Raw genomic sequence first — 69,177 nt, 5'->3', positions numbered from 1 at the left:
ACTCTCTGCCATGACCTGTCCGTCTTGGGTGGCCCTGCACGGCATAGCTTATGGCTTCACTGAGTTACGCAAGCCCCTTCGCCACAACAAGGCAGTGATCCATGAAGGGGATCACTAACCAGTAAGTAAGTAAGATTACCAGTAAGTAATCCTTCAGAAAGGCACTTTAGCCCTTTAGAGTGGGGAAACCTCTGCAGAAAAGCTGAGAAATCCCCACATGATCTGTGGTCAGGGGACCTCTGGAGGGCTGGATTTGGCCCATGGGCCTCAGCTTTTTGCACTTCTGATGTACTGGGTGGGCAGACAGCTTCAAAGCAAGGAGCCCCTCCTTCCACTTGCAAAACCTATGACTCCACTGCCCCCTAACCTGATGTCCTGCAGATGTTCTGGACTTTGACTCCCATCAGCATGGCCGACAGTCCAGGATGCTGGGAGTTGTAGTCCAAAAAAGCTGGAGGGCCCCGTGTCTGCATCATTGTTGCCTAACCCTGGTCACAGTTACTCCTCTACTATGCCTGTATATGCCTTGTATTGGAAAGGAATGAAGAACATCAGGATTGCCGTGCTGGATCGAGTCAAGGTCCATCTAGTGCAGCGTTCTGTTCACACAGCAGCCAGCCAGCTGTTGACCAGGAACCCACACGCAGGGCAGGAGTGCGACAGCACCCTCCCGCCCATGTTCCCCAGCAACCAGTGCACATAGGCTCACTGCCTCTGGTACTGGAGGTGGCACAGAGCCATCAAGACTAGTAGCCATGGATAGCCTCCTCCAGGAATTTGTCCAACTTCTTTTAAAGCCATCCAAATGGGCGGCCATCACGACACCCTGTGGTAGCAGTTCCATATTTTATGCACTGTGTGAAGAAGTCCTTCCTTTGATCTGTCCTGAATCTCCCACCCATCAGCTTCACAGGATGGCCCCTCTTGGTTCTAGTATTTTGAGAGACGGAGAAAAATGTCTCCCTCTCCACATTCTCCACACCAGGCATGATTTTGTTAATCTCTCTCTTGTCTCCCCTGACCCTCCTTTTCTCCAAGCTAAGCAATCCCAGCTGCTGTAACCTTCTCTCATAGCGGAGACGCTCCAGACCCTCGATAATTTGAGTTGCCCTTTTCCAGCTCTACAATATCCTTTTTTAGGTGTGGTGACCAGAACTGGACACCACACTGTCCACCTTGCAGCTGGTAAGACTAGCCTCCCATAAACGTCTGGTCAGGCCCTTCTGGAAACAACAGCCAACAATCTCAAAGTCTGACATGAGCCATATTTTATTCAGGAGCAAGTCCCCTTGCATCAAAGGAAACCCTGGCCAAGGAAGCATGTCCAGGGTGACAGGCCTACCCACAACAGTAGAATGAACTGGTAGATTCCTGCAGCGGGAGAACAGACTCTGCCACTTCTGGTATTTCTTTCTCATACACTCCCTGCAAGCGGAAAAGTAGCAGAGGAGTGGGAGGAGAGCCAACTGTCCTTCGTGCCATGTGAACTAGCTTTCTACTTTCAGAGATTTAGTATACGGGAGGGGGGAATTCAAAACCTTTGCCCCTGCATTAAGCTGTGGGTGTGTTGGACAAAGTCCTACACCCAGCTGGTTTCAAACCCCTGCCCTGCATGCAATCTACTGCAGGACATTTGTGCAACTATATCTAAGTTTGGCCGGGTGGGAGGGGGGCTGTGTGTCCAATCCTGCCCCCCTACAGCTTCCAGGCCGCCTTCATCATGTCCACAAAATATTCATCGTTGTCGATAGAGGCACTGACCCCGCTGTAGTAGTTCAGGAACTCCTCGGCCGTGATCTGCAGAGATACACAATGCGTGTTTCAACGTCTTGTGCACCACAGGCAACTTTGGAACTGAAAGTGCGCTCCTTTAACATCTACGTTTTACCCTCCAGTTGTTATCCCATCTGGGAAGGGTTCCTCAGCCCCACCCGCCACCACTGCTCACCCCAATGTAAGATCTTGGGTTGACTTCTAGGTCTGCGAACAAGTTAGTTTGGCTGTTTTTTTATTATTATATTTATATCCCACCATTTTTCTTCCAAGAGGCTGGAGGCGGCTTACATAATCCTTCTCTTTGCCATCTTATCCTCACAGCCGGGAGAGGGAGGTCAGGTTGAGAGCAAGGGACTGGCCCAGATTCACCCAGTAAGCTTGATGCCCGAAGGAGGACTTGAAACCAGATCTCCCGAGTCCCAATCTTAAAACCCTAACCAGTGCATCACACTGGCTCACTGGCTTGTTGGGAAGGCTGACTTTCATCCGATACAGCCAACGCAGCCTGACTTCCAAAAGCTGCTTCCCCCCAGATGTTTTGAATTACAACGCGCAGCAATCCTGGCCACTGACCATGCTGGGTGAGAGATGCTGGGAGAATTATAGAATAATATGGTTGGAAGGGGCCTATAAGACCATCCAGTCCAACCCCCTGCTCAATGCAGGAATCCAAGTCAGAGCATCCCTGACAGATGGCTGTCCAGCCTCGTCTTGAACGCCTCCAGTGTGGGACAGCCCACCGCCTCCCCGGGGAATTGGTTCCTTTGTCATACTGCTCTAACGGTCAGGAAGTTTTTCCTGATGTTCAGCTGGAATCTGGCTTCCCGTCACTTGGGCCCATGATTCCGTGTTCTGCACTCTAGGATGATGGAGAAGAGATCCTGGCCTTCTTCTCTGGGACAACCTTTCAAGTCGTTGAAGAGCACTATCCTATCTCCCCTCAGTCTTCTCTTGTCAAGGCTAAACATGCCCAGTTCTTTCAGTCTCTCTCCACAGGGCTTTATTTCCAGTCCCCTGATCATCTTCGTCGCCCTCCTCTGAACCCTCTCCTTCTTAAAATGTGGTGCCCAGAACTGGACACAGTACACCAGATGAGGCCTAACCAGTACTGAGTGGAGGGGAACTAGTACTTCCCAAGATTTGGAAGCTATGCTTCTATTTATTCAGCCCAAAACAGCATTTGCCTTTTCTGCAGCCACATCACATGGTTGGCTCATATTCAGCTTGTGATCGACAACAATGCCAAGATCCTTCTCGCTTGTAATGTGGTTGAGCCACGTATCCCCCATCTTGCAACTGTGCATTTGGTTTCTTTTTCCTAGGTGCAGAACTTGGCAGTTACCCCTATTAAATGTCATTCTGTTGTTTTCTGCCCAGTGCTCCAGTCTGTCACAATCACTTTGAATTTTGTTTCAGTCTTCCAAAGTATTAGCTATCCCACCCAATTTTGTGTCATCTGCAGATCTGATCAGCATTCCCTGCACCTCCTCCTCTAAATCTTTAATACAAACGTGGAAGAGCACTGGGCCCAGGACTGAGCCCTGCGGTACCCCACTCGTTCCCTCTCCCCAGTTAGAGAAGATCCCATTGATAAGCACTCTTTGAGTCCGATTTGGTAGCTGCAGCCCCCTCCGCCCACCAGGAGTTCGTCCTGAGGGCTTCTCCGCCACTCACCTTCCCGTCTTTGTCGTGAGGGGAGTCAAAGCTGTCCAGGAAGGCCCGGAAAACCTGATCTTCAGTCCACTCCCCGCTCTTGAACTTGGGGTGGGACCGGCTGTTGTAGATGCCCTGGAGGTCCTCCACCGTCACCAGCCCATCGCAGGTCCGATCCAGTTTACGGAAGGCAGTGCCAATGATCTCCTTCCTGGCTTCGGACATGGGGGGCTAAAGAAAGACGCATCCAGGGGTGTTCTGCTTGGAAGCGCTCACTATTCTCCTCTGATATTATTATTATTTGCATTTCTATACTGCCCCATCCCCTTCATGGATCACTGCCTTGCTGTGGCGAAGGGGCTTGCGCAACTCAGTGAAGCCATAAGCTATGCCATGCAGGGCCACCCAAGACGGTCATGGCGGAGAGTTCTGACAAAATGTGGTCCACTGGAGAAGGAAATGGCAACCCACTCCAGGATTCTTGCCCAGAAAACCCCATGGAACGTATCACAAGGCTAAAAGAGATGACGCCGGAAGATGAGCCCCTCAGGTCGGAAGGTGTCCGATATACTACTGGGGAAGAGCAGAGGGAATTCCCAAGTAGCGCCAGAAAGAGTGAAGCGGCTGGGCCAAAGCTGAAAGGACACTCAGCTGTGGATGTGTCTGGTGGTGAAAAGAAAATCCGATGCTGTAAAGAACAATATTGTTTAGGAACCTGGAATGTCAGATCAATGAATCAAGGTAAGCTGGAGGTGGTCAAACATGTGATGGCAAGATTGAACATCGACATCTTGGGAATCAGCGAACGAAAATGGACAGGCATGGGCGAATTTAATTCAGGTGCCCATCATATCTACTACAGTGGGCAAGAATCCCTGAGAAGAAATGGAGTAGCACTCATAGTCAACAAAAGGGTGGGAAAAGCAGTACTGGGGTACAATCTTAAAAATGATAGAATGAACTCAGTACGAATCCAAGGCAAACCATTCAACATCACAGTAATTCAAGTCTATGCCCCAACCACTGATACCGAAGAAGCTGAGGTTGATCAGTTCTGTGAAGACCTACAACACCTTCTAGAACTAACACCAAAAAAAGATGCCCTCTTCATCATAGGGGACTGGAATGCTGAAGTAATCACCGGGATAACAGGCAAGCATGGCCTTGGTGTACAAAATGAAGCAGGACAAAAGCTAATAGAGTTTTGCCAAGAGAACACGCTGATCATAGCAAACACTCTTTTCCAACAGCACAAGAGATGACTCTACACATGGACATCACCAGATGGTCAATATCGAAATCAGATTGATTATGTCCTTTGCAGCCAAAGATGGAGAAGCTCCATACAGTCAGTCAAAACAAGACCTGGAGCTGACTGTGGCTCAGATCATGAGCTGCTTGTTGCAAAATTTCGGCTTAAATTGAAGAACGTCGGGAAAACCACTAAACCATTCAGGTATGACCTAAATCATATCCCTTATGAATATACAGTGGAGGTGAGGAATAGATTTCAGGGATTAGACCTGATAGACAGAGTGCCTGAGAAACTATGGACGGAGGTCTGTAACATTGTTCAGGAGGCAGCAACTCAATCCATCCCAAAGAAAAAGAAATGCAAGAAAGCCAAGTGGCTGTCTGATGAGGCTTTACAATTAGCTGAGGAAAGAAGGGAAGCGAAAAGCAAGGGAGAAAGGGGAAGATATATCCAACTGAATGCAGAGTTCCAGAGAATAGCAAGGAGAGACAAGAAGGCCTTCTTAAATGAACAATGCAAAGAAATGGAGGAAAACAACAGAATGGGAAAGACTAGGGATCTTTTCAAGAAAATCGGAGATCTCAAGGGAACGTTTTGTGCAACGACAGGCATGATAAAGGACCAAGAAGGCAGGGACCTACCAGAAGCAGATGAGATTAAGAAGAGGTGGAAAGAATACACAGAAGAGCTATACAGGAAAGTTCTTAATGTCCCTGATAGCCATGATAGTGCGGTCACTGAACTTGAGCCGGACATCCTCGAGAGTGAAGTCAAGTGGGCCTTAGGAAGCATTACTAACAACAAAGCTAGCAGAGATGACAGTATTCCAGTTGAGCTATTTAAAATCCTAAAAGATGATGCTGTTAAAGTGCTGCACTCAATATGCCAACAAATTTGGAGCACTCAACAGTGGCCGCAAGACTGGAAAAGGTCAGTTTACATTCCAATTCCAAAGAAGGGCAATGCCAGAGAGTGCTCAAACTACCGTACAATTGCGCTCATTTCACATGCCAGCAAGGTGATGCTCAAAATCCTACAAGCTAGGCTTCAGCAGCATGTGAACCGAGAACTACCGGAAGCACAAACTGGGTTCTGAATAGGCAGAGGAACTAGAGATCAAATCGCCAACATTCACTGGATCATGGAGAAAGCAAGAGAATTCCAGAAGAACGTCTATTTCTGCTTCATTGACTACGCTAAAGCCTTTGATTGTGTGGATCACAACAAACTGTGGCAAATACTTAAAGAGATGGGGGTACCAGACCACCTTACCTGTCTCCTGAGAAACCTGTACGAGGGTCAAGAAGCAACGGTAAGAACCAGACATGGAACAACCGATTGGTTCCAAATTGGGAAAGGAGTACGACTAGGCTGTATATTGTCGCCCTGCTTATTTAACTTATATGCAGAGTACATCATGAGAAACGCCGGGCTCGATGAATCACAGGTTGGAATTAAGATTGCCGGGAGAATTATCAACAACCTCCGATATGCAGACGATACCACCCTAATGTCAGAAAACGAAGAGGATCTCAAGAGCCTCTGGTTGAGGGTGAAAGAGGAGAGTGCAAAAGCTGGTTTGAAACTCAGCATTAAAAAAACTCAGATCATGGCATCTGGCCCCATCACTTCCTGGCCTATAGAAGGGGAAGAAATGGAAGCAGTGACAGATTTTACTTTCTTGGGCTCCAAGATCACCGCAGATGGTGACTGTAGCCATGAAATTAGAAGACGCTTGCTCCTTGGGAGGAAAGCTATGGCAAACCTAGACAGCATAGTAAGAAGCAGAGACATCACCTTGCCGACAAAGGTCCGTCTAATCAAAGCTATGGTTTTCCCAGTAGTAATGTATGGCTGTGAGAGCTGGACTATAAGGAAGGCTGAGCGCCGAAGAATTGGTGCGTTCGAACTGTGGTGCTGGAGAAGACTCTTACGAGCCCCCTGGACTGCAAGGAGGTCAAATCAGTCCATCCTAAAGGAAATCAACCCTGAGTGCTCATTGGAAGGACAGATCCTGAAGCTGAAGCTCAAATATTTTGGCCACCTAATGCGAAGAGAAAACTCTCTGGAAAAGACCCTGATGCTGGGAAAGACTGAAGGCAAAAGGAGAAGGGGACAGCAGAGGATGAGATGGCTAGATAGCATCACCGATGCAATGAACATGAACTTGAGCACACTCCAGGAGAGAGCGCAGGACAGGAAGGCCTGGCGTGCTGTGGTCCATGGGGTCACGAAGAATCCGACATGATGTAACGACTGAACAACAACAACCGCCCCATAGCTGAAGCTCTCTGGGTGGTTTACAAAAGTTAACTTAATACTTACCGGTGACTATTCGCCCCCCAAACTCAACCGTCAGGCTTGGTCTCCCTTTGAATACCAGTTACTGAGGGAGGGTTGAATTCACGCCCTGTTTGGGACCCACGCACTGAGAAATGTGGCTGTCAGTTAGAACCAGAATGCTAACTAGATCAGGGATGTTGAAATGCAGCCTGCCGGCTACGTTTTCAGCCCTCAGGCTGAAAGAGGTTTGAATCCCCGCCCCCGGACTAGATGGGCCCTCAGGTAAACTAAGCAGGGCTCCTATATTCATCTTATTCTAGCTAAATAGAGCATCTGCATTCAGGCACAGTCTACCTCTCAATACCAGTTGCTGGAAAGGGGCAAATTGCAAAGGCGCGCCGTTGCATAGCTTTTGTCTCCCAAACCTTTCCGAGCCCTGCTTAACCCAAACCATGGGCTCAGCCAGCTAACCCAGGCTCCACTCACCCGCAGGGCCTCCAGGAACTCATTAAAGTCCAGGGTGCCACTCCGGTTCTTATCGCAGAGGTGGAAGATCTCCTCTGCTTCGCCTCGTTCTAGAGGGACTCCAGCATCCTGGAGACCCTTCTGAAATTCCTCCAGGTCCAAAGACTTGCTTCCATCGTCGTCCATGATGCGGAAAAACCTGCAACAAGGGAGAGAGAGAGAGGGAGAAAAGAGACTGAAGTCAGTCCATAAAGGGGAAGATGGTGTTTCTTTGCTGCTATTCTTGCCAGAGGCCAGAACATAGTTTTGCTTGCAGAATTCGTCTTCCGGAGAGACTCTCGGCTTTCACTCAAAACAACGAAAAGCAGATACTAGTCCTTAGGGAGGGTAAGATACGCTTGACAATGTTGTATGCACAACTCCATCTCCAAAGCAAGAGGCCCACTTGCCTCGCCTGTCAAAGTTGCAGAGCTGAGCCCGTGGAAGAACGGGCTTCTGCAGGAGATGGAATCAAGGAGATGCTGCAAAGCTGGGGTGTCGAACCTCTTTCAGCCTGAGGCCTAGATTGCATTTTGGAGAAGCTCTCGGGGGCCACATTCCAGTAGTGGGTTGGGGCAAAAACCACCAGCCTGTTTTGGCTTATAGCTCTTAGTGCCGGTAGCTATGCTGCAGGAGAGGCATTTCAACGTTTTAGAATGGGGAGAAAAACCACACAAAAGCCAAAAAACAATTAGGGGAAGCGGATGGGGCAGGGGAAAGTGTGGCCATCTGGGGAACCTGAGAGGGCCGGGTTTGGCCCAAGGCCTTCAGTTTCCCACCCTGGCTGTAAAGCCTCTGAGCATTTCTCGCACCCTCATACCTGGCCAGTCCCTTGATTCCAGAAGCGCCTCTTTGCAAGCACTTTGCCCGGAGCCTTTCAATGGCACCCACACCAGCCTCCATGTTGCTCTCAGTGGCGTAGTGTCAAAAGGAGACTGCAAAAGAAAACAAGCAAATCTGGTAAACATCCCTCATCTCTTCCCTCTTGCTCAGCCTCAAAGGGCTTCCGTTTGATGCTATTCTCCTTATTAGATTTATTATTTAGGCCCCCGTTTTCTGCTTAAAAACACCCAATGTGGCTGCACCAGGAAGCCCAGTGTCTCCAGTTTACTCACTCAGGACTTCAGCTCTAGGGAAGGCTGCTATAATTTGATCTGGCCACCTGTTTGCCATGGAAAGTCATGAAATCTATTAGCTCAGGGATCTCCAACTTTTTTTTTTTTAGAGTCGGTGGACCCATGTGGAATTTTGAGCAAGTGACGTGGGTGCTCTTACAAAATGGCTGTCACGGTTGGCCAGGCCAGTCACCAAACACTCATTTCCTAGAAGACAAACCAGCGAGAGATGAAAAGCCACTTGCCCACAAACCTCAGCCCAGGGCAGAGGTGGGCTCTGAGGTTCGAAACACCAAAGCCGCTTTTTGGAATCCAAATAAAGATGGCGCCAAAGGTCAGCGCTTCGCTTTACAGCAGGCCGGGCTCTGCCCGTTAAAGAATCATTGCTTTTAATTAAAAAAAAACTCATAAGAAATAAAGTACAAAGCAGGAGAAGCAGGGAGCTGGGCAGCTACAAAGAGACGTGTCCATGGCCACACTGGTGACACCATGTTGGAGATCCCAGGGTTAGCTTATCGGTAATGTAGTGTCCAGTTCAGGAGTGCCGGGTCCCTTCATGGCAGTCACAGCCAAGCCCTGTCACAGTCACGCCCCTTTCTAAGATGGTACAACCTTGTGAGATATGCAGCCTTCAACTGGGATCCAAAAACAGCGCAGCTCAGAATAAGGCAGGGGTATTTCAATTGGACATCTGAGAAAAAAGGCAGGGGTGTTAACATCTTTCTCACCCACTCACTCAAACACATTTTGGATTTCAAAATATGACACTCTATGGAAGCACCACCCTCTCAACTCTGCCCTCATGGACAGATCCCTTCTCATTTCGATAGCCCCCTGCACACTCCCTTAGCGCCCCAACATTACCCATTAGCCTTCCCTAAGCTCCTCCCTCCTGCTCCAGCAGAAACATCCACACACCCAGCTGGATTGAACTACACATGCGCACGCACACAGAGTGATGTAGTGATCAGATGGGAAATGTGACAGTCTCACGTGACAGTCTCCAAGGGCAGTCCAAAAATTTCAGGCAGCTGTGTCGATCCATATCAACCAACCAGTTCTAGGAGTTTTTATCTCCACCAGGAGCCCATCTTTGGTAAAGTGGATAGGTCTCCATTGCCCATTCCAGTCTTAGTCATCCCAAATACTTTGCATTCCAACAGGGAACAATAAATTGTTGCTTGAAAAATTCATTGCCCCCACAGCTACAGCAAGGATCGCAGCTGAGTTCAGAGGGAACAGGGAATCCTGAGCGGGGTGGCTGATGACATCAGAGTCCCTGCTCATGAAAAAGGGCCAGGGCTGCGTCCCTACGAGCCCTTCCTCTACGACAGCACTGTAGCTTATTATATTTATACTCTGTTTTTCAGCCCAGACTGCCTTCCAAAGTGCTTGGAATTGAAATCTGCCAGAAGAGACAATATAATGAGCTGAGTGGATGCATTTATGGTGGGGAGAGATGGGGGAATACGTATAGCTCGCTTTTCTAGCACCATGTGCAAAGTATTCCCATTAAATATTCTCCCTGCAGCTTCCATGGCGGGGTGTTGCCCTCTTAGTCCATTGCAGGAAAATACGGCTCAACTGCGGTTCTATATACCCACTTACCTCGGAGCAACCCCCATTAAACTCAGTGGGACTTATGTCCGAGTAGATACATCTAGGCTTGCACCATTAGCCTTTAATAACAAAATGTCTTGTGCGCCATAAAGATGAATGCACTTACTCCAGCACATGCTTTCATGGATTATAGCCCACTTCATGAGATGCACATAATACTATGGAGAGTTTCAGTGTGGAGTAGGAATTAGCTTGTTGGATTGGGACACGAGAGGCCTGGGTTCTAGTCCTCACTTGGCCACGAAGCTCACCGGGTGACTTTGGGGCAGTCACTGACTCTCACCTTAACCTACCTGGCAGGGTTGTTGTGAGGTTAAAATGCAAAGCAGGATCATGGACGCCGCCTGGGGTCTGTGTGTGGGGTGCTTGCAAGAGGAAAAAGGGTGGGATAGAAATCTAGTAATAATCGCATCATCACAGGCTCAGCCTGGATTACCTCACAGGGTTGTTGTGAGGACACAATGGATAATATCCATGGCTTTGATAAAATTGGCTAAAGTCAGTGAACATTTATGCCATAATAAATGCGTGAAGTCTTTAAGGCAGCATTCCCCAACCTGGGGAACCTTCAGATGTGCTGGACTACAGCCTGGGGGATGATGGGAGTTGTAGTCCAACACCACTGAATGGCACGGGGCTGGGGACAGCTGCTTTTAAGGTGCCCCAGGACTCTTGGCTGGTTTTGCTGCAACAGACGAACGCAAGGGCCAGCCTCGGCATTAAATGTGCCCCAAGACTTTTGCTGCTTCTTTCCCTGAAATGAAAGGACGGGTGGTGGCAATTACATGCGCATCAGCCCCTCTCCAGCTGGGTTTTCTGGGATGTTTGGCACCTACCTGGAAACCCCGCTCACTTGCGCTCTCCGAAACCGTAATCCCAGCGAGGCGGTTGTGTTGTCCGAGCCCGTCTCTATCGCAACCAGCACCTTGCTTCCTGGTTCCGCCTCCTCTCCAGCGCTGGGCCAGGCTCTGTGCTGGAAAGAACCCAAGGGAAGGCAGGCAGATCAGCAACGTGGCAGCAGTGCCCCAGAGCGGGCATCACACCTCTGGCACTGCCAAGCGTTGCTGGGAGAGGCGAGGCGAGACCCACACAGCCGCGTTCGGGAGAAACATCCCCAGGTTTGGCTGGGATCGTGCATTCCAGCTCCCGGATCAGGGTGGCCACTGACCCATCACCCCCAAAAGGGGACACCCCCACTTGCACATTTGCCACCTACAAAATCAAGTGTCTTGGTGCAGACTTAGAAAGAATGATGATTAAAGTATTATAAATAAATAAGCTCTTGAAAGGGGCAACTTCAAGCCCCCCTCCTTCTGGTTCCTTGACTTTAAGCCAGACTCACACCCGTCAGCACATCAAAGAGAGGACCCCCTCTGTGAAATAGGACACTTTGCCCCCCCCCATTTTGCCACACCATCCTATGCACGTTTAGACAGACGAAAGTCCGACAACTCCCAGCATTCATACAATCATAGAATAGCAGGGTTGGAGGGAGCCTACAAGGCCATCGAGTCCAACCCCCTGCTCAATGCAGGAATCCACGTCAGAGCATCCCTGACAGATGGCTGTCCAGCCTCGTCTTGAAGGCCTCCAGGGTGGGAGAGCCCACCACCTCCCCAGGTAATTGGTTCCATTGTCGTATTGCTCTGACACTCAGGAAGTTTTTCCTGATGTTCAGCCGGAATCTGGCTTCCTGTAACTTGAGCCCATCTTCCGTGTCCTGCACTCTGGGATGATCAAGAAGAGATCCTGGCCTTCTTCTCTGTGACCACCTTTCAAGTACTTGAAGAGTGCTATCATATCTCCCCTCAGTCTTCTCTTCTCGAGGCGAAACATGCCCAGTTCTTTCAGTCTCTCTTCATAGGGCTTTGTTTCCAGTCCCCTGATCATCTTTGTTGCCGTCCTCTGAACCCTCTCCAGTTTGTCTGCATCCTTCTTCAAGTGTGGTGCCCAGAACTGGACACAGTACTCCAGATGAGGCTGAACCAGTGCTGAGTAGAGGGGAACTAGCACTTCCCGGGATTTGGAAGCGATGCTTCTATGAATGCAGCCCAAAAGAGCATTGGCCTTTTTTGCAGCCACATCACATTGTTGGCTCATATTCAGCTTGTGATCGACAACAATGCCAAGATCCTTCTCGCTTGTCATGTGGTTGAGCCACATATCCCCCATGTTGTAACTGTGCATTTGGTCTCTTTTTCCGAGGTGCAGAAATTGGCACTTACCCCTATTAAATGTCATTCTGTTGTTTTCTGCCCAGCACTCCAGTCTATCCAGATCACTTTGAATTTCGTTTCTGTCTTCCAAGGTATTAGCTATCCTGCCCAATTTTGTGTCATCTGCACATTTGATCAGCATTCCCTGCGCTTCCTCCTCCAAGTCATTAATAAAAATGTGGAAGAGCACTGGGCCCAGGACTGAGCCCTGCGGTACCCCGCTCGTTCCCTCTCCCGAGTTTGAGAAAGTCCCATTGATAAGCATTCTTTGAGTCCGAGTCTGTAGCCAACTGTGGATCCACCGGATCGTTGTTTCATCGAGCCCACTTTGAGCTAGGTTGCTCATCAGGATATCATGGGGCACTTTGTCGAAAGCTTTGCTGAAGTCGAGGTATACGATGTCTACAGCATTCCCATGGTCCACAAGGGAGGTTACTTGATTTTTATTTTTTATTTATTAAATTTATTAATCGCCCATCTGGCTGGTCACTCAGCCACTCTGGGCGATGTACAAGCATTTAACAACACAGTTTAAAACAATAAAATTCTACTTGATCAAAAAATGAGATCAGATTCATCTGGCAGGACTTGTTCTTGACAAATCCATGTTGGCCTTGATTAATCACTGCCTTGTTTTCAAGGTGCTTACAGATGGATTAAACATCTGTAAGCACCTTGAAAACAAGGCAGTGATTACTCAAGGCCAACATGGATTTTCAAGGTGCTTACAGATGGATTTTTCCCAGTAGTAATGTATGGCTGTGAGAGCTGGACTATAAGGAAGGCTGAGCGCCGAAGAATCGATGCTTTCGAACTGTGGTGCTGGAGAAGACTCTTACGAGTCCCCTGGACTGCAAGGAGGTCAAATCAGTCCATCCTAAAGGAAATCAACCCTGAGTGCTCATTGGAAGGACAGATACTGAAGCTGAAGCTCCAATATTTTGGCCACCTAATGCGAAGAGAAAACTCCCTGGAAAAGACCCTGATGCTGGGAAAGACTGAAGGCCAAAGGAGAAGGGGACGGCAGAGGATGAGATGGCTGGATAGCATCACGGATGCAATGAATATGGATTTGAGCACGCTCCGGGAGAGAGTGCAGGACAGGAAGGCCTGGCGTGCTATGGTCTGTGGGGTCACGAAGAGTTGGACACGACTGAACAACAACAGATGGATTGGTTTATCATCTGCTCCAGAATTTTCCCAGGGATTTTTGAAGATAGGGACATCAGCCTTCCTCCAGATATGCTGTCCAGGGAATGCTGGGAGTTGTCAGACTTTTGTCTGTCTAAACGTGCACAGGATGGCACCCTTAATCTTTAAACCAGACTGCCCATAAAGGCCTGTCCTCTGCTAGCCCTCCAAAACTGAGGCCTTGTAGGACACCTGGACACCCAAATCCCAACCACAAGGGTCACATCCTCCGTAAAATCAAAATTGGCACCTAACCCCTTTAGCCACCAGGCACTCTGCAGGCCAATTTTCATCAGCTGTGTTTTAGGGGTAGACTGGGCCTGTACTTGGAAGCTCAATTTAGGCATCATAGCAAAAAGCCTCTGGTAGTTTCCTCCAGGTATAAGTGTCATCAGCCTTTTAAAACCCTCTGAAGCCCATCACCCCATATCAGTCAATGAGGAATCGAATTCACATTTCCTAGCTGAGCTGCTTAAGACTTAATATTTTTAAGATTCGTTTGCTGCCCTATAGGACCCAGCCTTCCACAACCTGGCAGATGGGCCAGACAACTGCTCCCAGCATTTGCAGGTGGGGGGATGCTGGAATTGCAGTCCAACGTATAGGAAATCACTCTCTACAACCAAATCAGAAATAAAATCCACATACATCTAATCTTTGGGTTGTTATCCAATGTTCGTCTAACTTAAGCCCCAAGGGTCTACTCTAAGTAGCGTAGTGTAGTGGTGAGAGCATTGGACAGGGAGCCAGGAGATCCGGGTTCTAGTCCCCACTCGGCCATGGAAGCTCCCTGGGTGACTTTGGACCAGTCACAGACTCTCAGCCCAGCCCACCTCGCAGGGCTGTTGTTGCGAGGATAAAATGGAGGATTACATACCTTGGGTTCCTTGCAAGAGGAAAAAGGCAGGATATAAATGCAATAAATAAATAAATAAATAAGAAAGACTCAAATGGGATAGAACCCACAACCCGTTTCCCACCCGTGAAACGGCACAGCCGTGAGTGTCCGCTTCCCCTCTTAGGAATCCCAGGGCTTTAAAAGGTGAGGCTGTTGGGCAACAAGTGCAGCTTCAAACTGGAGGCTGAGGTAAAATAAGCCAGCCGGGAGGGAGAAAGCCACAAGCAGACAGCAGAACTTGCACACAGGTCGAGTATACCAAGATAGGTTCATTTTATTTATTTTTGCTTCCGGTGAGTAAACGTTAGATTGAGGACTTCGTGCAGCCACGTCCCCGTAGGCACTTAAACCGGAGCTGTCGTAACAGAGCCACCCTGGTCCACAACAAAGGCAACAGTAATGGAGCGAACAGACCGATCCTACGCACGTTTACTCCAAAGGAGGTCCCTTCGCAGTCACCAGGGCCCGCTTCCTTGCGAAGGATGCTGCGAGTCGCCGCACAGAATTACCTTAAAGAGGTTTGGGAAAACGGGACGGCTCGAGAGAGCAAGACATTTAAAAAGAACTGAGCGGGGGATGTAAAAACCTGAATAATTCCATCAGCGCACCCTGTTTGCAGCACTCTGCAGTCTGAGCCACCAGCCCCAATCGAATGTAGCCCCCCCTGCAAGGATCCAGCAATAGCCCCCCGCTTAGCTTTGGAATGACGAGAGAATTCCCAGGGCCCTCGGCCACACCAAAAATTATTTAGTGCCCTCTGGCAGCAAGAGAGTCAGCATATGGCTGGGGATGGCCGGCGCACGGAAAGATACGGAGTGAGTTCCCTTTTATGGATCTGGGAAAAAAAGAGGGAGAAAAGGGCAGATCACCACGTGCACTTGTCAGAATTTGAATTCTCCACGCACTCATCCCGGTGTCACCAAAACGGCACCCCAGCCAGGCACGAGGGAGGCATTGGCGAGCTCGGGCGAAACCTGAGGTTTGCAGAGTACAAAAATATCTTTAGGGAAAAATCCCAGGAAGGGGGGCACAGCCCCATGAGAACTGGGCATGCGGTCACCAAATATGGGCCGTGAAAAGGTGGGGGACATGTAAAACTGGGACGGGGGAGGAGGGCGCAATAGCCTAGAAGAGCGGACAGGCTGTGCAGGACCTTTTTGCTGCAGATCCTGCATACAACTGAGAGACAGTGTGGTGTAGTGGCGAGAGTGACGGACTGGGAGCTGGGAGATCCGGGTTCTAGTCCCCGCTCAGCCATGGAAGCTCACTGGGTGACTTTGGGCCAGTCACAGACTCTCAGCCCAACCCACCTCACAGGGTTGTTGTTGCAAGGATAAAACGGAGAGGAGGAGGAGAATGTAAGCCGCCTTGGGTTCCTTGCAAGAGGAAAAAAGGCGGGATAGAAATGCAATAATAAATAAATAAATAAAACTAAGTATGTCATTTTTAAAGCAATGGGTACATGACACCAGTGTTAAATGTCCTGTCTCCTTTCCTCCTGGAAGTACTTTAAAAAAGACAGAAAAAAATCTCTCCATAAAAACAAAAAACGTCATTGAGACGGCCGCCCAGCATCTTCTGTTCAATGGCTCCTTAGCCATGACCAGCTAATGCCGTGTGCCCCGACAGGAGACCCGAGGTGAGGAGAGCAGCCACAGGATGAAATCAACAGCCAGTTCTTGGCCAGGGAATGGATCCGAGGGAACCCAAGAGGAGAGCAGAGCATTTTTGAGTAAGCTTAGGACGGCACTCCTTCCAGAGGGATGGGACTGCAACTCCCAGCCTCCCCAGAAGTGCGACAGATGGAAAAGGAGCAGGGAAGGAGGCAAACTGATTAAAAAAAATGGCCCTTCTCTCACTCGTTGCCCGTTTTAAGGGGCAAAGCATCCCATTCGGACGTGAGGCAACAGCTCCGTTGGAGGCCAGGCAACAACCCCAACGACTGCAAAGGGGGTTCCCTTTCCTGCCCCCAGTGAACGGCGCTCACCTCTGGGGCTGGAAGCTCCCTGCCCATCCCCGCGGGTCAGGCCTCCAAACCTATCCAGGCCCCAAAGAGAAAGCCTTTCCCACATCCACCAGAAATTTTGCCTGGCCCCAAAGGAACCTCCTTCCAGGAGGATCCATTGGAGCTGAAGACGCACACGCAGGCTGAAAGCCCCACTTGAAAGTCCTTTGCAGGGGGGGGGGGAGGACACAACTCCAGATGTTCCGGCCTACAAATCTGTCCCTCTCCTGCTAAAATGGGACTCGGAACTCGACGCCGTCGCCTGAAAGCAAGAGAGGGGCAGAAAGAGTTCCCCGGAGGCCCACTGCCAACAGCTTAGCAGTATTCCTGGCATGCTTTTCGTGAACCAGCGAACCTCCTAGGGGTTATTGCAGTCGGAAATATCGAGACGTCTCCGGGGGCTTTCTTAGGGCGGGGCGGTCAGTTTGTGGCCCTCCACACGCGGTCCGCGGGCCGTCCCGAGGGCCACACGCCCGCCACCCCTGCTTTAAAGCCGCCCTTAGCTCCCACCGGGGTTCGAAGGCCCTCGGACAGGCCCAGGAGAGAGACGGTGCCGCCAAAGCGGGCTCCGCCACCCGGCCGAGGAGGGGCGCCCCCGGGCAGCCCGCAGGGGAAGCGGGGCTGGCGCGGGTCGCGGTCCAGGATCAGCCCCACGATTCCCTCGAGAAGGTGGCGCTGGCGGCCAGGACCCCGGAAGACCGGGGTGGCCCTGTGAACGCGGGCCCAGCTGCTTCAGGGCCCCTCCCGCCGGCGCTGTCCCAAGCGCCGGGCATCGGGCCCGGGCCAAAGGGACGGCCGCCCCTGCTCCTGGCGGGCCGAAATCGACCGGAGGGCATCCCGCGGGCGGGGCCACGTGGCCCCCACGGACGCCCGCTCCCCCGGCCCGACGCCCGCCAGGCGCGCGGGGCGGCGGCCGGCGGGACCAGCCGCTTCCCTCCCGTTCCCTCCGCGGCGGGCGTGTTCCCGGCTCTGGGAAAATTATATCATCTGTTCAGTTAGCCATGCTGACTGCACATTCTAAAATCAGCCATGTGGGATCTTTCTTTTTTCCTTTCTTTCTTTCTTTCAAGTAGCACCCTCTGCCATTCAGTCCTATAAGTTCAACGCAGCTTACTCCCAGATAAGTGAGTCTAGGACTGCAGCCTTACAGTGCAGTCCTATACATGTCTACTCAGAAGTAAACCCCATTGAATTCAGTAGGATTTATTCCCGCGTAAATGTGTTCAGGATTGCAGCCCCGATCAGTGTACCAAGTAGATCAGCTCTCGCCAACCTTGTGCTCGCCAGATGTTTTGGACTACAGCTCCCATTAGCCCCCGCCAACGTGATCAATGATCAGGAATGCTGGGGGTTGTGGCCCAAAACATCTAGAGGACACCAAGTTGGGGAAGGCTACCACGGTTAAATGAACTGAAGCATTTGTCAGTTAATGAGAGGGGCCCATTTTAACCAGTGAAAGCAAATATTAATTAGTGGGTTGCACATTAGTGGGTTGCACAGTGAAAGCAAATATTAATTAGTGGGTTGCACATTAGTGGGTTGCACAGTGAAAGCAAATATTAATTAGTGGGTTGCACATTAGTGGGTTGCACAGTGAAAGCAAATATTAATTAGTGGGTTGCACATTAGTGGGTTGCACAGTGAAAGCAAATATTAATTAGTGGGTTGCACATTAGTGGGTTGCACAGTGAAAGCAAATATTAATTAGTGGGTTGCACATTAGTGGGTTGCACAGTGAAAGCAAATATTAATTAGTGGGTTGCACATTAGTGGGTTGCACAGTGAAAGCAAATATTAATTAGTGGGTTGCACATTAGTGGGTTGCACAGTGAAAGCAAATATTAATTAGTGGGTTGCACATTAGTGGGTTGCACAGTGAAAGCAAATATTAATTAGTGGGTTGCACATTAGTGGGTTGCACAGTGAAAGCAAATATTAATTAGTGGGTTGCACATTAGTGGGTTGCACAGTGAAAGCAAATATTAATTAGTGGGTTGCACATTATGGAAACGCCGTTTCTGAAGCCATTTCGGTTTCAAGTATGTTATTTCCTCAGGAATATGAACTTGAGCACACTCTGGGCCTTCGGAGGGGCCCCGGGCCGCAGCGCGCCGGCGCAGCCCCGCCCCGCCCCGCCGGCCAATCGGCGCGCCCGCGCCGCGCGCCGCGGCCAGTCAGAGCGCGGGCCCGCGGCCAGGCCCCGCCTCGCCCCGCCCCGCCCCGCCGCTCGCGCGAGGCTGGCCCGCCGGCGTCTCGCGAGACTTGCGCGGGCGCCGCCGCCGCCAAGATGTCCGGCTACTGGGACGCGCCGGAGGGCAGCGACTGCGCCCGCAAGGCCTGGCTCACGGGGCGCCTCGGGGCCGCCACGGGTGAGGCCGCGCGCGCCGGCCGGCCGGGCGGGGCGCCGCCGCCCGCACCCCGCCGCGGCGCTCCAAGGCAGGGGATCCGCGCGCCCCGGGCCGGCTGCCCGCCGGCTCGTGCTCCGCCGCAGGCCCGCTGGAGCGGCGTCAGTCCGGAGCGGCTCCGGATTAGCTGCGCTCGCGCGGGAGGGGAGGGGAGGGGAGGGGAGGGGAGGGGGCCCGCAGGTCACGCCGGGCTTGACCTCATGAAGCGGAGTCACTTCGGGGTGGCTTCCGCTGAGGGGGAGCCTAGGGGCTGGGACGTTCCCCCTGCCCCTCCGCCCCGGACACGAGATCCTCGTTCTCTCGGCCCAGCGCCAGCCCCTTCCTCACGCTTTTGTTTCGCGCGTGTTGGATGCTGGAGCTTGTGAGCCGCTGGACCCCCCCCCCCCCCCCCGGTGACATGATCGACGTGGACCGTGTTGTCTGAATGGTTCAAGGCAGGATCTCATGCACCCGCAGGCAGAAATAAGCCCTACAACTCCCGGTGTGCCCCAGCCAGCTGTATTTCCGCCTGCACAGGCGCAGGCTGGCGCCCTAAGATCTCGGGGGTTAATTCGGAGTGACTGCGGAGGCGTGTGCCTCCCCCTCCGTGCGTGTGCACGTGCGTGGCCCCCGGCTCCCCAGTCAGCACCAGAAACCGAAAAGGGTGCGCACCCCGGCTTGAGTGGGTTGAATCGGAGCGACTCCGAATTCGCTAGCTTTGGTCAAGCAGAATCCATCGGAAGTGGCCGCAAGGCCGCTTTCCCCAGCCACGCTGGCTGCAGACTTGACGACTGCAGGCCCACGCAGCTGGAGGTCACCGGGCTGGGGAAAAGGCTGCTGTAAGTAGGTTTCATGGTGGTTCAGGGCCAAGGATGGGGCACATCAGCTCACTTAGAGCAACTTGAATGGATTTTGCAGGAGGTGTTTTAGATCTCTGCACTCCTGCAGAGGGAAGGGGATGTTTCAAGCCCCCCCCCCACACACAAACCCCTCTTGTTGCTAGGCTTTGTAGGAGTTAGTGAGCTTGGTCCAGCATGGCTCTGAGTTAACTTGGCTTCACCCCACCACCGTTGCTTGGCGCTCTGATAATGGGGTTAATGTTGGCCTGCACTGCAGGGCTGTCACAAAGACTATGCAGGGAATGCAAGTAGAGCAGCCCTAAGTCAGATTCGTTCTGCTACGTATTATTGTGCATGCCGTTTTGTACTTGGGGTAGCCTCGATAGGGGTTCCCATCCCTGCACACAGACAGGGCTTGTAAAGCTAGTTAATCCAGAGTCATTCCTGATAAAGCAGGCTTAGTTTATTTATTAGATTTATTAGCCACCCATCAGGCCAGGCTACCCAGCCACTCTAGGTGGCATACGATACAAATAACAGCACTAAATACAACGAATGTACAGAATCAAATGTACCAAACAACATTGCCCTAAGAAAAACTAGCCCACCCCAAATGCCCGCCTGCACAGCCAGGTTTTCAAAGTCCAGCAGAAGCTCATCAAAGAGGGGGCGTGGCAGAAGTCCCTAGGGAGGGAATTCCACAGAGTGGGGGCCACCACAGAAAAGGCCCTCTCCCTAGTCCTCACGAGCCAAGCTGTCCTGGCTGATGGGACAGACAGAAGGCCCTCCGAGGCCGATCTCGTTGAAGGCTGCCTCCGGTGTTGCTGGAGGAGCTCCTTTAGGCAGACTGGGCTGGAACCATGTAGGGTTTTAAAGGTCAATGCCAACACCTTGAACTGGGCCCAGAAAACAGCTGGCGGTCAGTGCTAGGTCTACTTGTCTCTGGCTTGTGGCGCCTGTTCTTGGTGGCCTCTTGCTGGGAAATATCTGTGCCCCAAACTTGTCTTGGCACAGAACTGGCTTAATAATTATCTTAAATGTTGTTTTTAGTCTGACCTTAAGGACATCAGAAGAACCCTGCTGGATCAAACCCAGGGTCCATCTAGTCCAGCATTCTGTTCACACAGTGGCCAACCAGCTGTCGACCAGGAACCCACACGCAGGGCAGGAGCGCAACAGCACTCTCCCGCCCATGTTCCCCAGCAACTGGTGTACATAGGCTCACTGCCTCTGGTACTGGAGGTGGCACATAGCCATCAGGACTAGTAGCCATCAATAGCCTTCTCCTCCAGGAATTTGTCCAGCCCCCTTTTAAAGCCATCCAAATGGGTGGCCATCACAACATCCTGTGGCAGCGAGTTCCATAGTTTAACTCTGTGCTGTGTGAAGACATCCTTCCTTTTCTCTGTCCTCCCTTTCCACATTCTCCGCACCAGGCATCATTCTGCAGACCTCTGTCATGCCTCCCCTGACCCTCTTTTTTTTCCAAGCTTAACAGTCCTGGCTGTTGTCACCGTCCCTCACAGGAGAGATGCTCCAGCCCCTGGATCATTTTAGTTGCCCTTTTCTGCCCTTTTTCCAGCTGTGCAGTATCCTTTTTTAGGTGTGACCGGAACAGGACACAGTATTCCAGGTGTGGTCGCACCCTAGATTTGTATAGGGGCAGTAGGGTATTGGCAGGTTTATTCTCAATCCCTTTCCTAATTATGCCTAACATGGAGTTTGCCGTTTTTGCAGCGGCCGCACGCTGGGTCGACATCTTCACTGAGCTGTCCACCACTACCCCAAGATCTCTTTCCTGGTCGGTCACCACCAGCTCAGATCCCATCAGGCTAGACTTGAAGTTGGGATTTTTTGCCCCCACGTACATCACTTTACACTTCTTTACATTGAACCGCACTTGCCATTTGGAACCCCATTACCCCAGTTTGGAGAGATCCTTTTGGAGCTCTTCACGGTCCCTTTTTTCTTCTAACCACCCGTTGTGTCATCAACAGATTTGGCCACTTCACTGTGGTCACTTCACTTCACTTGGCCACTTTACTGACCTTGAGTGGCTAAAAGCAGGAGCGACTGCAGCATAGTGGAGAAGAGACTTCGGCGCGGCTGAGTCACGGGTTCAAATCCTGCCTTTGCCATGTAAACGCACATGGTGATCTTCGGCAAGCGGCGTTCCCTCAGGCCCCACTTCCCCTGTCTCCAGTATGGGGATAACGTGAGACAATGTGGACAAAACACTTTCAGTCAGGGGTGTCAAACCTCTTTCAGCCAAGTTCCATTTCAGAGGAGGTCTCCAGTGATGGGTGTGGCCAAAGACAAAGAGGGCAGAGCCAGAAGGCAAAAATTCCCAACGTATTTTAGCTCAAGGCTCTTCCTGCCAGCAGTGAAACCTTCGGAGGGCATTTTGGACTTTCAGAATGGGGGGGAAATTGCATGGGAAGCCACCAAACGGGGAGGGGGGAAGGGGGCACCTTCTGGGAAACCTCTGCGGGCTGGATTTGGCTTGCAGGCCTGAAGCCTGCAATCCTATGCATGTTAGGCAGAAAAGAGGCCCACAACTCCCAGCATGCCTCAGCAAGCTATGCTATCTGAACATGCCTGGGATTGTGCCTTAGATGTTGTATAAACGATTATTGTTGTTGTTCTTACTATTAATTGGTGCCCCTGAAGTTTATATTCCTTATTTAAAAATATAAAGGCTTTGGTTTTCTGTGTCGAATAACCCCCCCCCCTTTAAATAAAACCAGTCTTTCTTCCCGCAGGTCTCATTGGTTCACTTTACAACATTGTGCTGTTCCCACCAGACACAGCCATGCAGAGTTTCCAGAAGGCGACCACGGCCACGGTCACCATGGGTAGGTCCTGCGGATGCCCCTTCGTAGCAGCCACACCCAGTTGTGACCCTTGAGACATAGGCCTGCTCTTCAGATGGAGTTTAGCTTATTACACATTTCATAGAATCCTAGAATAGTAGGGTTGGAAGGGGCCTATAAGACTGTCAAGTCCAACCCCTGGCTCAATTTCTCACTTCTCTATTAAAAATAAGAACAAGGCAGTTTAGAATAAAGGCAAAAATCCCACGACGCCGTAAGACACAGGCGTTTTAAAATCCTCCAGCCGTCAGAACTGGGTTTGTGAGCTGTTGGACAGGCTTGGCAAACCCATCATGCATTTTAAATTCCTATTCTTGCTGCAAGAGCCGTTAAAACTGAGGAGTAGGCTCAGCGCCTTGTGAATTTGTGCACGTGTGCTTTTCTGGGATGTCCCTTACCCACCGCAGAGAGTTAGGGATCAGCCATGGTGCTAGTGGGGTGGGATTCTCTTTCTGGAATGCTGGGGACCTGCTGCCACTCAGTACAAATCGGAGCTCAAATAGGCCAAGGCGCTGACATCATGCACGTTGGGGGTCCCCAACTTTTTGGACCCATGGGCGTGTTCAGCAATTTGAGAAACTGTCGTGGGCACCTCCACAAAATGCCTGACCAGTGGATTGCCACTTTGGCATCTCTGCCTGTCGTGTCTCTGGATCTTAGACTGCAGCTTATTCTGCAAAAACGGTTGTTTCATGTCTAATGGGCACCGTGACATCTCTTTATTAAGGGATTGTCTAATTCGGCTAATTGCTGGCAGTGCAATGCTTCTTTGAAATGTATGTTTTGGCGACATCCAGCAGTTGCTTCTTTTGAGGAGGAGGTGATTGCACAGATATATTTTGTCCTGGAACAGTACATAATATTTGCTGATGTGTACACCCTTTTAAATAATTTTCCCACTTTGTGGAAATTAACAAATGTTCAGAGTGAATGGATTCTCCATGCTCTTTTGACAGCTAAAAGACTGATACTACAACATGGGAAGGATAAACACTCGCCTCCTTTAATGCAATGGGCTGAGGACCTTACCACACGTCCAATATTTGAACAGGTGGCACATAGACACCACCTTCAAATGGATACTGATTTGGATATTTGGTCCACTTTGGTTGAAGCCCATGTATAATTGCTAGAAAGTTGTATGCATTTCTTAGGTATTCATTGGTATGGATATATCCAAATCCATTTATGTATATTAAAAAAACCCAGGAAAATAAGTTTTTAAAAAGTTTTTGGGGTGCCACATTGGGGACCTTCTCACAGGCACTGTGTTGAGTGGGGAGCCCTGGTATAAGGCCTCATCTGATGTCCTGTATTCCTACTGTGAGATTATTTCCTTCCTAGAAGGATGTCCTAGTGCTTGGAATTAAAGGCAAGATAGGAGGGGGTGGCAGAATGTAACCTACAAATGCCACTTCCGACACCCCCTGGCTTAGAATCATAGAATAGTAGGATTGGAAGGGGCTTACAGGCCCCCTCCAACCCTACTATTCTATGATTCTATAGGGATGCTCTGATTTGGATTCCTGCATTGAGCAGGGGGTTGGACTTGATGGTCTTACAGGCTACCTCCAACTCTAATTTTCTATGATTCTATAGGGAATCCATTAATAAAAATGTTGAAGGGCACTGGGCCCAGGACTGAGCCCTGCTGTACCCTGCTCGTTCCCTCTCCCCAGTTTGAGAAGACCCTATTGTAGCCAACTGTGGATCCACCTGATATTTGGTAGCATTTTTAGAATCACTTGCTGAAGGCAGCTTCACCAAAGCTAAGAGCGCCCAGTCCTCATATAATTCGAGCACTAGATATTCCCCTGTGGCTCTCCTCAGTGTAGAACTCCCTTGTATAGGAGCACGCTCTCTGTGTAATGTGAGGAATACATTAGGCTGCTGCTGGATACGCACTTCTGAGACGTGTGTAGGTTTGCACTGTGCCTAATGTACTTCTGCCAGTTCCTCAGTGGGAGAGCTTAAATCAACCTTTCTCAACCTGGTGTCCTCTAGATGGATTGGACTACATGTCCCATCATCACACAGGGGAAGGACTTGGGTCACATTCCAAGGCAGCTGGATGGCACCAGGTTGGGGAAGGCTGGTTTAAACTGACAGTATTTCAATTTCCAAGATCTTTCCCCAGACCTCTTTAAAAATAAATTACTAAAAATTGTAACGTCTTTGGAGCTTTGTTCAGAACAAGGGTGATGTAAAATTCACATTTTTATGAACTGTCCTGTGAATTTGCAGTTTGGAATTCCTTCAGTGCTTGTGGGGACAAAAATGGCATCTGATTCTCGTAGCCCTTTTATTTTCCCCTGGTTGATTTAGTTTCAAAACCGCTTCTCTTGCTGTTTCTGAATGGTGCACCGTGTGATAATGTTGACTGGAGAAAGGGCAGCAAAGCTGGCCTTAGCAAGAGCCTGGGATCAGAGGGCTGATGGAGGAAGCTGCTTCACATCACACAGATTGAAGTTTCGGACCAGAAGGTGCCTTGCTCGCCACTGGCCTAAGATGGCTTTCAGGAGGAGGCGGTCTGTCTGTGTTTAGAGGCCAGTTGCCAGGGGCTGTCTGTTGCTTTCATGACCTGTTTGTGGCCTTCCCAGTGTCATCGGCCTGGCCACGGTGACAGACGGGATGCTGGACCCAACATGGTCTCATCCAGCTGGCCACAGAAATGGCTGCTTCCGATGGATGGCCAGAGGAGGGCAATGAAGATGATCAGGGGACTGGAAACAAAGCCCTGTGAGGAGATTCTGAAATAACTGGGCATGTTCAGCCTTGAGAAGAGAAGACTGAAGGGAGATAGGATAGCGCTCTTCAAGGACTTGAAAAGTTGTCACAGAGAGGAAGGCCAGGATCTCTTCTCCATCATCCCGAGTGCAGGACATGGAATAATGGGCTCAAGCTGCAGGAAGCCAGATTCCAGCTGAACATCAGGAGAAACTTCCTGACTGTTAGAGCAATACGACAATGGAACCAGTTACCTGGGGAGGTGGCGGGCTCTCCCACACCAGTGGCATTCCAGATGAGGCTGGACAGCCATCTGTCGGGGATGCTCTGACTTGGATTCCTGCACTGACCAGGGGGTTGGACTCGATGGTCTTACAGGGCCCTTCCAACCCTGCTATTCTATGATTCTATAGGGATGTTCTGACTTGGATTCCTGCCTTGAGCAGGGGGTTCAACTAGATGGTCCTACAGGCCCCTTTCAACCCAACTATTCTGTGATTCTACAGTTTCTCTGTGCCAGTCATACGTAGCTTCTCTCTTCCCTCCCTACTCTTTTTGTCTCCGCAGCTACCTTGGGGGCAGTTTTTGGGGTGACGACTTGCCTCAGTGCGGAGATCCGCGATGCCCCGGAAGACCCCCTGAACTACTTCATTGGAGGCTGTGCGTCAGGCACCATCTTAGGAGCCAGAGGTTGGTAGCGGCTGGCTCGGTTACCTTGCTGGCACCCCAGCTGCTGGACATGTCAGCTTTTTGAGGGCCCCTGGGCAAGCCGCGCTCAGTGGGCCTCCGTCCCCCGTGTGTCACCCTCCTCACAGCCGCTTTTGCTCTTCCTCCTCCTAGCTTGGCGGGCGGAGAGCCAGTGAGCAGGCGGGTACACAAAGGTGTCTCCCCCCCCCCCCCTTGACTGGGCTGGAGTGAGAGGGGCAGGGGATCAAGCAGCTTGCCAGGGGGAAGGAGCAAGTCCAGGTGGCTCGTGCCAGCGGGCCCCCGCCGGGGTGTGAGCCCCCGGCATGTGCCCCGACATGCCGACCCTTGGCGCTGGCTCTGGCTGCCTTCCTGTCCCTTTGCAAACCAAGCCTGATTTCCCCCTCCCCCTGTCCCCCAGCTCACAGCTTTGCCACGGGCGCGACGGCCTGCGTCGGCTTCGGCGTCCTGGCTGCACTCGTCAAAATTGGGAAGAAGGAAGGCTGGCGATTCCTGGGGCCTCCTGAAGTCTAAACCGTCCCCTCCCTGCTCCACTCCTGTGGATAAGCCGACGGCCCTGGAGTTGGTTGCAAGTAAGCGGTGTGAGGGCAGAGATCTTTTACTGCTGGGAGGACAGTGCCGGAAGCTTCCTGTCTGTGATGGGCGTTCCACTGGACTGTATATTGTTCCGAGGACGCCAATAAAGAGCTGACCTGCGTGGTCCTTCATCAGTTCCTTCACTTGGCCCTCTCCCAGTAGCTTTCTTGAGAGAAGTCCAGACTGAACCTCGCTGTAATTGGGTCAGTCCCAAGCATGAGAAGAGCACTGCTGCATCGAGCCAGGGCTGGGGAACATGGGGGGCCAGGGCTGGGGAACATGGGGGGCTAGGGCTGGGGCGGAGGGCAGAGTCTCAATAGTGTACTGAGGTTGCCGAGGGTGACAGGAGAAGAAAACGGTCTACGGGCTGTGTGTTAGAGCCAAGTACCTGATTGTGGGGGGATTTCTGCGCCCGAAGCAGGTGAGGGAGCGGCTGAGTTGCCGCCCCATACATGGACCTGCCTGCCACACCCCCTTCTGGCCCCCAAACACACATGGGTGTCCTCCCAGCTTTTGCGCAGTTTTTTTTTTTCTGTCCCTTTGGGCTTCCCCAGGCCGCCTTGGCGACGCCCTTTCCCTGAACCACAACTTGGTTGGTTTCCTGGCTTTCGCGCCGTTTTCTTTCTGGCCTTCTGAGTTTTCCCGATAGCCCTGCCCGCCACTGGGATGTGGCCGTTGAGAGCTTGTCCCAAATGGAATTTGGACTCCGGAACTGAAAGGGGTTCAGTATTTATGTGAAAGACTCTGTCGAGAACTGAGAGAAAGCGTCAGAAGGCAGGAGGCCCGGAGGTGTCAGCCAGGCTGTCCCCTCGGCCCCTTAGTGAGAATGCTCTGTGCAGGGAGGCCAGGGTTTTTTACTGTCACAAAAAGAACATCCACTCGAGAAAGAGTTCTGTGTCGCTCCAAAGTCTGCTTCCAGCATGTGACAGCGTAGCTGCCCTGAAACTGATGATGTCAACAGAGCATATGGGACTTGCAGCCCCAGTGCATCTGAAGGGCGCCAGGTTGGGGACAGGCCGACACAACCTTCCTTGCTCGGTGGGAGTCCTTTAAAACCTTGACCTAGAAGCCTGCATGGTTCTGCTCCAATCGACTCTTCTTTTAAAAGGAACAATGCCCTTCCATCTCTGTTTCCAACGAGGGAGAGGCGGGTTTCACCACCCGACTTGGGGGAAAGGATCACCGTGACCCGGTTTCGGGTGCCCACTGTCTCGTATCGAAATGGCGCCGCCCTCTCCTGGGTCCAAATGTGACTGCAGCTGTTTCGGAGCTGTCCTCTCCCCTTTCCCTCTCTGGCTTCTGGCAATCTGGAAGCAGGCTGTCTCTCTGTCTCTCCCGTGGCTGCTGGTGTCTATTTTTGGGCTGCCTCATTTATTAAAGACGTCTGACATGTGAAGGTCGGAATGTCTGCCGGGACATAACCTAGAAGTCATTGTGACTTTGAGCTCTGAGTTAAAAGGCGTGTCCTCAGGGCAACTCACTCAAGAAACCCATGTCTTCAGATTCTCCCACCCCTGCTAAGAATTCAGAGCCTCCCCCCACTACCTTGTGGGACTCTTAAGACTTAATCGGTACTTTACTCAGCGAAAGGCTTTCACAATTTTACGGTTCCCTGGTGTCAGATGGTTCCCTGGTGTCAGAGGCACACCGTGTCTCAGACGGTCTTTTCCTGCCAGTGTGTTACTGTCACAGGAGCCACGAGCTGAAGTTAGTTGCGATACAGGCTGCAATTGTATGCAGGCTTGCAAGGGAGGCAGTCCTACTGACCCTCCGGTTGGGCTTACTTGTAAGTAACGTGCATGGGAGCAGCCTGCAAGCAACTGGATTGAACTGACGCTGCGGCCACCGTTTTGTTTCGTTTCAGTGGGGCTTAGCCACTGGCCAGCCTAGGTCTTTCAACCATGATTGCCAGCTCTTAAAAAAGAAATTAAGGGAGGGAGCGCCCAGCAACCCCACACTGAGTTGATTAATCTATTGCAGCTGCTGCATTTAAAATCTCTGGGATATTAAAAGAGCACCACCACACATGCACGCCCTGGATTAATCAGGCAGCTGCATTTTGTCAAATGGTTTGCTTTTATGCAAATTTGTACCTAGCCTGGCACCCTCCAAGCTGGCTGGGCCTGATAGGAGTTGTAGTCCAACACATTGGGAAGCCCCCTGTTTTAATGCATGCACTTTGCAGAGGTACCCTCCTTTTGTGGTCCTCCTCCTTGCACACACAGGATGCCTCTTCTAACAGGGTAGCTGCTAAAATGCGCAGGGATGGTCTGGAACCGGGCCACACTGTTTTTCTTTGGGACAGTTCTTCTACTTATGCACACATTTGATTCACTTTATTGACTAGGAATTGAGATGATGTTGGACTCCAGCCTCCATCATCCCTGACATTCTGGGGCTGATAGGAGTTGGGGGTCCAACCATCCATGGGAGGGCCACATGCTCCTGACCCACCCCTGCCTTGACGGGGGGGGGGGGGATGGAAAAGGTAACTGACTCAGTTGTATGTGCCACCAAATTGTGCCAATATCAGTCTCTCTCTTTGGCAATGCAACTGGGGCCTTCTCAGTAGCGCCCCCCCCCCCCAATCGTCAGAGAAGAAGCAGGGAGGTGAGTGCTGCGCCGTCTCCCTGGCTGACTGGGGAGAGCTGCCTTTGGAGGGGAACCTGGAGCCAACCTTTCCGCCTTGGAAGGAGAGACGGGCCTGTCGCAAGATTGGGTTGGGCAAGAACCCCGGCGGGGTGGGGCAGGGCGGCTGCCACGGTGCCCTCCGGCCCACTCGTCCTCTCCCCTTCCAGCACCTCCATGTGGCTGTAGAGGAAGCTGAAGCCCTTTTTATCCTGGCGCCACGGTGGCCTTTCCCAGTTGCCCACCCCAGAGGACGAGCGAGAGAGGCGTGAGTAAGGGAGGCGTGGGCCGTGCTGGCTGGGGATGATAGGAGCGGCGGTCCGACACATCTGGAAGCTGCCCGCTTGGGGAAGGCCTTGAGTGGGACTGTCCGCCCCTCTTCCCGAGGCGGAGCTTTCGGCTTTCTCTTCCCCGCGCCTCCAGCCTTTTCCCCAAGCCCCCAGAGGTCTTGGAGCGCAGCTCCCAGCATCCCCAATCGGCTCCGCTTCCTGGTCCTTTCAAGAGCAGATTGAGGGGGGCCCTTCAGAAGGGGTGCTCCACCATCGACCCGCACTGGCACAATAGCTCCCCCCGCCTTTCCCCATTTTTCCGGGGGGGGGGTCGTCTCTCTGCACATGCTCAGGAGCGGCACTGACGCGGGGCCTCCTGGTGCCCAAAGGGCGCCTTGCGCGGCCCCTTTCCGCCGGGGGCGCGTGCCTCCCGCCCCGCGCGACGGGGCGCGCGCTCTGCCCATGCCCAGGGGCGCTGCAGCGCCGCCAAAGGCGCCAGGGACCTGCGGCGCGCCGAGGCGGAGAGGCTTCCCGCCCGCCCGGCTTGGCCAATGACGGCCCGGGGGTGTCGGCTGCCGCCGCCGCCGCCGCCGCGCTCGCTGTGGCCGAGCCGGGAGCGCCGGAGCGCGGCGTTTCCACGTGGAGCGGAGCGGAGCGGAGCGCGCGGCCGGAGGCGCGAGCAGGCAAGGCCAGGAGACCCCCGACCCCCCCCGGCGGCTCCCACCCCCCAGGACCGGCTTGGCGGATGCTTCTCTTCAAGCATCGCCCCCCCGCTTGGCGAGTAGCTCGCGGGGGGGGACAGCAGAGCCCCCGACACGTGTCAGGTGCAGGGGCAGGCGTGGCGCGGGCCGGACTTCCCTTGGGTCGTGCGAGGGCGCCCGCCTGGGGCTCCGGATGGGGTCGATGGCGGCGAGGGGGTCTTTCTTTTTCTCCTCCCTGCGCCACGTGGGGCCAGTTGCGGCAAGGGAAGAGAAGCGCCCTGGGGGAGGGAGGGATCCACCATCACTGCCCCCCCCGGCCCTCCAGTACCGCGCGCACAAAGACTTTTCTAGCACAGCTTTCCCCAAGCTGGGCCCCTCCAGATGTGTTGGAGGGGCAGGCTGGGAGCTGTAGTCCAACGCATCTGGGGGGGCAGCTTGGGGAAAGCTGCCCTAGGAGGATCAGCTTGGGTCTGCACACATCTCTTGCGGGCGGCGCGCACGGGAAGGCATTTCTCTCCCGTCTCCCGAGTTCGATTTGCCACAGGACGGCCCCGGCCGTAGCTGGGCTTGCTCCCTTGTGGTTCAACACGCACCACAGGGTTCCTTGCGTGCATGTTGGCGGCAGACGTGTGTGTGTGTGTGTGTGTGTGTGTGTGTTTTGCATGTCTGCCTCTGACCCAATCTCGGTTTAAAGCAGCTTCTCAACTGGGAAACAGGTTGGACAACAATTCCCATCATGGACCTGGGAACAATGGGTGTTGATGTGCGACACATCAGGAGGAGCCCAGATCGGGGAAGGCTGGTTTTAGGAGTGCGCATGTTTTTCTGTGTCGTCCTCCTTACTCTGGTCCAGGCTGCAGTTGCTTTGGAGCCAGCTGTTGCCCTCCAGATGGCTGGACTACAACAGCCATCCTCCCCCAGCCAGCCACGGGGAAGGCTGCTTTTGAGCATGGTGTGGCTGAAGAACTCCCATTCTGTAACCCCCGCAAATATCAGAGACCCCTAAAACAGTGACAGTTACACATAGGCGCCTGCCAAGGGACAGAGCCAGCTGGAGCACACGCCGGGCCGCCAAGGCAGGTTGTGCAAGAATAGATGTGGCGGTGAGCTCCAAATGGGCCTGGGCGCCAGGCCCCTCTGGTAACCGAAGATGGGTTTCTGGTTCTGCCCACAGTTCCAGCTTGGCCTGTTTTTGTCTGGCCAGGAAGGACAAAACTGGCTCTAGGGGTGTCACTCAAGAGAAAGAGAGAGAGAGAGAGAGAGGCTGGCTGTGCGTGCCAGCAGAAAACCCTTGCTTGCTTGTTTGTATTTCGAAACACATCCGTCTGAGGTCCTGCGTGTGGGACAGTGGGCAGGATGTTTCAAACGGATGCAAGCCTGCCCCTGGCAAAAGCCTTTTGCCAGGTCTCAAAGGAGCCCGAACCCCTGCCCCCTCATTCTAGATCCCACGCGGTTGTGTGTGTGTCCACATGCTTAGAGGCACCCTTTTCACGCTGCCCTCTGGCTTTGGGAAATAAGGGTGTCTTAAAGGCACAATCCGGTGGAGCTCCCCAAGCAGCCCTCCCGATGGGTTGGACTGCAAGGCCCACTTTTCCCAGCTTGCATGGCTAATTCCCAGCCCCCCCTCCCCAACCACACCATAAATATTTCGTGACCTCTAGCAGCAAAGAAGTCAGCGTCTAGCAATTTTCTCCCTCCTCATGCCGTTTGGATGGTTTGGGCTGGATATGGAGCGATATGGCCTCCATTTCCATCTGTACCGCTGCTGGGCGGAAACAGGAAGTGATCCAGACACAAATGACATCTGTGACGCCATTTGCATCCTTGTATTTTCTCGTGAGAGGCTACGCAACTATCTACACAAATTCAAATGTGTACCTATCACGAGAAAATACAGGGATGCAACTCCCATCATCCACAGCCAACGAAAATGATGATCTGGGCCTTGTTGGCTCCAACATGTGGGGCAGGGGGCTTTGTCTTCAGCATGATGGAGCTGAATTCTGCCGCCCCCCCCCCGGGTGGGTGGATAGTTAATTTGTCTTCTTCCCTCTGCCATGGAAACTGCTCCTTCTGAGTCCAGCCTCTTGCACTGCCAGAGCGCAGCTCCCACATGCTAGAGCAGATTGGGTCCCTCCTCCCCCTCCCATGAGCTTGTGCATGCACACACACATGGCTCCCCCCTCGTTTTTGTGGCTGCTTTTTGTTTGCAGAGTCTCTGGAGGCCAGAGAGGTGGTTGTTGGTGGTTCTGTTTCTTGGTCTGCCTGCTTGGAGAGTTGGGGTGCAGTGGCCTGGACTGAGGGTGCATGGGGCTGGCTGACCCATGCGAGATCTTCGGGGGAGCCTAAGATGTGTGCTCTGGAGGGAGCTCTTGTCTCGGAAGGGTCCGTGGAGCAGCTTCAGGCCCATAGCGGGATCGTTTCTGGGCTTCAGCCCAATGGAGTGTTGCTAATCGAGGGACGCTTTGCGGGAGGGGATCGTCCCTTGCACCAGTTACGTGCCTTGAAGCCTTCTCCGGCCTGTGGGCAGTCAGCGCATGCAGGACCAGTGTTGTACTTTGACACTGGTGCACAAAGCAATAAGGACCAGCCACGGCACCTGCGTTTGACGGTGAAAGTCGGGGCTCTTTGGCCTCCTTAAAGTGGATGGTGCAAGGGCACCCCAGTGGTATGGCACAGGTTTTGAGGGTGCACATGGGAGTAGGGATGTACAAATCCCTTACTTTGCGTCCGCGGGAGGGGTCCTCCGGCGGGGGAGGCGATCTACTCCTCCCCCCCAGAATCCTCACTGGCCGGCTGCGCTCCGCGTTGACTCCGTGGAGCCGCCAACCGACTCCATTCCGCCAGCGATATGGCCTCCATTTCCATCTGTACCGCTGCTGGGCGGAAACAGGAAGTGATCCAGACACAAATGACATCTGTGACGCCATTTGCATCCTTGTATTTTCTCGTGAGAGGCTACGCAACTATCTACACAAATTCAAATGTGTACCTATCACGAGAAAATACAGGGATGCAAACGGCGTCGTGGACGCCATTTGTGTTCGGATCACTTCCCGAACGGAGCTGCCGGGAGGGAGTATTCGGTCCGCGTGGGTTCGGGAGGCGGAGGTGAGTATGTCCGTTCCGCTACGGACTCCGGGGCGCCAAATTCAATGGAATTCGGCCTCATTTGAGTCCATGGTGGATTCTGCGGACATCCCTACGTGGGAGCCAGACCGGAGCAGGACCATAGATCTTCTTCCAACACGGCCCCGGACTTGCGCTATTCTAAGGAGCTCTCCGGCCTGCATGGGTGGTTCAGCTGGCACCCTTGCATCTCCTGAGAGCAACTGGTTGTTGTTGTTCAGTCAAAGCAAGAGACTTCCAGAAAAACGTCTATTTCTGCTTCGTTGACTACGCTAAAGCCTTTGATTGTGTGGATCACAACAAACTGGCCAATTCTGAAAGAGATGGGGGTACCAGACCACCTTACCTGTCTCCTGAGAGCAACTGGACTGTCACAGAAAACTGCGTTAGTCTCTTCCTTTGGCCTCATCTTTGGTTTGGCTGGCTTAAATTTAGTAGACACAGGATAAGAGGACATTTCCTCTTATGGACAGGTAATGGGTTCAAGAACAGGAAGCAAAACATATGAAGAAGTGGGCTGTTCCTGCAAGGGAGGGATTTAAACCAGGGGTGGGGAACCTCAGGTCTGCAGCCCAAACCTGGCCTGCGGAGTTCCCCAGATGGCAGCACCCCCTTCCACCTGACTGCCAATCATTTGGTGGTTTCCTGGCTTTGGGGCAGTTCTCCCCCCCCCCCCATTCTAAAAGGTTGCATTGGCTTTCCTGTGAGTTGTACTCCGACAGATCTGGAGAGTGTGAGGTTGGGGAAGGTGAGGATCAAGACATTCCCCTCTCCTCTCAGTATGTTATGTTATTAACCTACAGAAATCACTCCTGCTAGATGTGGTGATGGCCATGGCTTAGAGGCCTTGAGAAGGGGATTTCAACAATTCATAGAGGTGGCTCTGCTCATGGCTGTTGGCACTGATGGAGAAATAGAACCTCCAGATCCACAGTCGGTTACCTGGGAATACCCGAGACAACCCACAGGGGGCGCAGTTGCTGCTGCGCCCTGCTTGTGGGCCTCCCAGAGGCTTCTGGCTGACCACTGTCAGAAGCAGGATGCTAGTAGATCAGGAGTGCAGAAACTCAGGCCCGGGGTCTGTCGTTCCCCAAAGGCCCCCTTCCCCTGTCCACCGATCATTTGGGGGTTTCCCAGTTTTGTTTCCCCATTCTGAAGAGTTGAAATGCTTCTCCTGAGCTGGAGTTACTGGCAGTGAGAGGGTAAAGCTGAAATAGGCGGGTCTTTTTGGTGTGTTGGCTCCACCTCTTTTGCTTCTGGCCCACCCACCACTGGAATGAGGCCCCCGAGAGCTCCTCCACAATGGAATGCTGCCCACGGGAGGAAAGAGGTTCTGCACCCCTGGGCTAGATGGTCTCTCAGGATCTGATCTTTTTATATAATATTTTCATTAACAGGATGTCCAACTGTCCTTATTGAAAAAAAAATCAGCGTTTTCTCAACGACTGGGTCCACGCAACACAATAACCCAAAATCAAGGCTGAGTATGGGCTGTTTTTGAACCATGGGTTGTTGTTATGACGTGGGTTGCTGTGTTGTCTGAACCCAGCCACGATAACAAAGCATGGTTTGTGAGCCATGAACAGCCCATGAAGAGAGCCCATGGTTTGTTGTTGGGTTGTGAGCTGTGGGTTTGTTTGTGGTTAACACACCGTGGTTTGTTATTGTGGCTGGGTTCAGACAACATGACAACCCACAGTTCAACGACAACCTATGCTCGACCCATATTCAACCTTGAGTGCGGGTTGCCATGTTGTCTGAACCCAGCCAATGGCTATTAATTGTGGAAAGCGAAGAATGGATCCTCTATCTGCAGAAGCTGTCTATCTTTGGATAGCTAAAGCAGGGGACGACACTCAAGGGCAGTGGGGGCACCGCCCTCCTGGGCAAGATTCCCAATGGGCATCTGGCTGCCCACCATTGGAAACAGGATGTTGGGTTACATGGGTTACTCTTCTGTTGGCCATGCCAGCTGGGATGTTGGGAGTTGCGGTCCTCTGCAGGGCACTAGGTTGTCTTAGATTACATAGGGTCTCCCTCCATGCTTCTGACAGTCATGGATTGTAGTGGTGGTGTGTGCCTTTGTCGTAGACGCTGGCATTTGGGTCCCCTCCAACTTGCCACCCGGAGCCTCATTGCTGCGCCAGGAGAGGTGCCTGTTTCCATGGGGATGGGAGCTGGCTTGTGGAAATGTACTTGGCATGAGAACTGAGCCTTCTAGCAGCGATGCGGGGCGTGTGCGTATGGATGTTTGAAATTCTTTGGCGTTTGAACAGAAGTGAGATAAGGCAGCCTTGCCCAATCTGCCACCCTGCAGATGTGTTGGACTACAGCTCCCAGCAACCCCCAGCCAGCATGGCTGGGGGTTGCTGGGAGTTGTAGTCCAACACATTTACAGGGCACCAGGTTGGGAAGGCTGACATAGAGCAATAACATCAATCAATGGAAAGAAAGCAATTGATGGCTCCTAGTCATGTCTATGAAATGGAGCCTCCATATCCAGAGGAAATCTACCTGGGGCCAAACAACAGTGGGGTGTCCCTGACCTCCCACCCCTGTTTTCTGGGGACATTCGTCTGGCTGCTGTTAGAAGCAGAACATGTGGTTGGATGGACCCTTACTGGGCGCTAGGGGCATTTTTCTTACAAATCGAACCTCCATGTTTAGAGGCTGTGTATCTCTGACAACCAGGTGGCTGGGCAGGGGAAAGTGTCTGCGTTCCTGCCCGGCTGACAAGCTTCCCAGTGGGGTACTTGGCTGGGCTGCTTTAGAAATTGGACTAGGTCAGCGATGCAGAACCTTCGGCCCCGGGGGTAAATCTGGCCTTCCGGGCCCCCCAGTCCACCCTGCCCCTTTCCCCCAATCCCCAGTCATTTGGTGGTTTCCCGGCTTTTGTGTAGTTTTTTGTGTCATTGGAACACCTCTGAAGGGCCTAGTTCCTGGCAGGGGGAGCTTAAAGCTAAAATAGGCCGGTATTTGGGGTGTTTTAGCCCCGCCCGTTCTGCCTTTGCCCCGCCTGCCCCTGGGATGTGGCCCCCGAGAGCTTCTCTGAGATGGAGCCAAAAGAGGTTCCCCACCCCTGGACTAGAGGGGGCTTTCAGGTCTGATCTGATACCGGGGAAAGGTTTGTTGGGAGTCTTTTTTGCCGTAGCCGCTACATCGGACCTCCCTATTCTGAGGCGGTCTACCCTGGATCGCTAGCTGCTGGGGAGAAGCGAAAGGGGAAGGGCTGCCATCCCCTGTGGAGGCATCTGCTCCTGGACACGTCTGCTCAGCTGCAGGATGAGATATCCGTTTGGTCTGATCCAGCAGGGCTGCTCCCCCCCCCCCCCCCCCGGCCGCCTGGTCTGAATAGAAGAGCAGGATGCCGGAGTAGCGCCTTCCCCTCCTCCGGCTTCCACGCAGGTGGTGCTAGGGTTAATCCCTGCTTGGCATCCGGCAGCCGCGCCTGCAGTCCCAAACCGCCAAAATCTCCTCCTCCTCTGTACCTCCCAAGCATAATCCTGCTTTACTTTTTCTTTCTTCTTTGCCTGAGGGCTCCAGGGAACGACAGAGAGAGGCCGGCTGAAAGTCTGACCGGACCCACTGCTTCCGCTGCTCCAGGTGGGTTGAGGAAGGCGCCGTGAGGAAGGGGCTCTCCCTGATCCCTGTGGGGCAGACTCCCCTTCCCAGAGGCAGGCTTTTCTCCCTTTCGGAGGGCTGGATCTGGAAAGAGCTGAGTGGCTGTAATATTCCACACAGCAGTTCAAAGAACCCGTCTCTTGCCAGCTGAAGTTGGCGCCCTCCGTTTGTCCCCAGGTGCCCTCATCCCTTCCGCCCCCTTCCCCTCACACCGCCTCGGTCTCCTCCTCTGGAAAATGGGCTGCTCGCTTTCTCCTTTGTGGGTGAAGGCTGGTGAGCGAGAGGGGATCCCCGACTGATTTTTCTGGCAGCGGTGGGAGGGAGGAGTGACCCTTCTCTTTCTACGCGGGCAGCAAACACAGATAAAAACAAATAACATTAGAAATACGAGAAAGGGGGGATTGAACATAGGCGGTGGTGAAACAGGCTGCGCTTGGCTGTTGGATCTGGTGACATTTCTGAACTTTTTTTTGTTTCTCTGCATGTATTTCAATAGATATTTACTACTGGTACAGTAGTGCCATCACTGTCACTGGTGCTTTACGGGGGACAGGTCTCTGCCTCGAGGAGATTACCATCTAAAATTTGGCGTAGGGGGAGCCAGGAGCAAACCACAGAAGGACAGGTATTCTTTTGCTCACTCGCCTGTAGCCTTAATGCCCAGAGAGCGTGGGCAATGGTTAGCTGACAGATGAGTTAAAAAGCGGATGGTTGAGCGATTAAGAGGTTCTGCCGATAATTTCCAGCTTGATCTGCAACCACTCACCTGAAAGGTCAGGGGGCTCGGAGGAAAGTTGCCAAGATGGGTTTGCGGGTGGGGAAGATTCCTCCTCTCTGGGACAGCATTCCATGGCTGCAGGCCCCCCCCCCCCCCAGTAGCGCATGAGAAATCCTTGGACTCAGATCAGGCTTTCTCAAGCTGGGGGCACCAGTTTGGGGAAGGTGAGTTGAGAGGGTTGCTCTCGGGTGTTTCAGATGGAGCTGGGATCTCCGGTGGCTGCAGGGCTCGCTAGGAAACAGGTCTCTGGCCAAGGAGGAAAGAAGCCATATGGCCGGCATTGCAGCCCAAAGGGGCCAGGGCACTTTTGTTTGTCCTTTCGTACCAAGTGGCTGCAGATCTGTGCCTCCTGGAGGCTCTTCTTGCGTGATGCCCTGGAGGGAGGGAGGATCAGTCTCCGGCTAAAAGGTTCTAGGAGATGAGAGGTACTTCCCACCCAAATAAACAAGACAGGGCTGGATGGGCTGGCTGTCAAGGCCCATCTTTATGTCGGTGGGCTTACCTGGCCTTCTTGCCCCATGTCTGTGGCCTGCCCCGAGCTGTCACCCCTGAGCCAAATAAGCTCTCCGTGTTCAGCTCTTGAAGCAGATGCCCCTAGCCTTGTGCCCTTGAGAGGTTGGACTACAACTCCCAGCATTCCCTAGCCTGCATGGGAGCTGTGGTCTAACTCCTCTGGAGGGCACCAGGTTGGGGAACGGTCAGCTTAAATGAACACCCAGCGTCTCCCCAAGAGCACAACAGTTCCTTGTGTTTCTGGGTCGTGTGCCATCCCAGATCAGCTTTGCGGCCAGCCTGGGTAATTCCTCCCCTTCCCCAGCCCAGGCAGCGGGATCGAGGTCACCACTTGGGGGGCATGGAAAGAGCTGCCCCCCTGCTTCTTCTCAGTCCCCTCTCTGCTTCTTCCCCCACACAGCTTCCCAGGACACCGTCCCCCCCGGATCTGAGCCCCATGATGGGCGAGCGGCCCACTCACGCCAACAGCCTCTTCCTGAACGAGGAGTCCTCCAAGGGGCTCAGATCGGGGAGCCAAGTGCACCGCCTCCGGCATGCTGTGGAGAAGCGAGCGGCCCGGGCCCGGAAGCGAATGTACAGCATCACCCGGGAGAGTGTCAAGGGATGCCTGCAGAGGAACGCTTTTGTGATGCTGACCATCTCGGCCGTCCTGCTGGGTACGGGGAGGAGGGACCCTGTGTGTGTTGGGGGCTGGGTGGCATCTGCAGCAGGGGGGCAGAAGGTGTTTTGGACTTCAGCTCCCGGAAGCCCCTCTCAGCATGACCAAGGGTCAGGAATGCTTGGAGATGAAGTCCAAAACATCTGAAGATTGACCTCTGCAGGGGTAGACAACCTGGGGCCCTCCATATATTCTGGATTGCAGTGTCCATAATCCTGGTGCTGGGGCTTATGGGAGCTGTAGTCCCAAACATCTGGATGGCACCAACTCCTAATCTACAGCTCAGCCACTGGGGACATCTGTTGCCCGCGTAAGAATCCAGGTCAAACTGGAACTCTTCCCCACAATTGAGTGGCCCCAGGCAGCAAGGGAGGGAGACTTTTTGTATTCCGCCATGGCGTGCTTTCGTGCACACGCCCATGTGATGTGAACCATTTTGAACGCTACTGTGGAAAAGCAGAGGAAGCACCCCACAAATCCAGCGGGGATAGGGTCCGGCCAAGTTAGCCGGAATTGCCCTGTTTTCTTGTTGGAACGAGACAGTGGAGACCCAGAAGAGACCAGCGGCCGCGCAATGGCGAAATCACAGAATTGTGGGGCGTGTTGGTGCTCATTTAGGAGGAACGAAAGGTTAGACGGGGTCGTCTTTGATTACTAGCTGGTCCATCCTTGGCAAGGGACCGTTCTTCCCCACTTTGGGGTGGAATTCTGGGCATGTTTAGACAGAAAAAAATCCTACAACTCCCAGCATTCCCCATCCGGCATGGGTTGTGGAGCGGAGTTTCTTCTGAAAGGCAATCTGCCATTGGGTTCAGGATAGGGAGGGACTCCCTGGTTGGTGTCCCTGAACAGTGGCTGCAGAAGGAGATTTGGGGGCCCCAGACCCCCATTGTGGCCACAATTCTCTGGCTTGGAACTCCTTCCCTGTGGGTGGTTGGAGGGGGGGATCTGATTGTCCTCACCTGGTAGTGATGTGAGGACATTCTGCACATGATCAGGGGCACCCTGATCTTTGTTACTGCTTGACACGTCCTGGGCTAAGGCATTAATTCCAGGTTAGGGGGCTGAAGTGAAAGGGTTGTAGACCAGGAAAGGGGGCCGATCATGTTGGCGATCGTTAGGAAAGGGATCGAAAATAAAACTGCCAATATCATAATGCCTCTCTATATATCTATGGGGTGGCCATGTTTGTGCACCAGTTTGGTCGCTGCTCCAGAAAGGGGTATTGTAGAGCTGGAAAAAGAGCAGAAACGGGCAACTGAAATGATCCAACATTACAACCTCTGGGACTGTTTAGCTTAGAGAAAAAGGGCGAGTGAGGGGAGACATGAGAGAGGTGGACAAAATGATGCTGGGTGTGGAGAAAGTGGAGAGGGGGGCATTTTTTCTCCCTCTCTCCTGATACTAGAACCGAGTGGGGTCATCCCATGAAGCTGATTGGTGGGGGATCCAGGACAGATCAAGGGAAGGACTTCTTCACGCAGTGCAGAGTTAAACTATGGAACTCACTGCCATGGGATGTAGTGATGGCCACCAGTTTGGATGGCTTCAAAAGGGGGTCAGACAAAGTCCTGGAGGAAAAGGCTATCAATGGCTACTAGTCTTGATGGCTCTGTACCAGAGGCAGTGAGCCTATGTACACCAGTTGCTGGGGAATATGGGTGGGAGGGTGCTGTTGCCCTCATGCCCCGCTTGTGGGTTCCTGGTTGACAGCTGGTTGGCCACTGGGTGACCAGAATGCTGGACTAGGTGCACCCTTGGCCTTATCCAGCAGGGCTCTTTCTTACATTCTCATGATTCCCTCCCCTGAAGTGGAGTCCTTGCTTTGCACGCCAAAGGTCCCAAGTTCGATCCCTGGCATGGGCTGAAAAAAAACTGCCTGAAACCCCCGATATGAACAGCTTCCGATGTGCCTAAGCTCCTGTCCTGTTCTTCCCTCCCACCAAGCTTGGGGTGGGGAGAGCATATTTGCTCCAGGAGAGGTGAGAAACCTGGGAATTCCACTCCCAGTACGAGCGCTAGGTCCGAACTGGGGGACATTCAGGAATGCTGCTAAGCACAGCCAGCCTAAAAACTCCCCGTTCAGCCCAATTTGAGCTACCCCTGCCTCTATCCAGAATAATTTCTAGGGTGCCATCAGTCTTCCCCCGCCCCCGGGGCCCTTCAGGTATGTTGGGACTGCAACTCCAGGGAGGGGTTGTAGCTGATTGGTGGTAGAGCCCTTGCTTTGTATGCAGAAGGTCCTGGGTTCGATCTCTGGTAGGCCTGGGAAATCTCCTGCCTGCAACCCTGGAGAGCCGCTGCTGCCAGTCAGTGTGGACAATTCCGGGGTAGATGGACCAAGGGTCTTCAGTCACATAAGGCAGCTGATGCTCCCATTTAAGTCATCCCACTATTCAGAACCATGAGGACTAGAGTCTTGCTTTATAGTTAGGGGAAGGGCTGTGGCCGAGTGGTAGGGCACCTACTTTGCCCACAGAAGGTCCTGGGTTCAGTCCCTGGCAGCATCTCCAGGTAGGGCTAGGAAGGAATCCTGCCTGAAACTCCGGAGAGCTGCTGCACCCAGTCAGTGTCGACAATACTAGGTCTGACGCTGTTTGAGCCAGTTTATTTTCTTATTTAAATCATCCCTTTCTTCGGAGCCATGAGGACTAGAACCTCACGGCTGTAGCTCAGTGGTCGAGCCCCTGTTTTGCCTGCAGGAGGTCCTAGGTTCAGTCCCTGGAGGCATCTTAACTCATGTAAGGCAGCTTCCGATGGTCCTAAGCTCTGCGGTTGCAACAGAGATTGGCACGCTAACGAGACTGCTGTAAAAGGCGAGGCCCCCTCTGGCGTGGTTCCCACTGGGCTTCCAGCAGTGGCTCTGTGCCCGCTGGATGCTTGTTCTGCTGGCATCTGACAGTTTATGTGAGCGCTCATCTCCCATAATAGGATCCGTCCCCGGCACATGCTGCAGCGTGGAGGCAAAGGACTTTGGGAGAGGGGATCATGGTTCGGAGCCGGCAGGAACAGAGCTGGAGTTCATCGTTGGCCGACCCCACCTCTCTCCTCTCCGGCACCCCGTCCTTTCTCAAAGCAGATCTGCCTCGAGTCTGGCGTGTCGAAACACTCCCCACGAGATTGGCGTGGGGGATCGGTTAACGTTGCATGAAAGGCAAAAGCCACCTTATTTTGTGAAGAAGGAGAAGAATTAAACCCCAAATGGCAAAGCCCAGGGTCATGAGCGGCCATGTGCCGGTTCAGTTTGACATGGGTGGACCGTTGACTGGGAGTGGGCCAAAAACTCAGTTCTTTCAGGTTTCCAGTTTACAGAAAAGTAAAGAATGGGGTGGGTGGGGGGGAATCCAGAGCAACTGGAAGGAAATGTGATAGGGAGATTATTGGACTCAGATGTGTTGGACTACAACTCCCATCATTCCCAGGGAGCATGGCCAAGGTGTTCTGCAGATGTGTTGGACTACAATGAGCTTCCTCTTGTTTTAGAGCAGGGGTGTGGAACCTCTCTCAGCCTGAGGGCCTAATTCACTTTCAGAGAAGCTCTCAGGGGCCGCGTTCCAGGAACGGGCAGGGCCAAGGGATAACGGGGGGCGGGGGATATCAAAAACACCAGCACATTGTCACTTGAAGCGCTTGCTGCCAGCAGCGGAGCCTTTGGAGAAGCATTTCAAACTTTTAGAATGGGGGTGGGATTGCAAAAGCCAGGGAAACCACCAAATGATTGGCAGTCCGGGGAAAGGGGGCATGGCCAAAGGAAGGGGTGGGGCCATCTGGGGAATCCCACGCAGGCAGGATTTGGCCTGCGGGGCTGAAGTTCCACACCTGTGTTTTAAATCATATTTCAAGCCGCTTTGTGGGTCCGAGCTCTGGCAGAAAGCTGGGATGTAAAACCTCCAAAATGAATAAGTGGACAAGGCCAGGCAGGGGGGTGGCAGGCGGAGAGTTTCCCCGCCCGAGGCCATATTGCACCCTCCATTTTATCCTCACCGTACCCCTGTGAGGTAGGCCAGGCTGAGCCAGGGATATAATGAATCAAGCAGCCTTCCTCAGCCTGGTGCCCTGCAGGTGGGCTGGACTACAACTCCCCTCATTCTCAGCCAGCAGGGCCCTGTCGTTTGCTCCTTACCAGCTTGCTTCAGCTGCTTTCCAGTCTCATGGGTGCGCGGGGATCCGGTCTTCCCGTGCAGCCATGCCCATGTTTGCTCAGAGGTGAGGTCCCTCTTCCTCCTGGACAGCCTTTCCCAGGGAGCCTTGCGAAAGGAAAGCGGAGGGCGCCTCTTTTTGGGACGGTGAAATGCTGTGTTGTGTTGATGAGGGTTATTCTGGGCCTTGGTAGGGCACGGCGTGTTGAATGGGATGTGTGGGGGGTGGGGGGTGGGGGAGGCAGGTTGAGCTAAAAAGAGGTTAGTGTTGGGAGCCAGTGTGGATAGTGGTTAGAGCATTGGGCTGGGATTGGGGCGACCCAGGTTCAAGTCCCCAGTCAGCCATGAAGTCCACTGGGTGACTTTGGGCCAGTCACTGACTCTCAGTCTAACCTTCCTCATAGGGTATTATTATAAATGTAGCAGCAATAATAATAATTGGTATTTTTTTGGTATTTATTGCATTTTTTCCTCTTGCAAGGAACCCAAGGCAGCTTGCATGATCCTCCTCCTCTCCATTTTAGCCTCACAACAGCAACCCTGTGAGGTAGGCTGGGTTTAGAGTCTGTGACTGGCCCAAAGTCACCCAGTCGTCTTCCATGGCAGAGTGGGGACTCGAACCCAGAGCTCCCGGCTCCCAGTCCAACACTCTCGCCACTACACTGCACTGGCTCCCAACACTAATAATATATTGCTGGCTGAGAATGATGGGACTTGTAGTCCAACCCACCTGGAAGGCACCAGGTTGGGAAAGGCTGGTTGATATGTTATGGATTCAGCCTAGCCTACCTCACAGGGTTGTTGTGAAGATAAAATGGAGAGGAAGAGGAGGAGGAAACCAACCCTCCTTTTCCTGCAAAAGGAAAAATGGTGGGATCTCAACGTAAGAGTAGTGGTAATAATGATGATAATAAAAATAATAACGACGTTGTCGATTTATAGACCTCTTGCCTATATCTAAATGACGACTTGAACAGCCTGCAGCACAAATGCTTCAAACAAAAAATGTCCACGGCTAAAATATTTAAAAACAAAGAATACAAAATGCCTCTGCTGAAAGCATTTCAGGACGAAACCATCCTTAATTCAAATGTTTAAACTCAGAGCCATCGACAAGCCAGGCAGCACAGTCCGTCTGGGCAGTCCTGGGTGAAAAGGTTCGGTCCTTCACTGGTGCCTCAACCATGCCACAAGGGGTGTGGGGAGACATTACACAATGTGGGTGCCACCACGGAGAAAGCCCTTTTTGGGCTTGCCACCAGGCCCATTGCGGCACAGCTGGCAAGGCTCCTCAGTGGGTGTTCGCGGCCGGATGGGTGTTGCTGGTGGGATTGGGTGGGCGGCACTTCTGTTTTCTTGCCTGGTTTTTCTGACATGAACCGAGATGCGCCGAAGGCAGGGAGAGGGGCGCCTTCCTTCTGACCCGGGAGCGAAGTTCTGACCGCCTTCCTTCTCCCCCGGCATGTAGGGATCACGCTGGCCCTCGCCCTCCGGCCCTACCGGATGACCTACCGCCAAATCAAGTACTTCTCCTTCCCTGGAGAGCTCCTCATGCGCATGCTGCAGATGCTCGTCCTTCCGCTCATCATCTCCAGCCTGATCACAGGTGAGCCGCCTGTGCCGTGCAGAGTGCGGGGAGGTCGTGAGAAGGACCGGTGGATTGCAGATGGCCAGTGGCCGTCACGTCTCCCAACAGCTGGGCGCTGTGGGGGCACCAAGAGCTGCCTTGTTCCAAAGAGTCGACCTCTGATGCTGGGGGCGGGGGGGACAGAACCAGGGATGGGAGCTTCCCAGAAGCCCCCTGGTCTGGTGGATTGTGGGACTCGCCGAGGATCCTTTGGTTGGATCCAGCTCTAATTTATTTATGTATTTATTTGCAATATTTATATACCATATAAATATTGCGAATAAATATCTCCATATCTAGAACAGATTTCAGAGCGGTGAACACAAAAAATAAAACAGTAAAAGAATAGAAAGATTAAAATACCACATTCAAATTATACTTAAAAAATATAACAGTAAAGGAATAAAAAGATTGAAACGCCACATTGAAATTGAACTTGTTTAAAAAACAAACTGTAAAAGAATAAAAAGACTGAAATGCCACATTCAAATTAGACTTGTTTAAAAAACACAATGCCCCTAAAACCCATGACTGGTCAATTAAGAAACTTAGGAGGTGCTAGAAACAACACAGTGTTGGTGCCTGCCCGACCTCCAGGGGCAGGGAGTTCCAAAGAAAGGGGGCCACCACATGGAAGGCTCTTCTTCAGGTGGACTCCAAATGGGTCATAGGTTCATGTGGAACCACTTGCGTCCTTTAGCAGGAAACAGCAGTCCCAGATATGCTGGGTGGTATGTCCTATATTTATTTATCTTGAGCAACTTACATATCAGTTGAACAAGACTGTCCCCTCCCCCCCAAGGCTTTTCATCTAAAAACGGCCCGCACAAAAGAAAAACGGGATGGGGAGGGAAGATGGGAGAAAAATAAGTCAGCCAGGCTGATGGAATGGCCCTGCTTTGCCCTCTCATCTCCTGCTGGAATGGCTGCTGATGGTGAAAGTTGAGGGACGAGGGGCCTCCATGAGCCTTTACACTAGGGGTGCAGAACCTCTTGCCGGGAGGCCAAATCCCACCCCGCTGAGGTCCCAAACGGGCCTTCTGGGGTTCCCTAGGTGGACACGTCCCATTCCCCTGGCCTCACCCGCTCTTCCCCAATGACCGGTTCTTGGGTGGCTTCCCGGCTCTTTTGCAGGTTTCCCCCCCATTTGAAAAGCTTGAAACGTCTCTCCTCAGGCTGAAATGCAGGGCCCAATGGAACAACGGCCTGACTAGGTAGAATGCAGCTTCTTATATTTCTGTCTAAATCAGCCCTTCATTCAGAAGCATGAAGACTAGAATCCTCATGCCATTAGCCGCCTTGAGTGCCATTTTTCTGGGTAGAAAGGTGAGGCACAAATCAGATGAAAGCAATAAACAGAATCTTACTTACTATGGAAAAGACCATAGCTCAGTCCCAGGTTCGATCCCCAGCAGTAGGCAGGCCTAGGAAAGAGTCCTGCCTGAAACCCCGGACAGCTGCTACCGCCAGTCAGTGTCGACAACACCGGGCTGGATAGAAAACGGCCTGAGTCAGTATAAGGCAGCTTCCTACGCTCCTGTCCGAATCAGCCCTTCAGTCAGAGCCATGAGGACTAGAACCACGCTTTGCCTTGAGGGAAACAACCGTAGTTCAGTGGCAGACCCCTGCTCTGACTGCAGAAGGTCCCCGGTCCACTCCTTGGCGGCATCTCCAGGGAGGGCTGGGGAAACCGGCCTGAAAGATCCTGGCGGGGGCTGCAGAGCCTTTCCTGCCAGGGCCCTGAGCTGCCTCGCTTCCTCCTCCAGGCATGGCCTCGCTGGACAGCGGCGCCTCTGGCAAGATGGGGCTGCGTGCCGTCGTCTACTACATGATGACCACCGTCCTCGCTGTCTTCGTGGGCATCTTCATGGTCCTTGTCATCCACCCTGGCAAAGGCAGCAAGGAGAAGCTGCGCCGGGAGGGCAGAGTCGAAGCGGTCCACACCACCGATGCCTTCATGGACCTGATCCGGTGAGGGAAGCCGGGTGCTGGTGGGGACACCTCCAGAGGGCCCTGAGGCTGGCCCGGCTGTGAGGTTTTTCTGCCCTTCGGTTTTCCTGAGCTCTGGTTTTTCTGGGCTTTTCTCTTCTCTTAGGAACATGTTCCCGCCCAATCTTGTGGAAGCCTGCTTCAGACAGGTAAGCCTCCCCGTCTAGCTCCCGCTTGCCATTTTGAACATCACTCTCATTTGGGGGCCGCCCAGCGGCCAGAGCTCCTGGGGCGGGGGGGATAAATCAAGAGCATTACAGCTCTCACCTTGTCCTGTTGGCTTTATTTATTTAAAATATTTCTGGGCCGCCTTTCAGGGCAGAAGTCCTCCCAAGGCGGCTGACAACAATAACATGCATAAAAACAATTAAAATATTAAAAGCGATAAAAATAAAAAAGTAATAAAAACAACAACAACAACAAAAGCCAGTATACTCGTTTATGTTTCCCAGGATCATTGGTGGTTTCCTGAGTTTTTCACAGTTTCTGTCCTCGTTCTGAGGAGTTCAAATGCCTTTCGTGAGGGCTTAGCGACGGGCAGGAAGAGTTTTGAGCTAACACAGCTTGGTTTGGGGGGTATGTCTAGCATTTCTGGCCCCACCCCTTTCTGCCTGTGGCCCCGCCTGTCACTGGAATGCAACTCCCCCCCCCCCCCACGTTCTCCAAAATTGGATTTCAGGCTGAAAGAGGTTCAACGAAGGATTGGAGTTTCTGTTCAGCCCATCTCTGGAAGCCTGCTTCAGACCTTTCTAATCTGCAAGGGCTGTTTAATTCTAGTATTTTTACCCCATGCTTTGGCCCCCTCCAAAGGCGTCCAGGGCGGCTTGCTGAGATGGATCATGAGACCATCCCTGTCAGAGAGGCACTGCATGCACAAAAGGCAGATGGGTGCGGCGGGAGGAGGACAAACCAAATGATGGCCGTCACCCATTTCCCCTTTCAGTATAAGACCCAGTACAGCATCAGGGTCGTCAATCGCACCGTCCCACGGAGCAGCTCCACCCCGGCCCCGCTGCCCGAGCACCTGAGTCCCAACATCAGCAGCGCCGTGCTCAACGCCACCGGTGCCTCGCCCCTCTCGCTGCTCGAGAACGCCACCGCCATCTGGCACAACGTCAGCCATGCCCTGGGCAGCTTCCCCTCGGAGGTGCTGAGCCAAGAGGAGGTCATGCCCGTCCCCGGCTCAGTCAACGGGGTGAATGCCCTGGGGCTGGTGGTCTTCTCCATCTGCTTCGGCCTGGTGATCGGCAGCATGAAGCAGAAGGGCCAGGCCCTGCGGGAGTTCTTCGACAGCCTCAATGAGGCCATCTTACGGCTCGTGGCCATCATTATCTGGTGAGCGAGGGCGGAGGGAGGGGGCGCCCAGTCCAGGAGCCCGCGGCCAAACACTCCAGAGAAAACCCTCCTTTTCTGGGAAGGAAACAGGAGCTGAGTGTGGGATCCGAGTGGGGCTGCAGATCAGGCCGGGCCCAAGGGGTTTGCTGAAGGTGGACAGTTGTCTGTAGTCTTGTGAAGAGATCTTTGGCTCATGGGTAGTAGAGAAATGTAGACATTTGGAAAAAGAAACCCAATGCACAGTTACAAGATGGGGGATACTTGGCTCAACAAAACTACAAGCGAGAAGGATCTGGGAATTATTGTAGATCACAAGCTGAATATGAGCCAACAATGTGATGTGGCTGCAAAAAAGGCCAATGCTCTTTTGGGCTGCATTCATAGAAGTATAGCACCCAAATCCCGTGAAGTGCTAGTCCCCCTCTACTCAGCACTGGTTCGGCCTCATCTGGAGTACTGTGTCCAGTTCTGGGCACCACATTTTAAGAAGGATGCAGACAAGCTGGAGAGGGTTCAAAGGAGGGCAGCAAAGATGATCAGGAAACAAAGCCCCATGAGGAGAAAGAACTGTGCCTGTTTAGCCTTGAGAAGAGGAGACTGAAGGGAGATAGGATAGTGCTTGATCATCCCAGAGTGCAGGACACAGAATAATGGGTTCAGGTTACCGGAAGCCAGATTGCGGCTGAACATCAGGACAAGCTTCCTGACTGTCAGAGCGATACGACAATGGAACCCATTCCCTAGGGAGGCGGTGGGCTCTCCCACACTGGAGGCCTTCAAGACGAGGCTGGACAGCCCCCTGTCAGGGATGCTCTGACTTGGATTCCTGCACTGAGCAGGGGGGTGGACTGGATAGTCTCATAGGACCCTTCCAACCCAACTATTCTGAGTTTCTATGAAATAGACAGACAGACAGTGTTTTTAATCCACCCAATCACAAACCTTTCCTGCATGGATTTGCAAATGGTTGATGGAATACAATACTGTGCAGTGCAAAATAACAAACAGCACAGGGTATCGAAGAGTGAATGGTGCATTTTAAAATAAATGACTATGCAGGTCATATTTCTGTACTGCTTCATATCATTAAATCTCTGTTGAAGAGGAGGGGCGCTGGTCAGTGGGCCCCGCTGGGCGGTGGGCCCTTGGTGGGCACCCGAGTATGCTGACCCTTGGCGCTGGCCCAGCTGACGTGTGTCTCTCGTGACAGGTATGCCCCCGTCGGCATCCTTTTCCTGATCGCTGGCAAGATCTTGGAGATGGAGGACCTGGCAGTGATGGGTGGCCAGCTGGGCATGTACACGCTGACGGTCATTGTGGGGCTCCTGATCCACGGCCTGTGCGTGCTGCCGCTGATCTACTTCATCGTCACGCACAAGAACCCCTGGGTCTTCGTGGCAGGCCTGCTGCAGGCGCTTGTGACGGCCCTGGGCACGTCCTCCAGGTACCGCCCTCTGCCCAGGGGCCCATGCCTCAAACCCAGAGCCATGCTGGGCTTCATGCATTTCAAGGCGGGCCCAAATGGACTCCCAAAATCCTCCCCCACTATCTGTGGACAGAGGAATCGGGGGTTCAATTTCACCAACATTATCCAGGGGGAGGGGCACCCCCCCGACCGTTTCTCGCAGGCAGGGCTCACCACGGGCCGGGGATGTGGCACAGCTTTCACCTTTCCTGGGGGCTCTTGGGGGGGCGTGTTCTGCCACCACAGGTAGGAACAGCAGCAGCTGCTACATTGGCAGCCTGGACCCTGTTTTCCATCTGACAGAAACCAAAGTTAAGGTGGAAAAGCATACGCAGTGAAGGGCATAGCCCTACGGGGACGGCCAGAAGCCTCCCAGTGCGAGGGGTGACGGAGGTGATTGTCGCCTCTGCACTCCTCCTGCTCTGCATTTCAGTTAGACCGGGAGGGGGGGTGTTGCCCGTCTAGCTGAGGCATCGGTGAGGGGGAAGGAAGGAGGCTGGGGTGGCTGGAGGATTCCTCGTAAGCCGTCCTCCCTGGTCCCCTCCCCATCCACAGGAACATCCCCTTTACCTTCCCCCCAAGTCGCTTTTGCGACCTTGGAGAAGAAGCCAGTGTGGTTCACTCCATGCCGGCAGGGACGGGGAGGGGAGCTCGGACTCCTGGGTCCGAGGTCGGAGCGCCGTCTCTGACCTTGGATCTAGGAATCTGAAATATCCTGTGCATCCCCCCACCCCCCGATACTGTCTCAGGGCCACCGGTTTGCTCTCCCCAGTGATTTAATGTTGAAATGTGGAAATATCCAAAACATTTGTTGCCATATATAAAATGAGAGCCAGTGTGGTGTAGTGGCTGGAGTGTTGGACTGGGAGCCGGGAGATCCGGGTTCTAGTCCCCACTCGGCCATGGAAGCTCACTGGGTGACTTTGGGCCAGTCACAGACTCTCAGCCCGACCTACCTCACAGGGTTGTTGTTGTGAGGATAAAATGGAGCTTTAACACGCTTCTGTCACACATTGAAAACTTGGTTGTTGAGGCAGGCATTTGGGTGGGTTAGGGTAATTTTAGAAATGTTATATTTTAATGTGTAATTTTATTGATTTAAAAAGTTTGTATTGTTGTACATCGCCCAGAGTGGCCAGGTGACCGGCCAGATGGGCAATTAAGAAAATAAATGAATGAATGAATGGAGAGAAGGAGGAGGATAATGTAATCCGCATTGGGTTCCTTGCAAGAGGAAAAAAGGCGGGATATAAATGCAGTAAATAAATAAATAAATAAAACAGAAAGAGAATGGAAAACCCTAAAACTTGTGACTTTAAAATGTTAAGACTAATCTGGAAGAACACATACGACCATACGTAAAAATATATGTAATAACCTTTAAAAACGAGAAATGGGCCAAACACGTTTTGACTTTTCATCTTTGTTGGTGGTCGATGCAAAACAGTATTATTACATATTGCCATTTCTGTCTTTTTATATTAGTGCATCTTTTTAAAATCACATTTTGTAGGTTTTGCCATTCTCTTTCTATTCCATATATTACAAAACATGTTTTGGATACGATGTTCTCAAACTGGGGAGAGGTAACGAGCAGGGCACCTCAGGGCTCAGTCCTGGGCCCAGTGCTCTTCAACATTGTTACGAATGACTTGGAGGAGGAGGTGCAGGGAATGCTGATCCAATTTGCAGATGACACACAATTGGGCGGGATAGCTGATACTTTGGAAGACAGAAACAAAATTCAAAGTGATCCGGATAGACTGGAGCTCTGGGCAGAAAACAACAGAATGACATTGAATAGGGATAAATGCCAAGTTCTGCACCTAGGAAAAAGAAACCAAATGCACAGTTACAAGATGGGGGATATGTGGCTCAACAACACTACAAGCAAGAAGGATCTTGGAATTGTTGTCGATCACAAGCTGAATATGAGCCAACCATGGGATGTGGCTGCAAAAAAGGCAAATGCTGTTTGGGGCTGCATGAATAGAAGCATAGCTTCCAAATCCCAGGAAGTAATAGTCTCCCTCTACTCAGCACTGGTCAGGCCTCATCTGGAGTACTGTGTCCAGTTCTGAGCACTGCAGTTTAAGAAGGATGCAGACAAGCTGGAGAGGGTTCAGAGGAGGGCAACGAAGATGATCAGGGGGCTGGAAACAAAGCCCTGTGAAGAGAGACTGAAAGAACTGGGCCTGTTTAGCCTTGAGAAGAGAAGACTGAGGGGAGAGAGGATAGCTCTGTTCAAGTACTTGAAAGGCTGTCGCAGGGAGGAAGGCCAGGATCTCTTCTCGATCATCCCAGAGTGCAGGACACGGAATAATGGGCTCAAGTTACAGGAAGCCAGATTCTGGCTGAACATCAGGAAAAACTTCCTGACTGTCAGAGCAATACGACAATGGGACCAATTCCCTAGGGAGGTGGTGGGCTGTCCCGCACTGGAGGCGTTCAAGACGAGGCTGGACAGCCCCCTGTCAGGGATGCTCTGACTTGGATTCCTGCATTAAGCAGGAGGTTGGACTCGATGGTCTTGTAGGCCCCTTCCAACCCTACTATTCTCTGATTCTGTGTTTTGAATATTTGCACTTTCTAACATTTAATCATTTCAACTGTGCTTATCTTTGCACCTTAACTTGGTTTGTGCCAATGGTATTGTGTCAACCATTAAGGATGATTGGTACTCTGTTGTCAGCAGGGATGCATGGACTCTGTAAAATCCACTCCGTCTGTGTTTCATGGATCATCAGACACCTCCATTCACAGACGGATTCGAATTGTTGTGCAGAAAAATACGCAAATAATTCCGTAAGAGGTTTTGCAACATTTACGTAATTTACCTTCGTATGTAACATTTAGCGTATCCATTCAACTTTTCCCCGCGTATATTTACCAGTTTCTGCAGAAATGTTCATATTTTCCTACGAGTAAATATGCATAAATTTTGGGAAATTAAAAAAAAAGATCCAGAAGTTCACAGACTCCCCACAGCCTGAGGAGACTGGATTCTTAGAAATCTGAGCTCATTTTAATCTGTCTTGAATTTCTCCAGCATCCCTAGTTGTCAGTACCCCATTTTACATCCTCCACAATGTCCCATACCTAGCATTGTTCCAGGGCATTGTGGGGGAAGAAGGGGAAGGTAGCCACCATGTAAAATGAACTGAAGTGTGGGAAGCCAAGGAGGCTGAGAATTTCTCTGAAATGTTCTTCTCCTTTGAATTTCTTTTCAGAAGCAATTTTTTCCCTATCAAATAGAATGAGAAGAGTCGGGGGGAAAAGTGGGAGAAATCTTTGCCACAGCACTCATTTTAAACTTGTTTGCTTCAGGGGCGGGCTAGAGGGGTGGACATCTTCATCCCACCTTCCAGTGTAATTGTCCAGCTCGGTGTGTCTCCCACCTGCTCTCTTTATGCTTTCAGCTCAGCCACGCTCCCTATCACATTCCGATGCCTGGAAGAAAACAACGGGGTGGACAAGCGGGTCACCCGGTTTGTTCTGCCCGTGGGGGCCACCATCAACATGGATGGCACCGCACTCTACGAAGCCCTGGCTGCCATCTTCATTGCGCAAGTCAACAACTACGAGCTGGACTTCGGACAGATCATTACGATAAGGTGTGTGACGCATTGGGGCACATGTGTGTGACGCAGAGACTGCACGTGCGTTGGTGTTTTCCCAATGGCGTGGTGTGTTCTGCATTACTGTCAGTCAAGTGCATCATGTATTATTACATTTATAACTTGCCTTTCCTCCAAGGAGGCATCCATAATCCTCCTTTCTATTTTATGCTCACAACAACCCTGTGAGGCAGGTTAGGCTGAGAGTCAGGGGCCAGCCCAAAGTCACCTGAGTGGGGACTTGAACCCAGGTGTCCGAAATGAATCGTCCTTCCCCTTCACAATCCACACCTCAAGGAGACAAAGCTTCAGGCTAAGATGACTTTATTTTGCTAGAAAGTAGCCTCTTTATAAATGCAGATTCCAGGAAACTCTCAGTCTGCTTCAGGCCCCTAAAAACTGTGATCCTTAATTAGAGGAGATGAACTGGAGGGTAGTGACGTTGTGGACGGTTTGGGTGTGAACCTTGTGGCCAGACTTGCTTTGCAGTGATGCTCTTCCCTTAGGGTAGCTCCCTCCTGCACTGGCTTCCAAGAGTAGCTGTCCTGAGCCCCGCTGCTCACTTTTCCCTCTTTGCTTTGTGACGTGCCCCAGCATCTCTCAAGTCACGCCCCTCTTCCTCCTTGGAAACGTGAGTTCTCACAGTGGAGGGAGAGGGCAGGGACTCAGCCTGAGCCACCTGTTTGTCAAGGCCTTCAGAGGAATCTCTCCCAGCATCTTGGCTCACCAGGGAGGGTCGCTTGCCTGCCCTCTGATCTAGCTGCTCCAACTCTGATTCAGAATTGGAGCTGTCAGACATATCAAGGCGCTTGGACTCATTCCTGACACCTGTCAGGAATGAACCCGAGTGTGTGGAGATGGGAACAGCCACAACTGGGGGAGGCTCCCTCCCTGGTGAGCTCAGGTACGGAAAGGCGTTCTTCTGAAGACCTTGGCACACAGATGGCTCGACCTGCCCCCCCCCCATGAGAACTCAGGTCTCGGGGGAGGAGGAGAGCGAGGGGCATGACTTGAGGGATGCTAAGGTCCATCATGGAGCGAAGCGGGAAAAGTTAGAGCCGGAGCTCAGACGCTCCACCCAGTTGACTATGAATGATAGCCTACGTAGGAGGGTGCAGTTGTAAGGGATTACATCCGCCCTAAACTAATCTGGCCGGGAATCATAGATCATAGAATAATAGAATAGTAGGGCTGGAAGGGCTGACCAAAACATATCAGCATCTTTTCGCTTAAAGCTTTCACTGCATGTAATTCAGCATTCTGAGAGGCATTTCGACCTTTTGGGATGGGGAGAAAATGGCACAGAAGACAGAAACCACCGAACAATCAGTGGTTGCTGGAAAGGGGATGGGGGTTTTGAGAGCTGATGCCATGGGGTGCTGTTTTTTATGCTTGCAACACCCTGCTGGAGCATTCTGGTGTTGGGTTGCCCGTTGGCCCTCTCCTCAGACTGGTAGCTTCAGATGACCTCACTGTGCAAAACTGGCCCTGTATCTGCCGGGGGCAGAGCTTATCCTCTCGTCGCAGGATTTGTCTTTCTTTGATTGCTCCCCAGATGTGACCCTGCTCCTCTGTTCTCCGCAGCATTACGGCCACTGCAGCCAGTATTGGGGCTGCCGGCATCCCACAAGCCGGCCTGGTGACAATGGTGATCGTGTTGACGTCCGTGGGGCTGCCGACGGAGGACATCACGTTGATTATGGCTGTGGACTGGTTCCTGTAAGTCCGGCTAGGCAGGAACTGTTGTGCTCCCAGCGTGACGCTTGGGGTTGCTGAGCTGTTCGAGACATTTTGCCCCCGTGTGAATCTTTATGGCTAGATGTTCACTTTGTCAACTGCTTCTGCCAAATACAGGTAGAGCCCCTGTTGCCCCAGTTTTCAGAAAGTTCAGGTAGCGGTGAATCTGTTCGGGGCCTCCTGGTGTCAGGATTTCTCCTGCCCACTCCAAAGCAACGTCCCCATGTGAACAAATGAAGCTGCTTTATCCTAGGGGGTGCATGTCACACAACTGCCCCTTGGCATGTTGAAAGAAGGGGCAAAGGGAGCCATGTAAGAATGCAGAAATCAGTTTCTCAAGTTGCACCTTGTAGCTCAGTCCGACTTGGATTATTTATTTATTTTATTTATTATTAAATTTATTAATCGCCCATCTGGCCGGTCACCCAGCCACTCTGGGCGATGCACAACATACAATAAAAACAGTTTAAAACCATGAAATTCTACAATAAAAACATTTTAGTTTATTTAACATAAAAACATCTGATTAGTATCAGATAGGGATGTTTTCTTTTCACGTCCACTTGGGTGCACATTCTGAAGTGCGCCATCTCCTCCCACGGATGAAAGCGTGTTTGTGCAGACTTTTTTTTTTTTTTAAAGTACACATTAATGTTCAAATGTCAACAATACTGGGCTCGATGGGCCACTGCTCTGACTCGGAATAAGGCAGCTTCCAACGTTTCTATGATTATTGCAACGCGTCATGCGTGGGGCTGCCTTTGAAAATGGTCCGGAAACTTCCGTTGAGTCCAAAATGGGGCAGCTAGACTGCTAAGGGGGACTGGCCCTTGTGACCATGTAATGCCAATACTTCTCTATCTGTACTGGCTGCTGGTCCATTTCCAGGCCCAATTCAAAGTGCTGGTCTTAACCTTTAAAGACCTAAACAGTTTGGGGCCAGATTACCTGAAGGAACATCTTTATCCCATATTTATCTTTCCCTATCCTAAGATCATCTTCAGAAGCCTTCCTCCAGGTGCCCATGCCAAATGAGGCAAGGTGGGTGGCTACTAAGGAGAGGGCCTTTTCAGTGGTGGCACCCCAATTGTGCCATTCCTTCCCCGGCTCACCTGACAGGCTCACCTGACACCTACAGGCTCACCTGACACCTACGTTGTGGGCTTTCCAGCGCCACGTGAAGACCTTTTTATCCTCCCAGGCATTCTAAGAACTGTTTTTCGTGCTTCTAGTACTTGATTCTGCTGCTGATTTTAATTGGCTTTTATGATGTTGTCATGGGTTTGTGATTTGCTGCCACTTCTATCTCCCTTTTATTGTCCACTGTTGTTATTTTTTTTTAATGTTTGTTTATTCTGTGTTTTTTAATGTATGGTACATTTACTTACTTACTTACAATATTTATATACCACTCCATATCAGAAGATTTCGGAGCGCTGAACAACATGGTAAAGGAATAAAACAGCAGGTTAAAAGAGTTAAAACATTTTTTACGTTGCCCAGAGAACGTTGGTTCTTGGGCAGTTTAATAGTGCAGTAAGTAAATAAAATAAAAACAGTCCAGTAAATAAATGAAATAAATAATCAGTACAGTGAATAAGTAGAATTAATCAACTCAGGAATATATGAGCTTTGACTGTGGGTTGTGCTCATATTTGGGTTTGGGAGGAGCGAACAGGGTAAATTCTGGTCCTAAATGAACTGAAACAAATGTCTCATGAATCCTAAACCACCACCACCGTGCTGTTCACAGGCCCGGGGCCTTCCACGCCCGTAACATGTCCAGAATTGTTGTACGCACATGGAACTTCTCCACAGGAGGAGGAAACCTGGCCCTATCCAGAGCCCCTGTGGTATGGGGAGCTCTGTGCATTTACCCCAGTACAATGTGTTCTGTACAGTGGAGGGCATGGCGGGTGTGTGTGCGCACGCACGCATACGCTGGCTGTTGTGACGGTGTGAAATGTGGCCCTGGACACATCAGGGGCAAGGTTACCCTCCTCGCACTGAATTTCAGCATGTGGGGCAGGTGGCGCGGACGCCCCTCCTGAGCAAGGCCTTTGGCTCCTCTGTCTGGGATTGTCTGGGCACAGGGAGGCCCTTCCAAGCTCCACTACTGAGATTGTGAACTAGAGATGTCTGAGACAGAACCCAGGAATGCTGGCTGGGGCATGGTGGAACCATAGAACCATAGAACAGTAGGGTTGAAAGGGGCCTATAAGGCCATCGAGTCCAACCCCCTGCTCAGTGCAGGAATCCAAGTCAGAGCAGCCCTGATAGGTGGCTGTCCAGCCTCGTCTTGAACGCCTCCAGTGTGGGAGAGCCCGCCACCTCCCCAGGTCATTGGCTCCATTGTCGTATTGCTCTTACAGTCAGGAAGTTTTTCCTGATGTTCCGCTGGAGTCTGGCTTCCTGTCATTTGAGCCCATTATTCTGTCTCCTGCACTCTGGGATGATGGAAAAGAGATCCCGGCCTTCCTCCCTGTGACAACCTTTCAAGCACTTGAAGAGTACTATCCTATCTCCCCTCAGTCTTCTCTTCTGAAGGCTAAACATGCCCAGTTCTTTCAGTCTCTCTTCATAGGGCTTTGTTTCCAGTCCCCTGATCATCTTTGTTGCCCTCCTCTGAACCCTCTCCAGCTTGTCTGCATCCTTCTTCAAGTGTGGTGCCCAGAACTGGACACAGTACTCCAGATGAGGCCTAACCAGTGCTGAGCAGAGGGGAACTAGTACTTCCCGGGATTTGGAAGCTATGCTTCTATTAATGCAGCCCAAAATGGCATTGGCCTTTTTTGCAGCCACATTGCATTGTTGGCTCATATTCAGCTTGTGATCTACAATTCCAGGATCTACAATTCCAAGACCCTTCTCGTTTGTAGTCTTGTTGAGCCAAGTATCCCCCATGTTGTAACTGTGCATTTGGTTTCCTTTTCCTAGGTGCAGAACTTGGCATTGATCCCTATTAAATGTCATTCTGTTGTTTTCTGCCCAGCGCTCCCGTCTGTCAAGAACACTTTGAATTTTGTTTCTGTCTTCCAGAGTATTAGCTATCCCACCCAATTTTGGGTCATCTGCAAATTTGATCAGCATTCCCTGCACCTCCTGTAGTCCCATCTGGAAGACGCCAGGTTGGAAAAGACCACTTAAAAAAATTTAGACCAATTCATGGAGGAGGGAAATCAACAAATTAATATTATTATTATTATTATTATTTTATTACATTACATTTATAGCCCGCCTTTTTTCCTCTTGTAAGGAACCCAAGGCAGTGTACATACTCCTCCATTTTATCCTCAGAACAACCCTGCAAGGTACATTAGGCTGAGCGTCAGGGACTGGCCCAAAGTCACCCAGCGAGCTTCAGGGCTGATTAGAGATTCGAACCCAGGTTTCCCAAGTCCCAGTCCAACACTGTAACCGCTCACCACACCAGCTCCCAAGCCTGGTAGCTAAGAATGAAGTCTCCGTGTTCAGAGGCAATTGGCCTCGGAATACCGGTTGTTGGGGAGAACTTGAGCACCCAGTGGGGGAGGACATTTATTCATTCATTCATTCATTTGTTTACAGCTTTTGGGGCCTGCTGTCATACTGAAAAGGGCTCCCAGAATGGCTTACGAAGATTACTCATGAGGCAGTCCCTGCTCTCAGGCTTGCCATCTAATAGACACGACACAAAAGGGGCAGGGATTGGGAGGGAAGAGGAAAAATCAAAACCCAGGCACCAGTTCTTAGTTTCAAAGACCCCACGGGTGTTCTTTCTGGCCCTTTACACCTTGCTTGTGGGTGTCCTGGAGGCCTCTGGCCTGCTGTTTGGGGCTGATAATGGCAGCCCTGCTCGGAAAGCCTTTCCCAGGCTGATGTGCCCTTCTTCTCTGTTGCTTTCAGGGACCGTCTCAGGACCACCGTTAACGTGCTGGGGGATTCTCTGGGGGCTGGCGTTGTCGAGCACTTGTCCCGGCATGAGCTGGAAATGCAAGACACAGAGCTCAGCAATTCGGTCATTGAGGAGAATGAGAAGCCCTACCACCTGATCTACCCGGAGAGCGACACCCACAAGCACCGTAGCAGCGAGACGTCGATGTGACACCTGGGCAGAGGTACAAGCCACTGGGATCCAGATTGGTCGAAATGCTGCGACTGTGAACCGCTGAGAGCAAGAAAGAGCCACCCTCAGTCCTTTCCCCAAACTCTCGGCTTCTCCCCTCCCCCCCCCTCATGCGCGGGCACTGATCCGTGGTGCCACCAGAAAAACAACAGAAAAGGGAACTTTTCAGAACATGGATTTCACTGCTCGTGGTGACAGTTTTGGCATTAACTGAACAGGGCTCGACACCCTCCCCCCCCGTGTCCCTCTCATCCCTGAACCACAGCTGGTAGTATCCTGCACCAAGAAAACTCCACACCTCCTTACCAAGAAATGTCCTTCCAACACATCGTGTCGTGCAATTGAGACCGAGTTGTTATTTAAATCTTGTGCTATATATTCTTATTGATCATGCCGCCTTTTGAACACTCTTTAGCACTTGAAAGGAACAAAAAAGAAAAAAGTGGCCAAATTTCGAAGAATGTCTAGGTAATGCTTTATTTGGTATGGGGGAAAATGTTTATTTATGAAGACCATTAAAGTGGAGAATTATGTACAGCATATGTTTTGGAGTATGAACTGTGGGACTCTTGCAACTACGCTATATCGTTACTACAGTATCGCACCTATCGCGCTATCTTGCACTATATTTCACCAGTATTATATTGCACCAGAATTGCACTAAACAGTCATTAAAGTATTGCACCTTTTCCTACAGTGACCAGCTAGATGGGGTCTCCCACGAGGCATCTCTGTTGGCACCCGCCAGGTTCCCTGCCCCTCCTGATTTTTATTTTTATTAAGATTTTAAAAAAATTATCCTTTTTTTAACTGGGAGGCTGGTTCGCCACAACACAAAGTGCCGCCCACCAGCGCCATCTTTATTTGGGTTCATAGAACCATAGAACAGTAGGGTTGGAAGGGGCCTATAAGACCATCAGGTCCAACCCCCTGCTCCAAGCAGGAATCCAAGGAGCGGTTTTGTGTTTTGGAGCTCAGATCCCCCACCTCCGCCTTGTACTCAGAGCTTCTTTTTTTTTTAGTCTCGTGCCAGTTTGCCTTCTGGGAAATGGGTGCTCTGTGACCAGCCTTGGCCCTCCTGCCCCAGTGGCAGCCATTTTGTGAGAATGCCCACAACATTCTCAAAATTCCAAATGTGCCCACCACCCCAAAAAGCCTGTTGGGTGGGAAAAGGTAACTGAGATTGTACACAAAATGATGTGGGATAGGGAAACAACTGGGGGCACAGAAAGATCTGTGGATGGGGAAACATGTTCAAGATTACATCAAGTTTACTGTGTAATCCTAAACATGTGTACTTAGAAGTAAGTGTATGTAGGACTGGAGACTTACTCCTCAAGAGCTGCACCCTGCCTCATCCACCCTGAAGGTAGTTCCCATATATGGATCTAGGTAGAAACCTTGGCGCCACCTACATGGTAGCAGCCCAGTGCTGCTGCGCCTTGCAGTCGATCGTGGCTCATGACTTTCCACCTCCCCACAGCAACTGTGTGTTTAAACGTGCTGTAAACCCTGCATTTTCGCAAAGTTGTTTTGTGACAGTTATCCCCGTCATACCGGCTTCGGTGCAGTTTGGGAATCTGTGTGACCTCAACTAGCAATACTGTGCTGGGATTTCAGGGACGATGCTACCACCTCGTGCTCCCGCAAAGCTTGTATTCAAAGAAACAGAGGCACACATGCCATGGCGGTTCCTTATGCGGAAGGACCTCACCATACACAAAGGGCTTTATACAGTGGGCATCGATCACACATTCCGTTCCCTTATGAGACAATGTCTTCCGAAGTCTTCAACTTTCTTAGCTCTTTGCTCCTTCTTTCCCCCTACCTTATCAGCAGTATATGACTGCCTCACTTCAAGAAAATGGCGCTTACCTAAAGAGTAAAACTAGTTACATTAGTCTTAACCATTACAATACTGCCTTTGGTGCCAGCTGGGGATGCAGCGCTGCTAGGAGGAAGGGAAAGTTGCATCATACCTGCAGGATGGGACCTGCTCCTGATCATGCTTTGTTTTTTCCCCAAATAAGCCTTAAAATCACATTGCTGTGGGCTGACTTTTGAAATCTCCACTTCTGCCCTGAAAACAGCCTGCTAAACAGGTCTACTCAGAAGTAATTCCCATTGACTTCCACTGCACTTACTGAGCACAGAGCAGCATTTTTTTTTAAAGGAAGCTTGCTGGCGCTGTGAGACTCCATCCACATATGCCCGAACTGCCACGTAAAAGCGGCTCTTTTTTTGTGTGTTTTTTCTTTTGTATACACCACTTCAGTTGGCTGCATGTACCACAAGAGCAATAAATCCATTGTAATGAAAACATGGTTTTTAATTGAATTGTATTGAAAAACATCTCCGTGTGGAAGATGGGGGAAGAGGGAAATTTAGCTATACCCCCAGTAGCTCTCTGCTGACCCCAGCCTCAATTTCTACACTTGGGCTTTTAGCATCTGTGGCAAATCCCCTCTGTCCTGCCCCTGATCCTGCTGCAAATTCCCTTACCCTGCCAACCCTGATCCTGATTTAATCCCCAACCTTAACTAAGCTTAATTTATGCTTTGTGGCTTATGTCATGATACATTCCAGGCGGCCCAAAAGTAGGTATACTTTTAGAATGTTGACAGAGGAAAATGAGATGAGAGTCGCTCTGACATTTGTGAACAGCCCGAAAAAGTCCACACGACGTGCGTCTAAGCAGCTATCCATACCTAGAACGTCCTTGCAACGCTTAATGTGCAAACTGAAATGGAAACTGCATCGTCCAAGACTGTTACATGGTCTTCTGCAGGATGACCCAGACCATCGGTTGCAATTCTGTGAGATGATGCATAACCAAATCTCTAACGAACCAGACCTTCTTGATAAGATTATCTGGTCAGATGAGGCTTCTTTCAAATTGTCAGGCCACGTGAACAGGCATAACTGTGTGTATTGGGCAGATGAAAATCCTCATTTGACTATCACATCTCAACTGAACCAGCCAGGCGTCACAGTGTGGAGTGCACTGTCCAGTGAAGGTGTCGTAGGATGGGTTTTCTTCGATACAACTGTGGATAGTGACAATTACCTAAACATGTTACGTGACGTGGTAGTGCCACAACTCAGAACCAGGGCTAACTTTGCTGAACTGCTCTTCCAACAAGATGGGGCACCTCATTATGCTTTTTCAGTAAGGGACTATCTTGACAACACCTTCCCACAGCACTGGATTGGACGACGTGGCAGCACTGAATGGCCGCCACGTTCACCCAAATTAACACCAATGGACTTCTTTTGGGGGGGGCATAGTAAAGACTAAGGTTTTTGAGAGGAATCCCTGGACAGTTGTCGAATTAAAAGAGTTCATCTCGGAAGCATTTATGGACATTGATGCGGACCGGAATTGGTCTCGTACTGTGTGTCACTGTTCTGGACAGGTTCGAGGAATGTTGCAACGTTGATGGAATACATTTTGAGCACTTACGAGATTAAACAGTGTTAAACAAATGTAAATGTAATAATGTAATAAAATGCAAGTAAACTATACTGTATACCTATGTGTGTGCGTGTGTATGATTTTCAATTACAAATACCAGAATGAGTAAAATCAACATAACTACTTGGAATACCAAAGGCCTCTGCCAACAAAAGAGGAGAAGCAAAATCATTTTGTGCATTTCCCGGCTCGGCCAAGAAATTCTTGTGTTGCGGGAAACTCGCTTTTGTACAGAATAGTGGTACAGACACACGCAACAGCAGCGGTCCCTCCTCCGTTCGATTCCTGCTGGCCACAGGGGTCTGGCCCAGAAGAGGCCCTGCAGGCAGGCTGCCTGTCCTTCTGGGATGGCTGTCTGGCTCTGTAGGGCTGCTGCTGATTAACGTGGCCGGGATGCTGGGATTGATGCTGCAGCACTGTGGCTCCTACAGGCCCAAATACTCTCACTGCCTTCTTTCGCACGCTCTCCTACTCTGCTCTGGTTCCTTCACCTCTTCCATAGGGACAAACTGCCTTTCCCTGCAGGGATCTGCCTGGGGTTTACATGCTCAGGGTGCCCTACAGAGCAGCTCCAGATCCAGACCTCACACAGGTAGCAGTGGAACTTGGACAGCTTCATTTGCCCAGGCTGCATCCAGGCAGCAGCTCCCAAACTGGGGCCCATCACTATCGCTATTTGTTTCCTTTCTTCTTGCATTTCTAATTTTTCAAATGTTTTCAATGACAATTTTGTTTTTAATCTGGGTTTTATGATTAGCCACCTTGGTTGCCATTCTTTGGCTGAAAGGCCAAATATTAATTACTCAATTTAATAATAAATAGATAAATATGGGTGGCTGTGAGTGGCATTGCTCAAGGGCATCGTGCAGGACACTGATTCCTGTATGATGGCCTGTAGATTAAACTCCAAGGAATATGCCCCCATGGTAGCAATATTTCTATAAACATGGCAGGCTGAGATCAGACCAATGACAATTTGATCATTCAAAAGTTTCAAGACTAGTACTGTTTACCTAAGAAAAATGAGACTGAAGTGGAATGGTACAAATATCCTACAAGGTTTACCTAAGAAAAATATACAAGTATCCTACTGTTATATACAAATATACAGATATCCTAGTTTTATATAAACATCCTACTGTTTACCTAAGAAAAATGAGACTGAAGTGGAATGCTACAAATATCCTAAGAAAAATATACAAATATCCTACTGTTTGTATATAACAGTAGGATATTTATATATTTTTCTTAGGATATTTGTACCATTCCACTTCAGTCTTGTTTTTCTTAGGTAAACAAAAGACACAAATATCCTACTGTTACATACAAGTATACAACTATCCTACTGTTATATACAAATATACAAACATCCTACAGTTATATACAAATATCTTACTGTTTACCTAGGAGAAAAACGAGACTTAAGTGGAATGGTACAAATATCCGACAAGGTTCGAGGTAGGGAATGAAACTTCTGCCATGTATGGTGGGGGTGGGGGTGAGGGGAGGAACTGTAAAGTAGGGTCAAAGGGAATTGAAAGGCAGATACTACAGACAGTGATACTTGTTTACAGCAGTCATTCACCAACAGGTGTTGGGTGATAACACAGGCTTCATTGCAATGGTGAGCTGATTAATACATATAGTGTGATTTTTTTTAAAGTCCCTATTCAAGACAGAGGAGATAACAGTTGAATCTCTTGATGAATTGCACTCCCCCTCCTTGTCCCTGTCCCCACAACCATGTGTGTATATATATTCTTCATGGCTGTGTTTCCACAACGGAAGGAGAAGTGAATGGAGGAGTATTGGGTTTTTAAAAAAGGAATCAGCTTTGCTGCGCTTTGGTCCACGCAGGGCGCCATGAGCAGGTTCTCCGCAGCAGTAAAAATTGCTTCACGGAACATACTTCCTGGTGGGGGTTGGCGTGAACGTCATCTGACTGGCAGGGGCAGCTCAACCAATATGAGAGGCTCCCCCCACCGCTCTCCCCCCCCTTTCGTGTGAAGGTCCAGATGCACCTGCATTTCAGGAGCAAGCCTCATGGAGCGCAGTGGGAGTTACTTCCGAGTAGATACACATATGCTTGTGCTGGGAAAGTGCGGGGGACACAGGGATGGGAACCCAGCCCCTATTTTATCCCACAGGATCTTGATAACAAAGGGTCGAAGTAGTTACTTCCTAAGGCAATAAACCAAACAAAGGAGAATCGGAGCCTCGAGATGGCACTTCACCGCATTCAGGGAATTGGGCTTTAAACTGTGCCATGTCAACTGAGAGGGATCTCTGTAAGTTCTGAATTCGGCATTCAGAGGGCAAACCTCATTCAGCACAAGGGGAGTTGCTTCTGAGGAGAAACTGATGGGTTTGTGCAGAGATGGGAAACACACAGGAAACAGCCCTTGGCCAGGTCACGGTAAAAAGCACCCCCCTGGGCAGGGCCAGCATCCCCGAGGTCAGTGCAGGGGTTGGGGCACACAGCAACTATACTGGGGAGAACCCGACTTGAGGAAAAGAATCGGACTTTAAGCAGTCTCGGGAAATCTGGGTTTTCCCTGATAAATTCTGGGGTGGCTGCTGGATGGCCACGGCGTCATCTGCCTCTAATGACCTCCAAACGGAGCCAGCTCAGTGTAAATCACTCATGGAGACACCCCCCTAAGTATCTCACCTTGCAGCAGTACATACAAGAGCAGTGCTTGGATCCCAATGAGTGGGATCCCAGGCTCAGTCCTGGGCCCAGTGCTCTTCCACATTTTTATTAATGACTTGGAGAAGAAGGTGCAGGGAATGCTGATCAAATTTTCAGATGACACAAAATTGGGTGGGGTAGCTAATATCAGACAAACAGAATGCAAAGTGATCTTGATAGACGAGTGCTGGGCTGAAAACAACAGCATTAAATTTAATAGGGATCAATGCCAAGTTCTGAACCTAGGAAAAAGAAACCAAACGCACAGTTACGAGATGGGGGATACATGGCTCAACAACACTACAAGCGAGAAGGATCTTGGAATAGTTGTAGACTGCAAGCTGAATATGAGCCCACAATGTGATGTGGCTGTAAAAAAGGCAAATACTCTTTTGGGCTGCATTCATAGAAGCATAGCTTCCAAATCCTGGGAAGTACTAGTTCCCCTCTACTCAGCACTGGCTAGGCCTCATCTGGAGTACTGTGTCCGGTTCTGGGCACTTGAAGAAGGATGCAGACAAGCTGGAGAGGGTTCAGAGGAGGGCAACGAAGATGATCAGGGGGCTGGAAACCAAGCCCCATGAGGAGAGACTGAAAGAACTGGGCATGTTTTGCCTTGAGAAGAGACCGAGGGGAGATAGGATAGCGCTCTTCAAGTATCTCTGAAAGGTTGTCAGAGAGAGGAGGGCCATCATCTCTTCTCGCTCATGCCAGAGTGCAGGACACGGAATAATGGGCTAAAGTGACAGGAAGCCAGATTCCAGCTGAACATTAGGAAAAACTTCCTGACTGTCAGAGCAAGACGACAATGGAGCCAGTTACCCAGGGAGGTGGGGGGCTCTCCCACACTGGAGGCCTTCAAGACGAGGCTGGACAGCCCCCTGTCAGGGCTGCTCTGACTTGGATTCCTGCACTGAGCAGGGGGTTGGACTCGATGGCCTTATAGGCCCCTTCCAACCCTACTATTCTATGAATGTGATTGATATCCATGGGAAATTAGAATAGTGCCTGGGATACTACCACAGGAATGTTGATGGTACTATAATTTCCTGGTTCGTTATATGATTCTCAGAGGCTTGTAATGAACGGATCTGATCCTTCATGGGAATCATCAGAAACAAAGAAGGGCTCTTCTTTGGCTTTATTCTGAGCTGGAGGAGAATTGTCCCTTCCCTCCCTTTCTAGCACCATCAACTTTCCTGTGCTAGTATCCCAGGCACTATTCTAATTTCCCATGGATATGAATCAGAATCATGGAATAGTAGGGTTGGAAGGGGCCCATAAGACCATCCAGTCCAACCCCCTGCTCAATGCAGGAATCCAGGTCAGGGCATCCCTGACAGGTGGCTGTCTAGCCTTGTCTTGAACACCTCCAGTGTGGGAGAGCCCACCGCCTCCCTAGGTCAATTGCTACTACAACATACCTTTTTTCTAGGGCTGTGCATGGACCCCCCAGTCTGGTTCGGAAGCCACTTTGGGGCTTTGCCCCTGACCTGCCTCGGCCTACAAAGCCAAAGTGGGATTTGGACCTCCAAATCCTGTTTTGGCTCCCCCAACACACTGCCCAGCCCCCAGCTCCTTACCTGGGTCCGTGTACTGCGGGGGGGACGGGGACGACCGCTGCTATCAGGGCTGCTACCGCCACTGCTGCCGGTGCTGCCGGGGAAGGCATTGCCGGCAAAGACACTGCCCATTGCAGCCCGCCATCCTCCGACAGGCATGAGGGCAGGAGTCACCCCCCAACTGTGCTCTCGCCCTTCCTTGGAAGGAGGGGAGGGCACCTGGTTGGAGGCTGACTCCTGCCAATGAGGGCAGGTTGCCGCTACTGCTGCCACCAGCTCCTAGGCCCTCTGGACGCAGACCAGCAGCCATCTTGTTCCAGGGAATGGGGGGACCCATTTCCCCCTGTTTTTGCACTGTGGCTGCACCCATGAGTGGCAGATCCAGGATTTTTCTGGTTCAGTCCATGGAGGCAGATGTGCTCTGTGCTATGTTGGTGGTTTGGGGGGATCTGCTCTGCAAAAATCACATGAAATCAAGAGGATCCCTGCCATGTATGCAGGTTTTTGCACCATGGCTGTGCCCATGACTGGCGGATGCACAATTTTTCTGGTTCAGTCCATGGAGGCAGATGTGCTCTGTGTTTGGATGGTGGTTTTGTGGGTCTCCCCTTTCAAAATTATATGAAATCATGAGGATCCTTCTTTGATTTCATGGATCCTCGTTTTACTCAGTCCCCATAGCACACATTTTCTTCTCAGCTTCGTTCTGCCAAAGGAGAGTGGGAAGGGTTACGGCTTCCTCTGCCATGCCTGGCAGAGACTGGGGCAGTTGCTCCCAGTGGCTAGGACTGGAGTGGAGAGAGAAATGCCATGGAGCTTCCCTCTTGGCTCCTGTCCCATCCTGCTGCCTCCACCACCACCATTGCATACAATGGCAGCTCGTCAGGGCAGCGGGAGGCTGCTCAATTATCAGGCGGCTTGCGACTTCCAGTTGGAACCAATGTTGCCCTCGCAGCATCCTGCAGAGCCTCCACGGGACGCTGTCTCAAACAGCTTTTTAAAAGGTTGAAAAAACTTTTCATGACTTCCGGTTAGGACTGATGTTGCTCTGGTAGCTTCCCACGGATCTCTGTGGGAGTTTTCTCAAACAACCTTTTAAAAGGTTGAAAAACCTTTTCATCTCCCCCCTGGAATGGAACGGGGGGGGGGCAAGGAAACAGCTCTGGGCAACGTCTTGGAGAAAGGTAACTCCCATGTGATAGTGGGGGGGGGGCGGCTGGATTCCAGGATTATTTCCCCAGAGCTTTACCAATGCAAAAAGCTGTACCGAGACTCCTATTTTATAGGAGAAAACAGGGCTGACGTGTTCCATAATAATATATGCTTAAGTAATATCAACAACTCCAGAGGGATGATTTAAGAAACATTAACAATATTTTAGAACATCTGAGGACCTGAAAGATTTGTTTGAGAGAAACATGTCTGCGTCAAGGAGAAGAAAGGAGCTGGCATCTACTCCCCCCACATCCTCTGTGTCAAAAGTGTCAAAGACAGAAGATATAAGGGAATTATTTACGCTGATAAAGACTTTATCTTCGCAATTTACGGAGTAAGTCAAGGAGCTGTAGATTTAATTAATGCGTCACGGCAAAAAATGGAGACAAAAATTTATGAGCTTGAAAACCAAGTGGCAGGAAATGAAACTACATCACAAATCTGTGTTAAAAATATATCTGATAGAATCTCTCAACTGGAGGCCCTCATGAAAAGATCCAGTGTACGGATTATTGGGATTAAAAATCTGCCTAATGATGTAAAATTGCCTATTTTTGTGGATAAACTTTTGCATGAGATACTCCCTATTTCGTCTGATTATTTACTTGATATTGAGCAGGCATTTCATGTGCCAAATGCTAAAGAGACTGATTACACCATCATAGTTCAATTTGCAAAAGTCTCCACAAAGAATTATATCCTGCGCTTGGCAAGGGAGGCTGGAAGCCTTTCCTGGAAACAAGATAAAGTTATGTTATTCCCAGACTACATCAAAGAGGTGGCGAATAAAAGAAGGTAATTTATCAATGCAAAGAATATGGCAAAACAAATGAACTTACAATATTACTTAAAATATCCTGCTACACTTTGTATCGTGTCTGAAGGTCAGATGAAGACGTTTCTAAATCATGAAATGGCAGAGGCTTGGCTTAATGTAAAAATGCATGAGAATTCTGTTACAACCCCATGAACTGGAATCTTTAAACAAGCTTTGTTAACTGTTTGTATTTAGTCCATATGACTCAGGCTAAATCAGACGATAAATTATTATATTTATATTGGTTTATTCTCTTTTCTCTTTTATTTTCTCTTGCTTTTCTTTATATTTTTTATTTTAAAATAGATAATATATCTAGTATAAAATTTATTACTCATGGCTGAAGGTTTATATTAAGTTTTATTATTATTTAATACTATATATATATATATATATATATATATTACTACTAATATAGGCTTTTAGGAATGAATTGTAGACCTGTTTCCTTGATATAAGATTGATGATATGATATAGAAATGTAA

At 51.1% G+C, this 69,177-nt stretch overlaps 3 protein-coding genes across 6 annotated transcripts; 2 read left to right on the top strand and 1 right to left on the bottom strand.

The window, feature by feature from the left end:
- Positions 1-1,246: 1,246 nt before the first annotated feature.
- LOC146333823 (calcyphosin-like protein) lies at positions 1,247-11,117 on the bottom strand. Of its 2 annotated transcripts, XM_084825423.1 has the most exons (6): positions 11,043-11,117; positions 9,199-9,277; positions 8,292-8,406; positions 7,454-7,631; positions 3,451-3,660; positions 1,247-1,797 (listed from the first exon to the last, which is right to left on the bottom strand). In XM_084825423.1, the coding sequence occupies exons 3-6, from the start codon at positions 8,372-8,374 to the stop codon at positions 1,696-1,698; spliced, it is 573 nt and encodes a 190-aa protein (XP_084681549.1). In that variant the 5' UTR covers positions 8,375-8,406; positions 9,199-9,277; positions 11,043-11,117; the 3' UTR covers positions 1,247-1,695. The 2 variants fall into 2 exon arrangements, with proteins under 2 accessions (XP_084681549.1, XP_084681550.1); XM_084825424.1 differs by lacking the exon at positions 9,199-9,277.
- Positions 11,118-18,773: 7,656 nt separating this feature from the next.
- NDUFA11 (NADH:ubiquinone oxidoreductase subunit A11) lies at positions 18,774-26,763 on the top strand. Of its 2 annotated transcripts, none has more exons than XM_084826035.1 (4): positions 18,774-18,885; positions 22,544-22,594; positions 25,907-26,029; positions 26,445-26,763. In XM_084826035.1, exons 1-4 carry the CDS (start codon positions 18,804-18,806, stop codon positions 26,555-26,557), a joined length of 369 nt encoding a protein of 122 aa, XP_084682161.1. In that variant the 5' UTR covers positions 18,774-18,803; the 3' UTR covers positions 26,558-26,763. The 2 variants fall into 2 exon arrangements, with proteins under 2 accessions (XP_084682161.1, XP_084682160.1); XM_084826034.1 differs by having other exon boundaries at positions 22,502-22,594.
- Positions 26,764-29,270: 2,507 nt separating this feature from the next.
- Positions 29,271-62,460, top strand: LOC146333821 (excitatory amino acid transporter 1-like). Of its 2 annotated transcripts, none has more exons than XM_084826031.1 (12): positions 29,271-29,516; positions 36,883-36,950; positions 37,465-37,593; positions 38,660-38,915; positions 44,525-44,662; positions 46,450-46,654; positions 46,779-46,821; positions 47,616-48,007; positions 49,218-49,451; positions 52,892-53,086; positions 54,674-54,808; positions 58,712-62,460. In XM_084826031.1, the coding sequence occupies exons 4-12, from the start codon at positions 38,696-38,698 to the stop codon at positions 58,908-58,910; spliced, it is 1,761 nt and encodes a 586-aa protein (XP_084682157.1). In that variant the 5' UTR covers positions 29,271-29,516; positions 36,883-36,950; positions 37,465-37,593; positions 38,660-38,695; the 3' UTR covers positions 58,911-62,460. The 2 variants fall into 2 exon arrangements, with proteins under 2 accessions (XP_084682157.1, XP_084682159.1); XM_084826033.1 differs by lacking the exon at positions 29,271-29,516 and adding an exon at positions 29,888-30,205.
- The last annotated feature ends 6,717 nt before the right edge of the window (positions 62,461-69,177 follow it).

This window comes from Heloderma suspectum, chromosome Z (genome assembly GCF_057233095.1).
Source record: "Heloderma suspectum isolate Gila_16-S chromosome Z, 16-S_ref, whole genome shotgun sequence".
Classification (NCBI taxonomy): Eukaryota; Metazoa; Chordata; class Lepidosauria; order Squamata; family Helodermatidae; genus Heloderma; species Heloderma suspectum.
Note: the sequence above shows the minus strand (reverse complement) of the source record. Positions and strands in the feature narration are given on the sequence as shown.

Excerpts from the sequence above, each read along its gene's own strand:
- LOC146333823 (XM_084825423.1), bottom strand. The coding sequence starts at position 8,374 with ATGGAGGCTGGTGTGGGTGCCATTGAAAGGCTCCGGGCAAAGTGCTTG. Across the intron at positions 7,632-8,291 it reads GGAATCAAGGGACTGGCCAG|GTTTTTCCGCATCATGGACG; the intron begins GTATGAGGGTGC and ends CCCTTGTTGCAG. Across the intron at positions 3,661-7,453 it reads AGTTCCTGGAGGCCCTGCGG|CCCCCCATGTCCGAAGCCAG; the intron begins GTGAGTGGAGCC and ends GTCTTTCTTTAG.
- NDUFA11 (XM_084826034.1), top strand. The coding sequence starts at position 18,804 with ATGTCCGGCTACTGGGACGCGCCGGAGGGCAGCGACTGCGCCCGCAAG. Across the intron at positions 22,595-25,906 it reads CACGGCCACGGTCACCATGG|CTACCTTGGGGGCAGTTTTT; the intron begins GTAGGTCCTGCG and ends TTGTCTCCGCAG. Across the intron at positions 26,030-26,444 it reads CACCATCTTAGGAGCCAGAG|CTCACAGCTTTGCCACGGGC; the intron begins GTTGGTAGCGGC and ends CCTGTCCCCCAG.
- LOC146333821 (XM_084826031.1), top strand. The coding sequence starts at position 38,696 with ATGATGGGCGAGCGGCCCACTCACGCCAACAGCCTCTTCCTGAACGAG. Across the intron at positions 48,008-49,217 it reads CTCGTGGCCATCATTATCTG|GTATGCCCCCGTCGGCATCC; the intron begins GTGAGCGAGGGC and ends CTCTCGTGACAG. Across the intron at positions 49,452-52,891 it reads GCCCTGGGCACGTCCTCCAG|CTCAGCCACGCTCCCTATCA; the intron begins GTACCGCCCTCT and ends TTATGCTTTCAG.